The sequence below is a fragment of the Ammodytes marinus genome, assembly GCF_949987685.1.
Source record: "Ammodytes marinus genome assembly, chromosome: 6".
NCBI lineage: Eukaryota > Metazoa > Chordata > Actinopteri > Uranoscopiformes > Ammodytidae > Ammodytes > Ammodytes marinus.
In genome coordinates, this window is record NC_137235.1 from 32573726 (window position 1) to 32634673 (window position 60948).

The 60948-nt window shown below is 40.7% G+C and overlaps 4 protein-coding genes across 6 annotated transcripts; 1 reads left to right on the forward strand and 3 right to left on the reverse strand.

Moving 5' to 3' along the window:
* Positions 1-2271: 2271 nt before the first annotated feature.
* On the reverse strand, positions 2272-4908 carry adra2a (adrenoceptor alpha 2A). Its single transcript, XM_080029805.1, has 2 exons — positions 4671-4908; positions 2272-4356 (listed from the first exon to the last, which is right to left on the reverse strand). Exon 2 carries the CDS (start codon positions 4147-4149, stop codon positions 2896-2898), a length of 1254 nt encoding a protein of 417 aa, XP_079885931.1. The 5' UTR covers positions 4150-4356; positions 4671-4908; the 3' UTR covers positions 2272-2895.
* Positions 4909-14131: 9223 nt separating this feature from the next.
* On the reverse strand, positions 14132-36433 carry shoc2 (SHOC2 leucine rich repeat scaffold protein). Of its 2 annotated transcripts, none has more exons than XM_080029118.1 (9): positions 36367-36433; positions 31314-32395; positions 27576-27713; positions 25989-26119; positions 23716-23904; positions 22414-22536; positions 21634-21771; positions 20442-20559; positions 14132-18994 (listed from the first exon to the last, which is right to left on the reverse strand). In XM_080029118.1, exons 2-9 carry the CDS (start codon positions 32011-32013, stop codon positions 18786-18788), a joined length of 1746 nt encoding a protein of 581 aa, XP_079885244.1. In that variant the 5' UTR covers positions 32014-32395; positions 36367-36433; the 3' UTR covers positions 14132-18785. The 2 variants fall into 2 exon arrangements, with proteins under 2 accessions (XP_079885244.1, XP_079885245.1); XM_080029119.1 differs by having other exon boundaries at positions 36234-36367.
* Positions 36434-38135: 1702 nt separating this feature from the next.
* On the forward strand, positions 38136-39942 carry bbip1 (BBSome interacting protein 1). Its single transcript, XM_080030170.1, has 3 exons — positions 38136-38202; positions 38929-38993; positions 39500-39942. The coding sequence occupies exons 2-3, from the start codon at positions 38948-38950 to the stop codon at positions 39655-39657; spliced, it is 204 nt and encodes a 67-aa protein (XP_079886296.1). The 5' UTR covers positions 38136-38202; positions 38929-38947; the 3' UTR covers positions 39658-39942.
* Positions 39943-40300: 358 nt separating this feature from the next.
* pdcd4b (programmed cell death 4b) lies at positions 40301-50022 on the reverse strand. Of its 2 annotated transcripts, none has more exons than XM_080029009.1 (12): positions 49981-50022; positions 49444-49547; positions 48804-49109; positions 44506-44600; positions 44206-44319; positions 43818-44039; positions 42184-42281; positions 41790-41904; positions 41351-41458; positions 41123-41233; positions 40847-40986; positions 40301-40758 (listed from the first exon to the last, which is right to left on the reverse strand). In XM_080029009.1, the coding sequence occupies exons 2-12, from the start codon at positions 49484-49486 to the stop codon at positions 40698-40700; spliced, it is 1413 nt and encodes a 470-aa protein (XP_079885135.1). In that variant the 5' UTR covers positions 49487-49547; positions 49981-50022; the 3' UTR covers positions 40301-40697. The 2 variants fall into 2 exon arrangements, with proteins under 2 accessions (XP_079885135.1, XP_079885136.1); XM_080029010.1 differs by having other exon boundaries at positions 49927-50009.
* Positions 50023-60948: the final 10926 nt, after the last annotated feature.

Consider the following 60948-nt stretch of genomic DNA (forward strand, 5'->3'; position numbering starts at 1 on the left):
TAAAACACTGAATTGAGAAGAGCAATTCTAGTAATTCTGTCTCACCTATTTCTCCTCGTGAATTTTAGGAGAAACATATGAGAAACATTTCAGACCAAAAAGAGACTAAAATGAGGCTGAGATGAGAATCTCAAATTTGTCTCTGTAGCTGTAGAAGAGCAAGCTTTGAGCAGTACATTTTTCCTCTGGGCATATTCATCATTGAATGTCAGCCGACAGCCCTCCCCCCCTGTGCTACTATCCAATACTAAAGGATAGGCTGGCTTTTTTCAAGTCTGCCTCAAAACAATATCCAAATACTCAAATGGAAATGGAAATCACAGTTGGAGACCGTTGAGACAGATGCGACACTTCTTGTCGAATAATGTAAGCAGTGATGTGGAAGATAATTCTAATTCCTCCGTCTGTGCAAAAAATATGTTCAAAAGTTTGAATGAGGCTTAAACAGTACGAGTTAGCCAAATCAAGTCACTAGCTACCAAAGCTTGCTACACTGTCCCCAAGCCACTGTCAGTGGAAGGGAAGAAGTCATTAGAAAAACAGATACTTACTTAACTTGAATCATTCAGACAACAAGAAACCTGCAAATTAGCTTTATTAGTTACAACAAGACTATGTCAATTTAGCTTAACTGTGGATCGATTACTTGATCATTGTGAATGCAAAATAACAGGTAGCACACGTACTGATGACTCATAAGATCTGACTTCATAATGCGAGTTACACAGCAACATTTGATAAGATTAGCTGACATAAGCTACACCAAGTCATGCTTTTATCGGCAAATCCCCGGAATTCTTCAATTGAGGAAGGGTGTGTTATGTTGCCTTTTTATTCAACTTTTGATTTATAAAAAGTAAGAATGTGTTATTATTTTCTTTCAAAAGTTGAATAGGCTTTAAGTATTTATTTTTGCACAGAACAAGGACAGAAGATTTCGCACTCAGAAGAGAGATTTGCCCTGTAAGTGTGAGAGCATAATTACAGCAACCAACACCTCTTCCAATGAACTGTCAATAGGGGCGTGTGTATAAAATAAAATAAAGAAACGGCAGCTCTGATCGAATAGATTTTAAGGCTATCCCCTCCAGACTTGATTTTCCTGAGATGGTCTCTCCTGTTTGAATGGGGATGTTTGACACGTTTATCCCTATGCAAGCTGGCTCCTAATGTTTGGGTTTTTTCTCTGATGCAATCTCAGACTCTTTTTTTTAACAACCACCCCACATAGTATTTTGGAGATCGCAAAAAAAAAGAAAAAAAAACATGAACATGGATCATCAGCAGGCCTGCAAATGTAGGGGTCCAGTGGGAGCTCACCCCATGTGTTTACATGTGCTGTAAATACACATTTTCTCACAACATCTCCAGCTTTCTCACAGACTCTTACACGTCTTGTAAACGTGCCGGGAAACACCAGCTCAGTCTGAGCACATGCCAAAGCTTTGTCAGAACAGAAGAGGTGCTGGATTGGATATACTGGGAGAGAATTTCCCCGGGAGAACCATTTATCTTTCTGAGGATAGTGCTGCTCACCTGCCTTCCTGACCGTCAATAGGGATTCATTTACTTACCCCTCCCTCCTCTGGGGAAAGGCTATATTCTCTGTATCCACTGCACAGATTAGTGGCTCTTTTGTTTTATTCAAACATTTTCCTAGACCTTGTTGTGGGAGCAGAGTAAAGACAAAGACCAGTCAATCAGGTTCTGGTTTGACCAGCGCCATGGCTTTACTTAATGGGGCATACCGTCACATACACAATCCGGCTAGTGAACCGTTACTCCTCATCTTTCCGTGCCCCGCATTACAACTGTATTCATCATCACCCACTCCAAGATTCATAAACTGACTCTGAAATCCAAAGCCTAAAGCAAACACAGAAAGAGAAAGAATAAAAAAAACTAATTTAATTTCAGGATTTTACCATCTCAAACTAAAAGAGACCTCAGTCTCATTACACAAACACACCATTAATGCAAAGCACCGGAGAGAGCATTGGCAAATATTCCAACCCAGGCTCATTAAGAGCTGAGCTTCTTGTTAATCTCTTGCAAAGGTCAGATTCAACAGAGCCGCACATTTGCACTTTTCTGTCGGAGTGCAGCTGAAAAAGCCAGCAGGAGAGGGCTTGTGTGTTTGCCTCACTGTTACCGAGGTTTTCACATGTTCAGATGCATCACAGGTTAAAACAAAGGAAAAAAAAACGTTTTCATTCGAAGAACTCTCGACACAAAATCACATTGAATGTTTGTGTTTATAAATGTCTCTTTGCCCCTGTTTCCACACACATTTAGTATGTGTATCAACATATTGTAACATAGATACATGAGATATCACCAACCTAAAGCTTTAACATGCTGTTGAGCCTTGAGACCGGTTCAAAGAATGGGTTTTATTCTTTAAAGAGCCAGCAAATTCCCCACACTGTCATCAACATCAGCCCAATCAACATCTTCATCATCCTCCCATCACTGTCATCATATCATACAAAATGGCACAACACTGTATCCATGACAATGAAAATAGAGACAACTATTCAGACATCCTGCACAACATACTGTCATAGGGCACAACACAAGTCAGGACTTCACTGTAATGGTTTCCTTTATAAAAAAAATAAAAAAATAACGTGTGCTATAAAAACAGGGTTTCAATGTTGCTTAATGTTTAGACCTCTTTCTGTGTGTGATTGTAGTCGGCGTGGGAGCCGTGGATGTTTAGGAAAAAGACGATGCATATAAAGCTCATCCTGGGGAAAGCCTTCCCAAGCAGTTACACCTAGAGCAGTTACACCAGTGACCCATGCACAATGACCCATGTAGTTTAAAACGTATGAACCGATACAGAATACAGATTTTTTTTGAAAAAAGGTATGTACATCAAGATTGAGTTTGTCATTGGTATCTTCGAGCGTCTCTGCTGCACAGTATCTTTTTGAAGGACCTCCTGAAGTCATTGTTGAAGATGGTGTAAATGATGGGGTTCAGCGCACTGTTGCAGTAGCCAAACCAGAAGAAGAACTTGAACAGGGTGTCGGGTACCGGGCAGGACTCGCACAGTGTCATGAGCATGTAGGTAAAGAAAAAGGGAAACCAGCAGATGACGAACACTCCAATGACCACGGCCAGGACGAAGGTGAAGCGCTTCTCCCGGTTCTGACGGCCCTTCCAGCGGCTGCCCTTGGTGCTCGGCACTCTCTTGTGGACGTCTCCGTCCCCGGGTTTGACTTGGCTGTGCTTGGTTTTCCCCTTGGACGATTTCTTTTTGATGGAGCAGGGGTTCTTCACCTTGTGGTCAGAGGAGGACGACTCCTCCAGGTCCAGGCCGTTGACCTCACCTTTCTCCTCATCTCCTCCTTCTCCCACTCCCTCCTTCATCTCAATGTCACCGTGCAGCTTCTCGTGCACGCCATTCTCCTTCTGGTTGGCGGCGGCGGCGTTGGCGGCGGTAGCCATCTTGGCCGCCTCCTTCAGCTTCCTGTCTCCCGGCGGCGCCCGCGTCCTCTTCTTGGCGATGTGGTAGATCCTGACGTAGACCAGCACCATGATGACGCAGGGCAGGAAGAAGGAGCCGATGCAGGAGGAGATGACGTACCACTTGTCGTTGTTGATCTTGCAGACGGGCTCCTCCTCGCTGTTCTCCTTCTCCTTCTCCATGGTGATCAGAGGCGGGAAGGAGATGGTGGCGGCGATGACCCACACGATGACGATGATGCTCTTGATGCGTCGCGGCGTCCTCTTCAGGTTGTACTGGATGGCCTGCGTGATGGACCAGTAGCGGTCCAGGCTGATGGCGCACAGGTGGGCGATGGAGGCGGTGCAGAAGAGAACGTCCAGCGCCAGGTAGATCTCACACCACACCTCCCCAAAGTACCAGTATCCCATCAGCTCATTGGCCAATGAGAAAGGCATGACAAGGGTGGCCACCAAGATGTCCGCTGATGCCAGGGACACCAAGAATAAGTTCTGCGGAGCCTTCAGGGCCCGGCTGGTGAACACAGCTATGACCACCAGCACGTTGCCAAACACTGTCAGCAGCATCATGATCCCCACCAGCACAGTGAGGGGCAGGGAGATCTGGAGGCTGTACGAAGAGCTGGGGAGAGTCCGGTTGGTCTCGTTGTTGAACGCCATGGAGTCGAACGCCATGGAGTCTACACCGGATCACCTGGGTTAACAAATATCATCACCAGGAAGGAGGACAGAGCTAGTGTAGCTCACGCAGCAGGGCTGAGGCAATCGGCTACTGAATCACTCCTCTGAGCCTTTCCCGGATTTTTCTCTTTCATGGTGGGGAGGGGGAGGGGGGCTCCTCAAGGATGAGCCCTTATCATTTATAATGCAGTATCAGTTCATCTGAAAACATGAAGCAACAAGTGGACATATTAGGAACTTTTAAGCTATGTGTGTTTTCAATCCATTATGAAATTACTTTTTATATATATATATATATGTATATATGTATATATATATATATATATATATATATATATATATATATATATATATATATATATATATATATATATATATATATATATATATATATAATCAATAGAAAGCTCACGCCTCTTTGTCAGCTCTTTCACCCAAAAAATAGCCTACTGCAGATGAAATAAGCCATATAAAGTGCGGCACTTTATATGGCTTTAAGTGCGAAGTTATCTTACCTGCGGCAGAAAAGCGATGGCACAACGTCTCCAGTGCCGTGGACGCACGGGCTTTCAATAAACTGTCAGAAGGGAACTTCTTCAAGCTAATCAATAGGAAGCAAAGAGGATCCATGTGTCCCCCTCTCTGTGTCTCCTCTCTCTCCACGCACAATGGTCCCTGTGCTGCATCTACTCCGTGCACAGTATCGGACCTAATAGAGCGCTAATCATGTTATCCCGGGCGCTGCCGTGCTGCTGTCTGTCTGCGTGTGTGTGGAGTCTCTCTCCTCAGTGTTAACCAGTGCGCCACTCCCTCTCTTTATAGCCCGCACGCTGCAAAAAGTGTCTCACCGGGTCACTGTGCGTTCACAGAATGTCAAAAGCGTACATGTGGGCTTGACAACATGTGATACCGAGAAACTGCAGGCTTGTAAGTGGAGCAATCACAGGAGGAAAAGGAAGGAAGACACAACGGGATAATGATCGTAAATGTATTCACATCATAGCCTATAGATTACCGTGCTTAGGGTACAGAGGCAACCTACAAAATAATATGAATCGAGAATAATACCATGAAAATAAGAACAATGTCAAAAAGTAGCCTATGATTAATAAATAATTTAGTTGATCAAGGCAAAAACGAACTATTTGCAGGCCTATATCTCGAAGGCAATTCAAAGTGTGTAGTGCTTTACAAGGTAAAGAAACACATTTAAAAAACGTTTTTTTTTGTAAAGTAAAATTGGATACAAATAAAAATGCTAATAAACCGAACTTTACAGTTTCAGTGCAGTGGTGAGTTGTTCAAAATTAAATTCATTTGAAAGTGAATTGTAAAGAAGGATTTAAAAGAAGTCGTTTTTAATTGAAACACCATTTTTAAAAACGTTTTAGGTTAATCGTTACTAATTATTTCTTCAAAATGACAGATGTCTACAACTCCCCGCTCTTTCAGCAGAGCAACACAACATTGTGAAGCTCAGCTCTCGCCCTGGATTCCAATCTGTTTGCTCCTGTAATGCCTTGCCTGAGGGCCACAGGTCAAAGGCAAACAAGTCAAATGTGCTCTGACCCCCCACAACCCACACAGACACTGGACTTGCATCAACCCTCAGATCACTATCAATGACAAACTCCTGAAAAAACTCAAGTGGAAACATTAAAGCCCTGGCTTACAGACTTGGACAGTATTTTAAAAAGAGTGAACCACTGGACATTTTTTGCAGTGCAGCTGCTGGACTCTGGTTGCTAAGGAGCAGCCAGAGCCACACCACGTGGATATCAACAGAGGTGTTTTATTACTTTGTTCAACCTCAATGGAATCAGCCACCCTTTACACTTATTGTCCAACACGCGAGGGAGACCCCAAAAATTTGTCATGGGCCGACCTCAGGCTGAAGACATGGCACTTTGTTGTGTTCACAGATATGATGTGGCAGCAAGGACACAGGCAGGAGCTGCTATTCATCCTCACTGTCCTGATGTTTATAGCCTGTAGCCTTAGTGGCAAACCTGCAACCTGGTGCTATAAAAAATATAATGATTTCTTACTTTTTATATTGGTTTGATTATCATTAAAAACATGTTATAAAGCACTGTATGTCTTCTCTGTGTGTGTAAACTGCTGCTGACGCAAGCGCAACACAATATGTGTTGAATTCATGGGACAACTGGGAGTCAGCTGTAACAATGCAAATATTTAACCTTAACAGACGTTCATTCGCCTGTGCTGATTTAACAAGATCATATTTACGTATCGCACAGATCATTTCCCTTAAAAAACAACCCAATCTTGTTTACTTTCTCCACTCCAACAGGATGTGGCTGGTCAGTGGTCATGGTAGACACACAACTGTTTCACTTTCCAATTTCAATACAAGTTTATGAGCAGTTTCTTTCTTAATAACTGGATTGAGGTTTGACCCATATTGAATATAGGCTATGTGATATAAACCAGCAGTAGGCGACACAATGTGAGACTTTCAAATTTGCATTATTATGGAATAGATAATATAAAACTGAATGGGTTGTTCGTAAAAATGTAATGTATTAGTAACAATTTAAACATTTACTGAACTTTTAGCAGGTTCTGTATTGTCACAACTTACTCGAGTGTCAACCATGAGGCCAAATGCTATATCTAACAGTATAACTCCAATCCACTTCCTCCTTTTTTTATTTTGTCATGTTTTCTGAGTCCTGTCAACAAATCAACACAAAGAGAAAAAAACAACATGTCCTAAGATTCTATCCTTTTGGGGATTGGTCATTTTTCCAAAATAGAGTCTTTCTGGAAGTGGAGCCCCCTGCTAACCACACAAGCTCAGTGTCAGAACATTTAGACAAACTGCTTTTGTTCCACTTCTCCTGTACATTTCAAATCATTCCAGGAGGTTCACATGGAGAACAGATTACTGAAGGATTTGATTGGAGGCCTTCTCCTCACTCATCAGTCTGTGCTGGATGTGGTCATACTCAGGGTCGTCTTTCATAGTAATGTTGATGCCATTTGGCGCCGTCTAATTCCTGCAACTCTTTGGTCCAGTCCCTCCCTGCTTAATAAAATGTCCAAAATGTAAAGGTATTTTTCTTTCTCTTTAAAAGGCATCCCAAAGCATTTTGTGAATTGTGAATACAACATAGTGTTGTTAGGATGACATGAGAGAAAAACCTCATATTGTTGCTTCTACTGCCTTGATCTATCTGGATAAAATGTCAAACTTTACTTAGTAACCCAGAAAGATCTCCCAAGTGACGCACATTCCTGAAACACTATGACCTTCTGCACTTGTGACCATGGTGGGGAAATTGAAAGATGTGCCAAAACAAAAATAGAAAAAGATGTGCCAGATCAGAACCATGTTGCAGAGACCAAACCAGAGACTGTGCTTTGTGATTACTGTGCTGATTTAGGCAATGATAAACAATGATCATAACAGGCTGTGTGGAAATATAAAAACTAATATTTGGATTAGATGGAGATGAATTATTGTAATGGAAATATATTCATGCATTGTGTTCATGATTACTCTCTGCACCTGTCAATGTACTTTTTGCCTGTTAGACAGACCGTTCTCTCTCTGTACACACAGCAGCACCAACATACCTGTAAAGACAGCCTGACCGCACTGAAAGGGTCTCAGCTAGTTCTACTCATTATCCATAAAGATGATCTCACCAACGGGCCAAGGCCTTTCATCTCTCCGTTCCACACAAAAACATGCACACACGAAGAGAGAGATAAATACACCGGATTCTCCACACTGTTCTGATCCCCCTTGCAAGAATGTAACTAGATTTGAATATATATATATATATATATAGGGGAGAACGGGGGAATCTGAGGCATCGGGTAATGTGAGCCACCCCCTGTATCTAGGCAACGGAAAACATTTGTGGTCATGTGAGATATATGTTTTCAAGCCCCTCTCATTTCCCCATGGCCCTGAAAGAGAGGACCTCACGGTGCTGTGGTAAGCATGTTTTTTTCACCAAAATAGGTATTTTGCATGTAAAAGTACATTTTCTTGCTGTCAACTTAATCAACTGTTGTGCCAAAGCAAATGTATTCATGTAGAAAAACTTCTATCATACGTGTTGATGAACTACCAACATACGAAACCATGTGATGCTGATAACTGAAGATTAGCCTGAAATGCTAAGAGAGGTAGTTTTTTCTCAAATTGTGGTGGTGGGGGAAAGTGAGCCAAATGCTGTGGGGGAAAGTGAGCCACTGTCTCACCATGAGGCACAAGTTAAGTTTAGTCTTAAACATATTTTAATGTAATATAATATTACATGACATAGTATGTTTTATTTTAATACCATACACATTGTAGAAAAGCCATCATGTCAAGGAAATACACCAGGAAGACGACCTGGGGCAACCACACGGAAAGAGCACCTTCTCATCTTTCCCTGTAACCTTCAGGGCTGGAATGTAGAGTAGGCCTAGTTGTAGAGTATGACAGGCTGATGTTATAATCCAGTTGGGTCTTCTCCTGTGTTCTGAGTCCCAGGCTGTTCTCGCTGGTTCTGATTTTCCTATGCTTTGACCCCCAGACACTAGCTGGCTCTAAAGGCCGATTTCCACCGGCTGCATCTCCGGTCCTTCTCCGCTCCAGCACGGCAGAAACAAAAATAGAAATAAGAGCAGTCAGTGGGTGAGTTTCCACCACGGCCGCTGCGCCGTCTCTCTGCTCCGCTGCTGCTCCAGCTCTCCGCTGAAATACACACTGCTTCTATTTCTGCCGGATGCCGGAGCTCACCGCATCAATTTAGCACAGAACACATCGAGATAGACAGGAACACAAGCGCCGATAAAACAATAAAACGTCCGGTTAATTTTCAAAATAAGACACTCGGTGTTCACTGCAGGTGACATTCTCAAAACAGAGACACATACAAGCATGTCCACTTTTCTTTTACTCGTTCGGATGGGAACAATAACCTTCCGTGCGTTCGTTGTTGTGTAAATACCATATAGGAGAATCATATTATCAAGAGCGATCGCCCGTCACTTTTATTACCGCGGGAACTTCTCGGTCTCGCGACCCCAGCAGTTCAGCGGAGCTGGCCGTGCTGGTTTGAAAACGGAGCCGGTGGGTATTGCCGGACGAGAGCGCACGGAGCAAAACCGTTGGACACCGCACCCGCAGCCAGTGGAAATCCGGGGTAAGGGTCCTGTGTTCTGACCCCCAGGCTGTGTTCTAATCTAACTGGCTCTATCTTTCATTGGAATCTTTTAAAACCGTTTAAATTATAATATGTTGTATTTGATTTTGTTCAGAGTTACTTTCAAGTGTTTAGAAAATGTGCTTTGCTTAATCGACCAAACCCCATCATTCTTTTACTAGTCCGACATTAGTTCTGGAATGTGTGGCTAGCTTTCAGGATTCTAACTGTTACAATATGTGTTGTTAAGGTAGTTTCAGAATGGAAAAAGTCAAGAGTACCTATTTGCAGACCCATTGGGAAAACCATGGAAAACGGAGCTCCACCGGAAATAGGATGGGGCCACGCCCCGAACTCATTTCATTGGTCAGAATTGTAACCTACTCTGAGATTGTTTTCACTTTACGCTGCAGCTCCGACTGAAGAAAGAGTCTGTTACAACGCGTCCCTGTACATTATATAATAATTAAAACTGTGATCACTAGAGGACAAGGGATCTGGTAATAAATCAATCAGGATCTACAATGGAAACTGTCACCTAATGTGTCAGACGTTATGTCTTTCACCCCACTTTTCAAAATTAGCTGTTTATTTTAATGTGGTGGCACTTTTTGTGTTTTATTTATAAGAGTTTATATGTGTATGTGATTGACCTACTTGTTATGATTGTGAATTAAAGAGACGGATTTCGGAAGATGTACACAAAGCTTTGTTGCTTCATTCATCTTCTACCTCAACATCTCCTTTGTACCACTGTCCTGGCCACTTGGGACCCTTAACAAACTGACGTATTCTACTGTGTACTAGCACCATAACCGGTGGAAACTGTGTATTATTATTCACCGCTAGGTGAACTCCGGCAGTAAAACAAAAAGAAGAAAACAAATTCAGAGTAGGTTACAATTCTGACCAATGAAATGAGTTCGGGGCGTGGCTTCCGGTGGAGCTCCACTTTCCCCATGGGTCTGCAAATAGGTGCCTCTCGAAAAAGTAAGTGGATCAGTTTACCCCACAGCTGGGGTAAAGTGAGCCACATGACAACTTTTTTTTAAAACAATCATATTTTCACTGCCCTTTGTCTTGAAAAAATTCTGCTAATGCCAATTTCTAGGAAACATCCTGAATTAATGGGAAATGTGTAAATTTGAGTGATAAATAATTTTAGCTAGCTTAGAGGGGAGCAAATGTAAAAAGTCCTCCCCTATATTTAAAAAAAAACTAAATTAAAGGTGAAGTAAGCAATTTATTCATGATAATGTAATTGTTAAATCGCTCTTTATTCATACAGTGATCACTTAGATAGTGTGCAAGTTTCATAAAGCCGATCTCTCAGTCACTCGATTTGCATGTAATCGGCAAATAAACTTTTCGATGATCCCACTACTAATAACCAATCAGAAGAGTGAACGCTACAAACCGGCACACGTCTCACGGAGCAGGTAAATATCCTTCCCAATGTCTGTTTTGATGGTTTTTATCACACTTATGGATCTGAGATGATGTTAGATAACTCGCTGCTTGAAGACCGCAGTGCATTAATGTGGTGACGTGGGGACGAGGGAGGGGACTGCTAACTGCAGTAACTGACAGGAAGTTAGCTAAAGCTAAACTGACCATTCCACTTACTGAACCTTTAACCCATTCACAGTCCATTCCACTGAACATCACTTTTCAAGGACTCTGATTGGCCAGAGGAGAAGCAGGAAATTCAAGAAGGTGTGATTAGATATTCTAACATTACACCCCAAAGTGACATTGTTTGGCCTTGAAGCAACTTCCACAAGTGTTGCTGCTATAAAGCCAATAAACAAAATATACACAAATAAGAATATAGAATGATGTTATGTTTGTTTTTTGTTAAAATAATACAAAACATATGCAATTGGGTTTAAAGCATCAATTAATTTAAAGTGTAGCGTAGTGGAGTGTAGCCTAGTTACAGTAGAAATCCATCATTACAGTGTTTTTTTTGTCTGTCTGGACCATAATTAGGTTCTGAGCAGCAACCTGCAAAATTAAGATTAAAGGTCTACTTCACCGGTTGGAATATGAAGGTGTATTGAACTCGGAGATCCTATTTAGTATAAATGTGCAAAAAAAATTTAAAACGGATCATCTTAGCCTGAGAAAAGGCAGAAAGAGTGTTTCATGGTCTCACTGTCTAACCCTACCTCTTCCTTACTGTGACATCACAGTAAGGGTTAGAATTAACAGGACAGCTGGGCCAAGGGAAGACTGAGGGAAGAAAAACCTAATTCATTATATTATAATAGTTATTTTATAATGATAGAACACTGGTTCCGTATGGGTGAAGCATTCCTTTAAGGTTATACCTTTAAGAGTTAGGCGTCCTTTCTGAAAAAAGAGAACCTATAATAAGCAGACTACCTTGGTGACACACTTGTTTTTAGAATGAGGTCGAGTGTGGCTTTGCATTGGTTGCGTGAGCAGCAGGGCATGCACCTGAACATGAGTGGGCTGAGTGACGTCACTCACACCTGTTCCAGCGGATACGGAGGCGTGCCACTCGAACCTGTTCTCCCCCTATACTGAGCAGGGCACACTATGGACTTTGACCATGTGGAATGGGCACAGATGTTCACGTTGAGGGGAAAGCACAGCTTAATATACGTTTGCTAAGTGATGATCATGAACCACAAAGTAGCATCAGATAAATATGTGAGAGAGGCTTTCAACTTGGACATTAGTAAACACTCAGAGGCAAACTCACACTGTCAGCCTGATAATCCCGTCTTGCCAGGCGCTGCTTGTTTAGGGGTAAACACCAATGAATTTGTCTTAGTTGTTGATGCTTGAGGGCGCAGACGAAGCGCAAGGATACAGTGACACCTGTCGTCTCCCGCAAGAGCCTCCCCGTTTCAGGAGGACTGAGTGGGGTAAAGGCTACGACACTTTAGACTAGGATGAGGAAGTGGATGTCAGTGCGCTCGGGTTTTTTTTTTTCTAGAATCACCAGGTGTTTGTTTTTCCAGGTTCTTCTTTGGTGAGAAGGGAGAGGAGCATCCAACAGATATGGAGGGATTGATCCACACAAAGAGTGAAGTAGACAGAACCGTAGGCTCGGTTCATTCGTCTTCAGAGACTCTCAGGTACCGTGGTGGCAGTGTTACAAAAGTCGGAGTCGGGCAAAGCTCTCCCTGTTATTAAGCGGAGGAGGGCAAATTCATTAACATTCAGCCTTTAATTCTCCAGCAGGCGGCGGTGCTGCACTGGAGCACAGCTAGGGCCGCGTGGAATTAGACCACACACTATTTCAAATAGACCTGTGGCTTATTGCCCTTCAGACCATGTTTATAACATAGGATAGCCTACTGTATCATGGGCAAACAAATAAACATGTACTAAAAAATAAAAACTTGTGGTTTTGGTTTCATGGCATCAGAACAAATAATTGATCTAAATGTAGGTTATATTTATTTTTGAGAAAATCCAACCAGAAATAATCTATGTGCATTTTGCTATATTCCAAAAGTAGAAAATGATAGGCCTACGTATTTGCTACAGTGTTAATCTATGTGCATTGCCCTGTGTAAATGTATAATTTTATTATTTTATATTAAGTGGCCATACTGTGTATAGGCCTATACTTTTCAGTGGTGTTTTCTATGATGGACTGCATGTGAGGAATGCAAGCTGAGAATTTCACTTTGCAGCTGAACCTGTTTTGATAATCAAGTATTAACTTTCATTTAAAGGAACACTTCACCCATACAGAACAGGCGTTCTATCATTATAAAATTGCTATCATAATACAGTCCCTGACAAAAGTCTTGTCACTTATCAATTTTGTAGAAACAACAGTTTATAAACTGACTTTTAATTAATCCATTGGTTTTAGAAATGGCTCTTATGAAAGATAAAACCCTCCCAAATTATGTTTAATATACTAAAATAAATTTGCTTCATTGAAGAAATATTGATCATTTAATGAACACAGGAAGGTCAGATTTTGGCAAGACAAAGGTTTTGTCGCCTACAGAGAGTAATGTGAACATTTAACAAATAATTTACTTCAAATACAAAAATATGTTGCATAACATCAGTGAATTAAATAGTGGTGCTGTGAGATCCATATTTAATATCTTGTATGACTTCCATGAGCTTGAAGGACTGCATCCATACGGTTTGACAATGATTCATACAATTTATTGATGAAGTCATCAGGAATAGCAAAGAAAGCAGTCTTTCTGTGTTCATTAAATGATCAATATTTCTTCAGTGAAGCAAATTTATTTTAGTTTATTAAACATAATTTGGGAGGGTTTAAGCTTTCATATGAGAATTTTTTTTAAACCAATGGATTAATTAAAAGTCAGTTTATAAACTGTTGTGTCTACAAAATTGATAAGTGACAAGACTTTTGTCCGGGACTGTATAATGAATGAGGTTTTTCTTCCCTCAGCCTTCCCTTGGCCCAGCTTTCCTGTTAATCCTAACCCTACATTTTTACTGGTGTACACTAGTAAAATGTAGGGTTAGACAGTGAGACCATAAAACACTCTTTCTGCCTTTTCTCAGGCTAGGATGAACTGATTTAAAAAATGTTTGCACATTTATACTACATAGGATCCCAGAGTTCAATACACCTTCATATTCACACAGGTGAAGTAGGTCTTTAACAGTAGCCTATAGCAAGCCCGAATGATGAGAGGCAGTTGATACCTAAACTTTTTTGCATCAACTGTTTAAGTTCACTTATGTTGTTGGTGTTTAGTGAAACTGAAATATAATAACACAACACATCATACATTTGTAAATATTCATGGGTTTATTACAGTTAAAAAGGTGTATATACATACAGAACACCACCAAACATGGTATTTTCACTTAATTTGCAAAGTATATCACTCTGCAACTATAGTGGGTTTAAGGGGTAACTGTCTTACAATGGGGCGGCATTGATTAACTTTGTCATTTACAACCAAATCACACAAATCTGTGTATTTATCCTCTTTTTTTCATTTGCCAAGTAATACTTAGTAAAGGTGTATAAGCAAAACAAAACAAGTGCTAAGTAAATCAAACTGTTGTTGAATCCTGGTCCAAATCCATGTTCCTGTTGCCAACACGCGACTTAGTATGTACACAGGTAGAAACACCTGGACTGGACCTTGGTCACTATGGTTAGCAATGAAGACTCAACATAGAGGTAGTCATGTCTGCATCTGCTCGTCCAGTCAAGAGACAAGAGACCAGAAGATTTTGCTTTCAATATCTGATCAATCCTGGACCTTGATCCCTTCACTGCCAATAAAGAAATGAAGAGAGTGATTATCTGTATTTGTTGATGAAATCAAACAGCCTTAAAGGTGTTGCTTTGTGCACATAAGGCAAGTATAACCGTATGGATAATACCAGAGGAGGGGGGTGTATTTGTGTGTGTGGGATTCAGGGTGTTAGGTAAGAGAGAGAGATAGAGAGAGCTGGCGCCTTCTCAATGAAAGGCCATTCCACCAAAATCGACTTGCTTTCATAACAAAAGCATTTCTAGAGTTATCTGCACTCAAGATAATGAACATGCAATCTGAACTACTGTCTTTTTCTCAAAAGGAGCATTTCCCATACCTGTCCAAAACGGCTGTTTCCCCAATATAGATGTGATAAAAGGCCCGTCTTTGTAAATAACAATCTGTTCTTAAGGACCTGCCTGCTTAAATAAAGGTTAAATAAATAAAAAATCTGATGATATTGCAATCTCATGACCCAAATTTGATATTACTTGTGCCAAAAAATAAATAAAAAATAGAATTTTCTTTTGGTAATTTCGGTTGGAAAAGCTTTAGAGAATAAAAAAAGCTACTCAGTTTTGGTGGAATTACCCCTTTAATGCCAAAGACAAGTGAGACGCAAGCTAATCATGAAGCTAATGCACATTCACTTGGTAGCAAAAATGGCATCGTCTCCCATTGCACTCAATTGTCTCTTTTTAAAACTCCCATCACATTACAGATTTTTGTAATACTGAGTCTACCGTAACGTCAGATTACTTTACAGAGCAAAGGGGGAAAATAAGACGGAAAAGAAACTAGACCCAAAGTTTACATTGTAACGACCAGTTGTTTGTCATCAAGTACAGTCAGTGGCCACAGACACAAGGAATAGCCAAAACAAACAGATAAAAAAAGACCATTAAGGCTGCTTGTCAATGTAGATTAAGTAGGATAAGCATTGCCGCACAATGCTTTGACACTCTTTGCAATATACAAAAAGGGTGCATTTTGCAGATACACCAAATAGCCACTAAAATCAAAGTCCTCTATGCAAAAACGCCTTATTCAGACCCAGACAAGTCATGTCAAATAAGTGTTCAACATTATTGTTGTTTTTCCTATACAAAATAACCAGACAAGAAAAGGAGAGAGAGAGAGAGAGAGAAATAAAGAGAAAGAAAGCAAAAGGAGCAAAATACTTTGATTCTGTGCTGCTCTTCATGGCCTAAAATGAATGGACAATAGAAAAAATAAACACCAATTAGTTTGGATTCACCGGGATGCAATACGCAGTTCATCAAAACTTGACCTGCCGAGTGACGTCCTAAACTGAGCGTGGGTGGGTGATCTCTCATCTCCTCCCCAGCAACATTACAACTACATTCCAGGATGTGATAAACGCTCTCCGCTCCACTAGCCCAGCCACCTCCATCAGTCCTCTGCGTCGTCATACACAGGCCATTCTCAGCATCGCAAAAATGGCACATGAAAAAAGTTAAAAACAAAAAAAAGACTGAATGTAAAAAAAAAAATGGGTAACAGCACTCCCGCTGCACACCTAATGCACATCTCACTTTTTGAGTACTCGTTGAAGGCAATTTTTTTACACAATTGTTTTACAGCTAAAAGTATATACACAAAAGAAACTTCCAAAGCTTTTTATAGAAAACCCAGGAATGCAATGCCTCCGGTGTGTTGTCGAGCGTGAACACAGAAAGCCCTTTTTACATTTACATTTTTTTTTGTCTTTTTTGACAGTCTTGTACTGTAACGTGTGTTAAGCTCAAATATGCACCTTGTTGCGTTGTCTCATCGTTGTGTCCAAACGATTTGATCGGTGAGAAAAACCACCGGGGCCTGACGACACATCCATAAAAGCCAGTGGACCTGTCCTTCATCAGGCTTTTAGAGTGAAGTCTGTATCAATGTTGGGAGTGGATGGTTGTCTAGCCCTCTCTCCTGCCCTCTCCGGTTCCCCAATCACCCCTCCGTCTTGTACAGCATATGTTTCAGTCCACAGAAAGCAGCAACAGGGTCCTGCTGGTAAATTACAAGCAGCAGTACCACCACCCAGAGATGGGATGTGGCCTTCTCGACACTCAAGCTTCCCTGAGCAGAAGACCCAACCACAGCCCAGTAAAACACATGATGCTGCTGCGAAAAAGTAGACCCACGAGTTTCAATACAAAACAAGAATCATGATTGAATATAGAGCTGGGATGCAACACATTTCAAATAAAAAATTAAATAAAAGTTTGGTTTGATTACCTTTCGTTGGGATTTTTCAAATGTACAGTCACTAGAAATAATACTAACTGAATACACGTCATCATTCAGAAAAAAGTAAACACTCAAAAGTAAACTGTTTTCAAATAAACAATCCTGAACTGATCTGCAGTCAGCCGTTTTGTCGCTTGCAATGAAGAAAGCAGGATATGGGAATCCTTAAAAGCTCTCATGGCCACAGAGACCCCTTTACAGTTCCAGAGAGCAAGTTTAAGATTGACAGGATAAAACTTCCCCAAATAAACGTACTAGTATAGTCTGAGCATGCTGAGCTCAACATTTTTATATTTAAATTGATACAAATTTACACGATAAACCATTTGTTTAACAGATAAAAATACTTATTCCTGAAAAACAAAATGCCCCCCATTTCAGAGAGGCTACTGTGTGTTCTTTCTTAAAATAGATGATGCCAATGGTTTTCAAAAGTGCATAAGAGCAGCAGCATTGCTGGGACAGTGTGGGACAAAAGAATATATTTAAAATAAAGAAAAAAACTAAATACAAATCTAAATCTAAAGGGAAAGTTTTTCGATCGTGTGACTAAGATTCTTAGGACACCCTGTGAAACAAAGAAGGATATTAACAGAAAAAGGAAGTGTTACCTGTCAATGTTTTATTATCAAATCTTTTTTGAAGCTCTGATACACTCGCCACTTTAGAGCCAGAGGATGTCTTTTTTTAATAGAAATGCTTGATATGTTGGTCAGTGATCAATTGAATGACAGCTATGCAGCCCAACACTGAAGATAATATCAAACAAGTAAACATAACTAAAAATTGCACTCGAGGTTACAACCAGGATTTGTATACATGTATAAAACATTTATCATTTATCCCATCACCTGTCTGACTGTTTTCAATACCTTTCGTCTCAAAAGCAATATAGGCGGGGGTTACAGCACCACCCGATTCGGTGAAAAGTCCAACTTGCTTTTTTTTTAATTTCTTTCCCAAAACATGTATGATTGGCATTTCTCATATGTATACATTACTAGCTTAATGTTTAACCACTACTGCTGCTATTTGATAAAAAGATCTCCCTATTTTACAACTGATATCGCTCAATTTAACACATCAATGCAACAATAACAATACAAAAAGGAAAAAACTAAAAGTAAAAACAGCAGTAATAAAGAAAACTATTGAAATAATTTATAATCTTTGTATTCTCATAGACAATTGTGTTTAGAAATGAACCACTGGATCACTCTAAACATAGGCACAGTTTAAAAAAAGAAAAGAAAAATAAAGGTAAAAAAAAAGAAATATGCAAAAAATATATATATACAAACACGTCATCATTAAACCTTTGTTCTCTGTGGTCAAGAAGTTATTAACCGAAGTTATTCTGAGTGAAGGTGATGTTAAAATATATATGAAATATGAAAATAAAATAAAACAAGATGTCAAAGTTAAAATTACGGCAGCAGCAGTAAAAGGTGAGGACTTTTTTTTAGTTTTTTTTTTTTTGCATACAATTGTATCCTTGCTCACAGAATAGATGCTTGTCAGTACTGTAAATACATTGGCAATGGGAGCAAGGCTTATATGGTTAAAAGACTTGCCACTTTAGCTCACAGTTACTCCATATATAGAACTTTATATATCTTCAGTTTTGGCAGAGAGATGGAAAATCTTTTTCCTCTTGTGTGATGTGGGAAAGGAAGGTGAGCGTGTGGCTTGGGTCCTAAAAAGACCCTGATGAACTCTGGACCAGCACACAAGTTTAGTCCCCAGAGATTGGCCTGGTTTCTGCCCCAGGATGGTGAGAGGAACATTCTCTTCTTGCACACCTTCCCTTGCTTGTATTCGCCCCCCGGACACTGATTCCGGCGAGTGTGTTTTTTCTTGACAGTGTATGATACACGTAATGGGGCGGGGCAAGCGACAGGGTGCAGAGCAGGTAGAGAGGGTTTTAGGGATTGAGCTGCTCCTGGGCTCAGACCATGGCACGGTACGGTCCCTGCATCTTGAGGAACTGGATGATGAAGGAGGGCCCGCCCGCCACTATCTGGGGCGGCAGGTGGCTGAGGGGACAGTTCTCGATGCTCATGATGGACAGCTTGCTGCAGAGGGCCAGCTCAAACGGGAGGCTGTGCAGGTTGGGGTTGTCGTTGAGGTACAGCTCCTCCAAGTTCTCCAGTGTACCTGAAACACGGACATTAGCGTTACAATATGGATTTTTTGTCATCCAAGTGCAATAATTATTTTGATAGAACTAAATTGTGCTGTTATTGATTGATTATAAAATAAAAAGTGTTGAAGACGGTAAATATAAAACAGTCAAATATCTTCATCCATCACAACTGAATTGAATGAATCATGATACCCAGGGGTCAAAGAAACCATTATTATCATGATTGATGATTATTCTTTTTTCTCTTGATTTATGTGGGGGAAAAGCGCATCACAATTTCTAAGATTCCAAGGTGATGATTCCAAATTCCACAAGCCAAAAGTATTCAATGAACTATCATGTAATGACGAAGGTATATTTGTTTACAAAATGACAAATCGATGATCAAGATAAATGTTAATATTAAATGAGTTGGTGACTCATTCTCTTGTTGATTGACTGCTGGTGTCAGCCCTGATGATGCTATGTCACTGTACCCATTATCTGCACCACCCTTGGAGTGGCCCTTTGATTCAAATTCCACAACAAGTATTTTTTGTGGGTGAGTTGTGCAACAAAGGGGCCAACAAATAGAAATGCATTAACGGTCCTGAGGTGATAAAGAGAGTGCCAGGGTCTCTTCCTCAAGACTCTGGTAAGTCGCACATAAACATCAAGAAGCAAATGGAAAGCTATGACTTCATTCTGTTCTGCGTCCAGACTGAATACTATAAATACCACCACCTGCAGCTTCTTCCTCCAGCCATTTTAATCTGTGGCTTATCTCTTAACCTCAGCAGTAACCAGACCAGACATGCTGACCCAATCACTTGGAGGATTGCTCACAGGTGTGACATACTAGGGCCAGTTAAGCTTTGAAATCCTAATGTTTCATATGAGCTTTTAGTCAAGGAAACAATGTTTCACTTTAAAATAAAACATCTACAACTCACTTTAGAGGCCAATTAGATTATCAAAACGTGGCACCAATTTATTACACATTGTTTATAGCACACATTTAAAAAATATTATGGTACATATTAAGGTTATTGAACTCCTGCACTTTACTAAAATACTAATTACATACAGCTCTAGAAATAAATTAAGAGACCACTCCAAATATTCAGTGTCTCTCGTTTTACTATTTATAGGCATATGTTTGAGTAGAATGAACATTTCTACCAAATTCCCCCCAAAGATATTGTCATTAACAACATTTCCATTAAGTAATTTAGAGATGAAGATTTAAGAAAAAATCCAGACCGGTCTCTTTTTTCCATAGCTGTATGTGCATACAAGCATACAATATTCAGGTATTGTGCCATATAGGGAAACTTTGGCTAGAACTAATTCACTTTTATATTGTCGCTACAAAATACTGGAATTTCTATAATTGTTCAACTCTGCTTGTGTAAAGTTAACTTTTTTTTTTATTATGTAGCTAATGTGAGTAGTTGGGGGTTTGAGGTGAATACTTACCAATCTCCTCTGGAAGGTGTTGCAACAGGTTCTCCCCCAAACCGAGATGAGTCAGGTTGGTGAGGTGGCCGATGCCTCTGGGTAACGTAGTCAGCTGATTATTCGTCAACACCAATTTCTAATAAAGAGTGTAAGAAAATAAGGATGTTATTATGTGCTCTGAGTGCTCTGAGCATCCTCAGGCAAAACATCTATGAGGTTGGGAGGCAGTTCACATCAAAACAGCAGCTATGGGAGGCTATTCTGGCATCCTGCAAAGATATTCAAGCAGAAACTCTCCAAAAACTCACAAGTTCAATGGATGCAAGAATTGTGAAGGTGATATCAAAGAAGGGGTCCTATGTTAACATGTAACTTGGCCTGTTAAGATGTTTTTGATTGAAATAGCTTTTGATTTCACTAAATATGACCTCCACATTCTGCAAATTTTGTAAAATTTCTTTACAACCTATAAAATGTTTTGAAACTCTGTTGTGCATGATAATTTGGAACGGTGCATTTTGAGTTTTTTATTTTTGAAAAAAATACCGTTATCATTTGGAGGTTTGTTCAATAAAAAAATATAATTTGCATAATAATTTGGAATGCACTGTAGTAGGGAAGTATGGGGATTGGAACACAGGGATACTGTCAAAATAAAAAGATCCCTCTGGTTGGTAATACTAGCAAACCTCTCATCACCCAGTTCTATCAGCACTATTGTACATTCCTCACAGGGAGCATCTGTGGATGATTATCTAATGGGTGGACAGCATGTTCCAGTTCAATCATTTGTATAAAACATAGAGGATTAGGCTCTCAATTGTTCCATCAGTTTGTGTAACTTTTCAACCCACTAGCATTGGTGTATCGCTTAACTTGTCCATACTTTTTATTTCTTTAATTTATTTCTTCTTTCATTCCTGATTCCTGTTATAAGAGAAACATTTATTAATTTACACATTAAAAGCATGCAACGCCATCTGCTGCAGTGTCTTTTCTGACTACGAGAAATGTGTATTTATTTTGCAAACCCACCTACCATGTTCTGAAAATGTGCTTTTACAAGTCAAAAGAGCCAGCCAAGAATGAGGCAGCGAGTAGATAATAGTAACATTATGGAACGTGGCCCGGGATCTCAAATAGTTGTCGTTTCCCATAGCAACTGGCACAAACCACATAATGGACAGAACTGAATTTACAGAAAACATACCTGCAAATCTTTAAGATAAGCAATTTCATTAGGTAGCGATTCCAACTTGTTTTCCTCCAAGTCGAGCTCCCGCAGCTTTCTCAAATTCCCAATACCATGTGGTAACTTCTTGAGAAGATTATTGGACAATATTAAAACCTGTTAAAAGAATGAAGGTGATGTGACAATGAGTGAGAATCTATCGTGACAAGCAATAAATCAATAACTATTGACATCTGATTATCCACTGTGTTTTTCAAATGATCACAAGTAAATGGATGAGGAAACTTCACACAGCACAGTGCATCAACTGTGCTTCACTATACGTTTGAGGAAATAGGTATATGTGTAGAAGTTGTGTGATTTTACCAAAAGCCAAAAGTCATTGCCATGAGTAGGTGTTGCTAAACAAAGCTCTACATCGTTAGCCTTATATCATAACTGCCTAAATCATATTTACTCTACTTTTTTTCTCATCTACTCTACATCTACTTTTCGTTAGCCTAATAGCATAATTGCCTAAGTCATATTTTAAGGGTTAGAGAGTAGGGTAAAGTAGATGTAGAGTAGAGTAAAAGTTGTTTAGAGTAAATATGATTTAGGCAATTATGCTATGAGGCTAACGACATGTTTATTACAATCCATTATCCTCAAGGATGTCTCAATTCAAGATAAGAATTGCAATGTTTGGACATAATGACTCCAACTCGTAATCACTGGTTGCACCAACATATAGAATTGATGTGAGACCTTCTACTTGTTTTCTAGTCTTCCTGCACTGGAATGCAATGCCAGACTCACCTCCAGGGATACCAGACCACAGACGTCTTCTGGGATCTTTGTCAGCTGATTGGTGGCCAGGTTAAGCTCCACCATGCTGGTCCATGTGCCAAAGTCCAACGGCAGAGAAGTTAACTGGTTGTCCTGAAGAAGACATGGAACACCTTTATTATTAACACAAGGACAGTGCTGTTCAAAAGGCTGTGTAGACCAGGGAAATGTTCCGGGATACATTGTTTTTTAAACTACATAGAGTATGGACATACACCAAGTAACAAGTTATGGGTTTTAAAAGCATGTTTGTACATGTCTGGCTTAAGGCCAACCTGAATTTCAACACTGGAGATAAATAAGAGCATTTCTCCAAGGCAGTTCTACAGTGCAAATGGGCACACCTGGCGTTCTACAGTGCAAATGGGCACACCTGGCGTAACACACATATACACATTCTTCTTCTTCTTGTGAGGACCCTCATTGACATAATGCGTTTCCAACCGTGCCCCTTGCCTTAACCATCACAACTGAGTAAAGCTATTTCTAATGACCTGGGAGTGAATGCCCATTGTACACATTCACACTACAGGCAAAAAATGTTTTGGCCAGGGTGAAAGTGGCTCAACATTCCTAACACCTTTTGGCCAAACACTCTTCAGTGGAGACCACAGTTTAGCACAACACATATGTTAACGTATACAGTCGCCTTTGGCCACTTATGATTGGTGAGCATGACTGTCACACAAGGAAACCTTGGGGCAGACAGGCTGTATAATGTAGATCATAAAATCACAGCCTCTCAAAGTGGCTAATCACGTTGTGTCAAATTGTGATTTGAAATCAACTGATGGTTCAGCTCTGCCGATGTCAAAAACTTAAATTGGCCCCGACAAAGCACAATTTACAACACATACACACACACCTGAATGGTTTTAGTTTTTGACACAGTATAACTCATGTCCCCACAGGTCTATTTACTGAAGATATTTTGACAGTCACAGCAGGAAAGCAGTGAGTGAAAATTTTAAAAAGTAACTTTTTTAGGTTCCAGGTATCGTTCATGCTGTCTTAATGTCTCAGGCGGACAGGGACACTTGAATAGCACCGTCTTTTATGTAATCAGATACACCTGTGGCTTTCTATCTATGAATCTGCTGCGGATTTAATTGTCGGAATTACACCGAAGTCGACAGTCATCAAATATATGGTGTAGAGCAGATAAAACCAAGAATGCGATCCTTTCTACGATATTAAGAAGTTTTTTAAGCTGTAGAAATGAGTGAGAATGTATATTACATGTTTCACAGACAATCTTGCATATACAAATACCTTCATGTTAAGCTTGCTTAACACTTTGGCCCTGGAGAAGATACCAAAGGGGATCTTGTTAATGCGGTTGTGCTCCATGTTGAGGGAGTAGATGGTGGAGAACTGGGATGGTCCACCCACAGGATACGACTGGAAGCAGTTCCTTGCCAGTGTTAGACTGGTCAGGTTGACCAAACTGGACAGTAGGCCCTGGTCAAGCACATAGATAAGAGGCATGGCAGGAACAATGTGATCAGCGGCCTCCTTTAGAAACGTGGCGTATGCACAGAACACAGCCATACAACTTTTTTGGGGGGATTTCTAAAAAAAAAATTTGGCAGGAGATTGTGCGGCCCCTCCAAAGACACTCTGATCCAGGCGTATGAAGCGTACATAAAAACTGTGTTTGTGTAATATTAATCCAAATATTACATGTCCTGTACAGTGTTTCCCCCAGAAAATGTCTTAGTCAAGGTGGTCACTGCCCCGGGTCATGGGAGGCGCGGCGCAAATTTTGGGGGTATTTTGCTCAAAGATGCCAATGCGCAGTAAAGAAATAAACAACTGTTAATTTGAATACAAAAATACAACAGACACTGACTTTACAGTTGTGCAATTTTGTTTGCTATGTGCAGGTACAAATGATGTGCAAACATGCAGACAGTACAAAGCACAATTAAAGAAAACCTATACTGTTTTGGTGCAATACTTACAGGCACACTAAATACAAATACTGTAATACCGGAGCATACTCTTAACATGTGTATGCACATCAAAGTGCTCATTTCCTTTTTGGATGGGGGCTGTTGTGCGATTATTGTGGACAATAGGCCTACTGTGATGCGCCTATAATTCAGTAATGGTTATTTTGAGCCTACTTGCTTGATTTATTTTTAAATACAGAGGTTATAGGTCATTTTGGAACATGTATTTCCCAATTTAAAACATAAAAATGAAGCAGCATTGAAAATTCAGAAAATATATCTTCTTGGCCTACACTAGCATGCTGTTTGAAAAATAACTCAATAGTTGAAATAATAAATACAAAGTGTTTTCCCCTTAAAATGACTACATGCATTTCAAAGACAGTAACAGTGTGGCACTTCTGTAAACACTTACTGAAAGGTGCCTGGGCCATCACTCTCATGCATTCTTCAAACTTTTTTCTGCCCCGTCTGACCTGATGGATAGGTTGTGTTGCCACGGTGATGTGGAGTCTTAAACTGTTCTAGCTTAGCAGAGCACTTCTTTCTGTTCAGCTAAATATCCCCATAGAACTGCACTACGTTTATTATCGCCACCAGTTAAATGTCGGTTTGCTTCTGCTCGTTTAATTCTCCCAGGTACATGCCGTAGTCGCGCGCGGTACGGTTGCGCGCGCAAAGCCGCAGACACAGAGCAGCTGATAGAGAAACGCTTGGAGACACATGCATTTTACCGCAAATCGCGGCCTTTCGCGCAGTTATGACCATGCACAAGCACACTTCGCGCTTGCTAGTACATTAATTGTGCAATACTAAAAAATAAAATAAATAAATAATTTAATTTTAATTAATTTTTTTGGGTGGTTGGTAGGGGTGTAACGATACACATATTTGTACCGTACCGTGACGGTACAGGCACATATTTGGTGTTACAGAGGTGGACCGCGGTCCGTTTGTGGCGTAGCCTACATAGCGTTAATATTATAGCGAATGTACAGGCTTGTTTTGCGGTGTGGAACTTAAAACTTGTCGTCGGAGTTCCCCCCGGACCATTTAGCCTCCGGCTAGCTCGCACGTGCGCAGTAGCAGCCAGCGATTTAGAGTCTGTTACTACATTAAGACTACATTTCTCTCCGCGACAGGAACTTTGATTTTACACTGTCACAATTTAAATCAAGTTTTCAATGTTTCGGTCTGTCCGCATTGGCAAAGATCACCATCATGCATTCAGGAGTAGAACACAAGAATAAACTGTAGGTGCATTCGCTCTATGCAAGTATGAAATCTATAGCACTGGTACAGAAGACTCAAGGTTTTGAAAATATGTAGTTTTTGTATGAAGCAGTGATCATAAAAGTAATTGAATTTAGACTGCATCTGAAGGGGGGTTGCTTTAGGTGTAGTGGTTAGAGCGTCCCCCTCATGAGACTGCATGTCATTCCCCTCTCTGCCCCATTTCATCCCTGTCTCTCTGCACTATAAATAAAGCATTTAAAATGCCCCCAAAAGACTGCAACTGATTATTATCACCATTATTTTGTCTTATAGAGCAATTATATTTTAAATTATATTCTATTGATGACTACTTACCTCGGGCAACACTGAAATGTTGTTGTTTTCAAGGTTTAGCTCCTCCAGTTCTCGACATTTGGCTAATGATCGGGGGATGGCTGACAATCTGTTGTATCTCAGACCTAAGCGATTTATGCTTGCCAGATTTCCTACAACAACAACAAAAGAAAAAACATATCTCAGTAAAATAGTTTTTTAGGTTTACAAACAGCAGATCTAGTTGGAATCACCGACTGCTAGGGGAGAGTGGCCCGAGTTGTGACGGTGGGGAAGTTGTGCCACCCCTTGTTTCTAGAAAACCGTGGAAGAAATTGGAAATGTGACCACATATTTAAGAAGAGACATCCATTTAACTCATCCTATAAAGAAGGGAGAAACATTGAATAAGATATAAGCACATTTAAGCTAAAAAAACAGTTTTTTGCCTTTCAAAGTAAAATTTCCATGATCAAGGTTTTTTGATTTGTGTCTGAACAATTATAGAAACGTTTGAAAACATTTGACACATGTTTTAGTGCTTTAGTGTGCTACACTTTGAGTCTATACAGTTAGCACGATGTCAGCCCTAAACTGCTGCATCATGCTAATTATCCAAAATTCTGGGGTTGGGGTGATTTGTGTCATAGGGCCTGGGGTGAGTTATAAGTAAGTAAGTAAAATGTATATAGAAAAGCACATTTATAACAGTTTGCACTGTCCAAAGTGCTGTACATAGTGCATTCAGTAGGTAAAACACGAAGGTAAAATAACAATAACCAAAATAAAAGACATAAAGCCCAGACATCCACATATAAACAAAGATAGTAGTGCAGAGGTAAGATAGTTAATGGGGAGGAAAAACCAGGGTGTACGGATGTTTTTTTTTAGCCTTGATTTAAAGGCAGAAATGGAGGGGGAATCGCATATGCCAGGTGGCAGTTGGTTCTACAAGGGCAGAGCAGCTAGTGCAAAGTAAAATTTCTGAGAGTTGTGCCATTGGCATGGCTGTATACGCTGGTCACCAAAAGAAAGTGATTATCTACAGTAGCTCAGAAGAGACTGACATCTCCATTCCACTTAACGACACCACTGAGGAGAGTTCAGATGGCCAGAAAGATGATGATGGTGACTTTGTCATTGTGAGCTTTGCAGGTAAAACCATTAGATCTGCTAGGCCTTGGTTAAGAAAATTGTCCTTTAATCTTTGTAAAATATTGACTTTAAATAAACCTTAAATAAGTGATTGTCTAATGGATTTGTCTTGCATTACAGTTTATGAGATAAATGGCACAATTTACCCCATGGTATTCTCGCCAACGGCACAACTTACACCACACCGGGGGCAAGTTGTGCCACAAGACACCTTTTTTTTCCGAAAGCTATATTTCTTCAACAGTTTATTCCAGATCCAAAGTTTTTATTGCCAGGGATGCACAACACCCTGAAATATATGTACATATTTGAGTTGGAGACTTTACTGTCAAGGCCTCACTTTATAGTCACTTTGAGTAAAAAATGGCACATCTCACCCCACTCTCCCCTATAATAAAAACAAAAAAACATATTGTATTATAACAAGGCCACAATTATTTTGCTTTCGAAAATCAGAAGAATACTTTATATTACCTATAGTCTCCGGGAGGTCCAAGAGCTCATTGTGCTGCAAGTCGAGGTTGGTTATCTGTGTGCAATTCCCAATCTCCTTCGGTAGGTGTTCCAACTGGTTATGTGCCACATCCAGAGTTATGAGGTTGCATAGCTCCCCTGCAGAAAGAGGCACATTCAGATGACAAGTCTTTCAGTCACTCACCGTCTGCCCCACTGAGGACATCCACTCATTTATCTTATTTACAAAATAAAAATGGCATTGGTCTCTTCATTGGAAAATGGCACCGGAAATTAGCAACAGCGAATAAATACTGTGATGCTGTACAGTAGAGAAGTGTATATGTGGTAGCACCTGTCCCTATCAAATAAACTTGAAACTAAATTTAAATCTTGCACAAGATATAACAGACAGTTTTATTCGTCGCTTTAATATTATTTATAATAATAATAATAATAATAATAATAATAATAATAATAATTAGGGCTGGGCGATATGACGATATCATATCGTGGACGATATGAAAGTGTCTTCTGGGAGAGATTTGGCCATACCGTTTATACCGCGGAGAAAAAAAGTTCATGTGGCGGGAGCATAGATAGCGGGAGGCAGCCGTCCCTCCGAATTGCTACAGTTACACCGCCACGCCACACGGGGGCTCTGCAGCAGAGTTCTGGGCTGCAATACAGCTTCTCTACCCTCAACAGAAGAAGCCTCATCTGTTGCTCTAGCTGTCTAGCTCCGGTGCGCCATCACTACAGTTAACAAACCAACTCCGTGTCACAGTGGCAGAGCAGCTGGTATTAACGGTCAAAAATGTAATCGGGCTTGCTGCTTCAGCGTGCTGTTGCCGTGACGCAGAGTTGGCTTGTTTTAAGCCGCAAACTACATGGGTTAGCTCTCGTGAGCTAGCTGGCTAATAATGACATCTTTAGCCTACTCGGGGCTTCACCCCCGTGCTGTTATTGTTGGAGACAGCCAGCAAGGCTGGTTTTATGTAGCTTTAAAACATGTCAAACTTGAAAATTAGTGCTGTCAAACGATTAAAATATTTAATCGCGATTAATCGCGATTAAAATATTTAATCGCGATTAATCACATTAATGTCATAGTTAACTCGCGATTAATCGCACATTTTTATCTAGTCTAGCCTTAGGGCGCACTCACACTAGTGCCGTTTGCCTGTTCCGTGCTCAGCACGATTCAGCACGATTCCCCCCCCTCCCCACTCCCCCCGCAGGCCCGTGCTCACACTGCTCGTGGCCTGGGCATACTTGCACCGTGCGCGTTTAGGATTTGGAGCGTAGTCTACTTGTAGGCTACGACTGTTTGTGAATATTTTCATCCGGCCAAATTTGCATCAAATATTCCACTTCCACATTAGAGCAACGAGAATCCTTAAGCTATTGTTTTTTTTAATGTAGCCTTGACGTAATAGGTCGCGGTGGACAGTCTCATATTTGTGCAGCACGCTGTTTATTATTAATATAACGGCCCGTCATCAGACCATACGTACCGGATGGTTTTATACACATCGATCGCTCCATCAAATCCAAGTCAGAACTTTTTGTATGGGCAGAGATCGTTTTTTTAAGTGTCTTTATAAAGTTTCTTGTTAAACCTTAGCGTAGGCTACTGTTTCCTTATCACCGGGCCGCGGTGTGTTGTTTTGGGTGCGTCTCCACCGCCATGCGTAAATGCAGTTATGACAGCTGACGGGAGGAAAAAGAAAAAAAAATCATCTGACGAACGTGAGTAAACACGAAAACATTTTTGCTTTGCTTTCTGAGCCGACCTAATTAGCTCTCTCCCTCTTTTATTAGCCCACACCTAGGCTTACACACACGTCAATTCTCACACATTATAGCTACAAGTCCAAGTGGTGGGCAATTCTGGTGCCGACTAGTAAGGCAGCGGACGTTAACGGACAATGCATCCTTAATAAATTCACGTCAGGAACGCCGCCTGTGCGCTTGCTTGTGCGCGTGTCATCTCATTAGCATCTGTACTTTGGAGAGGTGTGCCGTGGCCAAGGGGCTGTTCCGTGCTGGAATACAGTTGGCGTGGTCACACTAGCCAAACGTTCTAGACTTTAGTATGCTAATGAGCTTTGGCACGGGGCCGCGGCCCTAGTGTGAGTGGGCCCTAAATGTCCCTTGATTTCTTTTTGTCCCATTATTTTTTCTCATTGTAATGCTCTTTTCACACCCATTCTCTACACCCTTGTAATTCAGTGTATTTCTTCTAAAATATCATAATTTCCAATTCAGTGCAAATAGACAACAATGTAGATCCCCCCCCCCCCCCTAGAACAGCATACACAAACATAATTGGAACTTCCTTTTTTATTTAAAAACCAAACCATAAAACAACATAGGCTATAGCCTATATAAAACAAATTAGTATTAAGGTGGTTGCTGCCTAAATGTTTTGGGAGTCGTTCATCCACGACTTATTTCAGACTGTTTGTGGAGTGGACACACCATACACTTGTGTGCTGGTGGTTGGTTGGTATGCCGCTGCTGCAGCCGAGGCTTAAGTCACCCTTGATAGCGAAAATTAAAGTGAAAATGAATGACTGTCGGCTGCCACTAACGTTCATGGAGGGTGGGGGCGCAGGGTTATAAGTAGGACTTTTGCAAATGATAAGCTTTCTTTTCTGTTCTTTTTCCGCGTAGTCCCAGAGTCACACACGGAAGACTAGTGAAGGTCGCGCGGCTGAGCTAGGAAGTGCTAGGTTCCGGTTTCTGCTTCAAAATAAAAGTCAAAATTTACTTTTTTTTTTTTTTTGCCAGTTAAATGATTTTAATGTGAAGTTACGCTGTAGGACATGTTTCGGTTGACTTAACAGTAACTTAATGGCGAGCCATATGAATAGTTTGTGGTGTTTCAGTTGTTCTAACATTACTAGTTGATTCAACAGCTTGTGAAAAAACCACAACATTTGCTAGGCCATGAAGAGCGTTAATCGCACGATAAAAAAATTGACGCTGTTAAAATGGGTTTGCGTTAACGCCGTTAATAATGCGTTAAACTGACAGCACTATTGAAAATTTTATTTGTGTTGAAGCTGGTATTACCAGACATTTACCAGACTTTTGCTCATTAGTTAATTTTGACATCTTTTTTTAAATGAAGATGAGCAAATACTGCAGGAAAATTCAAGTCTTTCATTATTTTGAAATAGGCTACAATCAATTGGAAAATGTAGGCTATTTGGTTGATGCTGTCATTTTTATTTTGCACTGACTGACTAAAGCCAGACTGGTGTGGTATTTTGCACAATTGTTTTTCTTTTGTAAGTTCCAAGCAAAAGATGAAATAATCTTATGTGATTGAAGTTCAGTACGGTTATTGTAATCCATTGAATTTAAAGGAAAAATACTATACCGTGATATATATCCATATCGTGATATAAAATTACCTATATCGTGATATAAGATTTGGTCCATATCGCCCAGCCCTAATAATAATATTATTAATGTGATTTTGAACAGCAAGATATGTGTTACTGGTGGATTTAAGGAAACGTGTGTGTCAATGGCAACGAATACTATGGCCGAGCTTAGAATGAGAATGTTGTACTGTACAGAGCAAGTAAGTACATAACATCATGAGCACAAATTGAGTCCGGATGGAAATTAAGATAACACTACAAACCAAACGGTAGCAAAATCCCGTGCCTAAAAACGTTGGCTTCTTGTCTAGCCTAAATTTGAAGGGATCTTTCTTGTCTTTACACAAAAGGTTCTGCTCACCTATCTCTGCGGGCAGCTGTTTAATCTTGTTCTCGCGGATGCTGAGCATGGTGAGCTCGGACAGGTTTCGGATGTCCCTCTCCACTGCGGTGACGCGGTTGAAGCGCAGGTACAGTGTTCTCAGAGACGTCAGCCGGTAGACCACGGCCGGGATCTCTCTCAGCTTGTTGTGCCGGAGGTCGAGCATCCGAAGCTTCTTGAGGGAGTCCAGGGAGTCGGGCAAACTGGTCAGGGAGTTCTCGCTGAGGGCCAGAGTGACCAGGCCCGACAGGCAACCCAGCTCGGCCGGCAGACTCTGCAGCTTGTTGCTGTATAAGTAGAGTTCGGCCAGCTGCGTCAACTCCTTGATGGAGGTGGGCAGTATGTGGATGGAGCGCTTGGATAGGTCCAGTCTCATGGAGTTCTCTTCCCGGCACTTGTTGAGCTCTTTGATCACCTCTGCGTTGCTGGACTTCTTGCGCGTACCTGCTGCCGGGTTAGGCCGCTTTATCGTATTGTCAACGGAGAAGGCGACCCCGGGTGTGGAGCTGCTGGTGTCCTTCTTTCCTTCTTTGGCATCCTTCCCTTTGGTCTTGGTTTCTTTGCCATCCTTCACTAAGCCGGCGAGAGCCTTGGCCTCCTTTTCCCTTTCTTTCCCCACCGGACCACCTTTGGGGTCCTTTTCTTTCGAATCTTTTTCTTTGCCTAAAGTACTACTCATGTCGACGTTATCGGGCCTCCTGCAGAGTTGCTCATGGGAGTCTCTCTTGTCCGGTTACTTATTTGGGGAAAAAAGGGACGCAGACAGCCAAGGAGGCTTTTAAAGAAAACATCCCTGTGCAGACCCACACATTTATGATTATCCTTCAAAATAAAGGCCTAGTGATCCAAAGGTTGTTTTGGATACTTTTTGTTGATACTTCGTTCCTTTGTTAAAATGCAATGGGAGAAAAAATCCTTTGAAGTCGCTGGATTCTGGCACTCATGGGCCACATGCTTAAGTGTTTGAACTGCATACAATCCAATCCAATCCAGGACCCTCGGATGTTAATTCTTTCAGGCTGCAAAGGTCATCAAGGTTTTTTTAATCCCTCAAAGAATGACTGTGGGTGGAAAAGAAAAAAGAATTAGACATTTAAAATTTTATTTTGAATTTCAGCAGTGAAATGGTCTGCTTGAGTGGTCTCAGCATTTGTCATGTGTGTTTATAATTTCGGGCAATTATGAAAATAAATTCCTCATCCATTTTGTTTTTTTTGTCAATTTACAGGGCGACATGAACTGAAATAAAATTTACTTTATTATTTTTATATTATTATTGTGATGAATGATGAAGAAATTGCAAATAAAGTTCCTTAACCTTTTGTATTGCAGAATTATTTATGTTTTCCTACAATGCCTGTCAAACTCTGAACAAGAATCAAAATCAAAATTGAATACATTTGAGATTTGATACAAATTAGTCAACTGCACTAACATTTTTTACAGTGTGCCCATCTTAAGCTTCATGCAATAGATCTGATCTTTGCCTGTGTGTCCTTGTTTAACTGTGGCATCTATACTGCAACTGCATGGATTTGACACTGACAAAAATGTTGAGTGACTAAAGTGACTTCATAACAAAGGACGTCACATGCTTGTCAGGACAACATCTTAATGGAACAGTATTGGCTCCATTGAGCCCAATCCTTTACATTTGCTCTCTAGGCAGGCAGTGTTAAAATCTCACCACATGGCTCTTTGTAAAAAAAACTCTTATAGCAATGACCAAGACAGAGACAGTGGCACCAAGTTGTTTCAAATAATAGAACCTGGTGAACCGTGGCAGCGATGGATGAATGCACTGAGATTGTTCCTCTTTTTCTGTGTATTTAAGCAGGATATCACTGGTGAACCACCCGTCCAAACAACTGCTCTGAGTTTAAAACTTTTGCTTATAAGAAAGAGATCCTGTTCGAGGCAAGCCTCCTTACAGAAAATACACACTGACACTTTCCTCTCCACAAATATTATTGATAATATAACACTTAATATAACATTGACTTATATTTATTTAAATAAACTCATCAATCATTAAAGGCAATTTCAAGGTTGTCTACTGTGGGCAAATAAGTATACAAATACAACAGAAATGGAGCCTTTTAGACCTTGACAATATTCTTCCTTTTGCATGGGGGAAAAAAAACTACACTTACTACAGGTTTGGTGGGTTGTCAGTGGTACCATGACATATGTGGTATTGAGTGTGCTGTGCCAGCCCAAGCAAATCTGTTGAATGCACTAAGCAGAACCTCACACCAACTTACTCCTACTAAACAAACATGGCCCAGCGGGTGTTGACATTTCTGCAAGCCTACAGCCCCACCTAAACATGCATTCAGCAATTTGCCTCCCCCCCATTTTTTGCCATCCCATATAAAGTCTGTAACGCAACCATCACGTTGAATATTTACGTCTCCAAGGGATCTAGACAAGAAACACAGCCTTATGGATCTTAACAAGACAAAACTGAGCCAACATGTCTCTGGCACCTTTCTCTGTTTAGTCTCTGTTGCTGTTCTAACTGTGGGACTGTGGAAAGCTGTTCTAACTGTGGGACTGTGGAAAGCTCTCCTGCACTAGAACAAGCTTAGCTGTGGCAAAAAAAGAGAGGCAGGTTTGGCCCAGGATCAGAGCTAAGTGAAAAGGTTAGGACTGCTGTGAGTAATCTTTAGAAAGTGCCTTCAAAAGCATGAAGCCCTCACAACAACAGGTCATATGACCTTTTGGGTAAAAGAAATATTGGGTCAATAGCAGTCCCCCTTCCATGATAGAATGCTTGACAGCATGTTCTGTGAATAAAAAGGGTATCCCACTATCTATCCACTTATCTTTCAGGCCATCATCAATAAGGGGATCAACTTCAAACACTGGCCATAATGTGAATACCTGCGTCAAAATAATTATTATGATCAAATGAGAATAGCCAGGACAGCCCAATCGCTGGGGCCATCTAAACCAAACTGTGCAAGCCACTTCCTTTTATGGTTGTGCTCTTTATGTCTCTGCCCTGGTGGTACATCCTTCTATTTCTTACAAACCGCTTGCAAACCTTGTATGTGTAGACTAGAATCACTATTTTTTAAAGATTGACATTGTATTGCTCAAACCCAAAAAAGACTGAATGTGACCAAAAGAAAAGTTCAGCCATTTTTGTCTTTGTTAGTAGGTGGCCTAACAACTAGATATGTTTTGATAAAGACTGCACTTTTGAAAGGGAACTCTAAAATCTCTAAATCTGTTGACAGCCTTTATGTCAGCCTCCACACAGTCTTCCAGGTGTTGGGATCATGCCATTCAAAAATGCCCTTTGGATCATTGGATAATGTTTATTAAAGAGGCAAATGATCACGCAATGACAAAACACGCAAGCATTTTTGTGAGTGCCATTAAATTTGGGCTATACTCATTTAGTGAATGCAAATATGAGGCTCAACTCGTATTCAGCTTCAGAGAAAAAGCTAATGTGTGTCCATCAATACTAACACAATGCCACCATAAAGTGCTACTACACACTGCATGGCTCTTGCAACCCACAGAGACTAATGAAGTTTCCATTAAGGATATCTTGGTCCAATCTGATAATGCCAGTACATTCAGCCTTTAGCAGAACAATCTACTGTTATTGGGCTTTTGTTTGTCCTTTACGGTGACTTTTAGATCAAATCAGAAATGCATCATACATTGGCCAATTAGACGATACAATAACATACTTGAGTAAAGCAAATGTAACAGAATAAGATTGAGGTTATATTTAAAATACAGCTCTTGTGTTTTTACCTGACTGTATGCCACTACTCAAGTACAAACATTTACAAACCAGGAATAACCTGGCAGGTCAGTTTAAATGATTATCCTTGTATTATTGGATCGGATAGAAAAACAGAGGTGAGGTGCCATCATCAGACAGCTACAACACAGCTCTCCACAGGACGCAGCTAGCTCAATGGCTACGTGTGCCAAAGACAAATCCTTGGAAACAGATTAACGACCAAGCGGTGCCAGGTCAGGAAGTCATGACGCCTTTCGAGATTAATTAATTTACATAATATTAACACCTAAGGTAATGTACCAGAGTTGGTGCCTTCCTCAAAGGTGTGACAATAATACCCTGACAAAGACAGTTATATTGCTACACGTTACGTTGTGACCATTAACCCAACATCAACTCGCTAGCTTAACCAACTAACTCACGTAACGTTAGGTTAGGCTGCAAATAATTTAAGATGGTTTATACACCAGGAAGAAAATATCTACAATACATATCTCTAGCGACCAATCCTAAAACAATATTTTAAATAAATACACTGGATTAACCAACTAAAACCACTGACAACAAGGCAGGAAATAAAACAGCTAAGCTAAACGTCAACAGCACAGCAGACGTCAGTAAAGCCTCAGTGCTAACCTGCTAACGTCAGCTAGCGGGCAGGTTAGCCCATCAGCTAACAGTGTTTTAGAGAGCGATCCTCCCGAGTCAAACGAGGAAAGAGTAACAGCACGGCCAATATGAAATAATAAAATAAACACCTACTGCCACGGCGAATATAATGTGGTGGTAATGTCGGCATATGTGTTCACATCCAACCACAAGTTTCACTTCAAGCATTGCCAACTGTGTAGGCCCGAGCCGAGCGGACCGACCAGTACTCGGTGAGGTGGACCGAAAGGGGAAACCTCTGCTGCAGCTGAGCGGGCAGCAGACACCCGGGAAGAACCGCCGGGGAGAGACAGCCGGTGTCCCAGCAAAGCGGCCACTTAAAGCACACAAGGTGCGGACTATGTGTTAACAGAGCAACTTACTGCCGTTCTCGTGTTGAAAATAAGCGAAGGAAAAAAAGAAAACACTCTGAAAAACAGCGGCCATTCCGAAGCTGAACAAAAGAGTGCGTCCGTACTCACCACCGCAAAATGACACTTTGGCGTTACACACGCCGTAACTAGAAGAGTACGGTCGGTTTGTCTCTGGAGTGATGCCTAACCGTGCCGTGGAGATAAAACGTCTACTGTTAACTTGATAATATAACTGTTTTACCTCAGAGGTGTGACTCGGCCATCCTTGCTGCTTCCTCCTCTTTTCCTACACTGCTACTTCGCTCCCCTCCCTCCCCTGCCACCAAACTGCGTCATTCGCACGCCTCACCAATGTTATCACGAGACTTTGAAATACAATCAAATATTCCTGGATACATTTACATCATGATTTACATATGTTGCACACGCTTCTTTTTTTCAGTTTAGGATTGCACAAATAATAATTATTATTATTATATAGGCCTACATTTATAATAATAACAATGGTAATAAATACATTGTTATTATATTCTATTACAACAAAGGTGTGTAACCCATGTTTAATAGTTGTACTTCCCCTCCATCATTGGCAAATCCAATATGTAATGTGTGAATATTCAAACATTCAAAAGTCTCCTATAACCCTGAAAATATGTGTGATCTGTCAATTTGACCCCAGTCAAAATCGCCCAATTCGGCCTATGCCGTTTTAATGTAGGCCTACTAATTTACTGGGGTTTGCCATGGATCCTAGTCTAAAGTCTCACACAACAGGGGGGTTAGGGGAACTCTGTCAGTCATTTTAAAGGAGACAAACACAAATCAGCAGACGGTACTACGATGTTTGCTCCTCCTGTCAGAGGTCAGTATGAACTGAGCATAGCATGGACCATCTCTACACCATTCATTTTACATAATGAACGAATTGGAAGTCTTTATTTGATTTAGACATTTTTGACATTTAGACATTTTAGAAGTATGAACGATGGAGGGTTAATTATTTTTCTATATTAGGGTCAAAATGACTCTGGGTGATCTCAACTTATAAATATGATATAATATGCAATCAATTTTTACTTAAATAACGTAAAAGTAAATGAAACCAGATTAAAACAAGGGTAAAAAAAACTCAAATGTGGATTGTAGGCTACTAGCTATTTGCATTAAAGTGTATATAAATCAAATACAATAGGCAACTTAAATGTTACCTGAAATAAACTTTTTTTTTTTCAACTCAGATTACATTAATTAGCCTACATAGCCTTTAGGTAATAAGGTTTTGTGAAGAAAAAGTTAAAAGTTTGTAATGATGGTTGATTTCTTCACTACTTTATGCCTAGGGTCACCAGGGACCCCGTCGGTAGTCCATGTATGTATAGGTTGGTAGGAGGAGGGTTCAACTCAGATTTAACACTATAGGCACAGATAGAGAAACATTCCTCCTCCAGCAGATAAATGTGAAAAGAGCATTCCACTGTCAAACTCTGCACAGGCCTACATCATTCTGCTCAGTAAGATCGCTTTTTTGCGAACTGGGCTTTAGAGAAGTATTAAAAAAAATTGAGTTAGGAGGACTTGAAATAAAAGTGCATTATTAGGCTAATGGCAGCAAAATATTCTGAAAGTTGTAGGCCTATGTATTATGCTAAACTGTTCTGATCAGAGGTGTGTGTTATTGTAGCCTACACTATATTATTCTATTTTGAAAATGTGTTGATGAAACAAAAAAGGATCTTTTTCAATGTTGCAGCTTGGAAATTTAAATGACTTATGATGTTGTTGGACAATTTAATATATGCTAATAACAATAAAATATTTTATGAATTTTCTTTGTGTGTTAGGCTACATTCTATAATGTAGCGTAACTATTAAATGCAGCTGTCAAATAAATGTAAAGGAGTCAAAAGCAAATCAATCATGTCTGAAAGGTAAGAAGAAGAAATATAAAAAGAGCATAACATTGTTACCGCCCGTAGATGTCACTAAAGCGCTGCTAACAAAAATACAGCAAAGACAGGCACGTGACTGGTTATTTGGTTGGCTTGACAACCGCTGTAATCTTCTACTGGTGCTAAAGGTAAAATGATCAACAATTCAATTTTACAGGCAATGTTTTTTTTATCTTATTTAAAATGTCCACAAAGGACAAAGCAAAGATAGTTCTCATCATTGACGTTGTAGTTCGCTAAAAGAGAGATATACTTTCCGCCTATAATGAGTCGTTTAGCGACGCGCTAACCGTAGCTAACGCTAGCTATTACAAGATACGACTCGGACACAACGGCTTAGATGACTTCAACTGTATTATATTACACTAACTAACGTGGTAACACTGCATCACAACCATCCTGTGGAAAATAAGACCAAATACACGCGAAACATGTTGCAGCTAACTAAATCTCAGCACTGACGCTGAACTGATTTTGCATTATGATGTGTCTGCTGTTACCTGTGTTGTACCTTCATTGATGTTCATACTACTGTTATTTGTACTGTCACGGCTACCAAATAAATATAACAGTAGATTTCCATCTCCTATTTTTTACTGAACACACAATAGTATCAGTTTGCAGGTAAATAGGTTCAAACAGAGTTCAAATCCTTGACTGGATGCAATATCTCTCATTTCGCTTGCAACTAACTTCATTTACAATCGAGGAATACCCAACAACATTAATCTCTTCAAATATTTGGCTCATTCTTTTTAAAACAGAGCTGACATTAATTACTTCCCTTCATTCTTTGATTTACTGTCTCCTATTTAAAATGTTAAATGTAATACATTCATATGTTTACCTTTCAGCGTGCATCAAGATATCACAATGCCAGAAGTCAAGTCAATATTTAGAGAAGTTCTGCCTAAACAAGGTTTGTACAGCAGTGTATTCAAACAAAAGGCTGTTTGTGGAGCTCAGGACAACATGTGAACTGTTTAGAAATTTGCAAAAGCTTGCAAAATGAGTCAGTGGGTGCTCTGTGCCACATAGTTTGTCTTTACAGTCCCTCTTACGCCTCAACAGCATTGCCATTGTTGCTGTATAGGCTATAAACAGTTTCATTTGGGTCAGTACTGTAGATCAATAACAATGTTATCCTCTTGTCGTTTAAGTGTGATGCTTTCTAAATGTGTTGAAGCTGTTCAGGAGCACAGCACCAGATTTGTAAAATGTCTTGTATGTAAAATTAAAAATAAATAAAAATAAACACATAACTCTGCTTATGCGCTAGAGGCTTTTTGTAAAAAGACAAGATAGCATCAATCCATTCTATTTTTTTCGTGAGCTTTGCATTTCAGCTAAGATCAGCTGTTGAAATGTGAAAATTATAGTTGAGTTTTTTTTTCTTCCTTAAATACATTTTGGCATCCTCCACAGGGCAACTTTCAATGGAAGATGTCCCTACCATGGTTCTGTGTAAGCCAAAGCTGCTCCCACTCAAATCAGTCACTCTGGAGAGACTGGAGAAGATGCAGATGGAGGCTCAGGAGGCCGTCAAACAGCAGGAGCTGGCGTTAAAGGAGCAGATGCAGTAGAAGCTTGATGGAAGATTCACAAACCCAGTGTTTCCAGGCACTGGTAGAGGCAGTATTCAGTGAAGTACAATGTCAACAAGTTACTGATTTTGGCAAAATAGAGCAGATAAGCTAAGGAAGTGGTGGGAGAGCAGTCCATGTTTTTATTCAAGGGACTGGCTGTTAAGTTGTCAATGATGAAGGATCTGCTGCATGTCATCAGTTGTCCAGTGTGGGCCCTAAGACCTCCGTACTACTTCATTGTTTATATTGTTGTATCTGTGATTTGGCATTAAATGCATGAAAATGTCAGTTAATGTCTTCCTTTTTTTTGTGAATGTAGGGCAGAGAAATTAAAGGGTCAGATCAAAGTTATGTTGCAACATGTCAATATTGTGACATTAAAAAAAACTGATTATCTGATTACGTAATAGTGATTTTAATGAACAAACAAGGCGCAAGAAGCGGTACTCACCATTTTCCCCAGATATAAAAATAATCACCATTTGGTGAAGTTAACTGTTAACAGTATTTTTGCACTGTATTCAGGCCTTCAATAATAACAGTTGTGTAATTTGAATAGGTAAAAAGAAAGACAAGTAAAGCACAGCATAGACACTGCTCTAGTTGGTGGAGTAATTTAACCAAAGCTAACATGCTCCAATTTATTCATTTTGAATACCCTTTTATAAAGCTCTTTACACAAATCAGTCATCTCTGTAGAAACACTGCTTTCTACGAAAAACACAAAAGGAGTGGCAGTGAAATCGAGAAAAAATATTGTACAAAACATGGAATGACACAGGTGTGGCACTTTAAGGGTTAGCTTATGTGAGTGTTCATATTGAAACACCTTGGAGTAAAGTGATCTACTTCAGTTTCAATCAAAAGTGCAGTCTTGTTTTTAGTTTTTTCTACTTTATCTCAATTTCAGAAATGTACATTCATTTGACTGTTAGAAGGGGGAGAAAATTGTAACCCAATTGTTTTTGAAAAATATGCAAGTAAAAAAGTAGTTCCCTCTTCTCTTTCAGGAAATCTGGCACATTAAAAACATCTTCTCAGTAACTTTCAAGCTTGACAACACCTCCATCCCCCTCACTGACGAATCTCTTCCGGCCCCTGAAAAATAAACAAGACATTTACAAACATGATAACAGGGGAACACATCAGCGAAGAGTAAGTGGAAAAACCAGTAGCATGCACTTACCGACAGGGACAGAGATCTCTTAACTTGACACCAATGATTCCCATGCTAAAGCTTGTATCGACCAACTGCTCCAGGATGAAGTATGCACGAGGGACATCAATGTTGATTTCAGAAATGTCCATATACACTCTTTCATAGCCCTAAAAAAGGTGTCGGAGAAAAAAAAAGACAATATAGAAAACCTTATCTTTAAAAAAGGCTAGCAAACAAATGAACTGGACCTGGGTGAAGTTAGTTTGTGTAGTACCATCATTCAAACAGCAGGTGGCACCTTACCCTTGTCATTTGGTCCACAGTGATGACTGAGGAGGCAGACAGTGACTTGAGTAGCTGCAGAACCATTTTGAATGTTTTCTCTCCTTTGGACTCCAACACCATCACCATCGCCTGAAGGAAACAGCACCAATGTACAAAGCATTGTATTTATACTCAATTGCTACTATCTTCTTTACTGTTTTTTGGGCTCCTCAGCCTCAAACTAGAGCAAGATTGTCGTTTTTGTACCTCATAGACAAACTCATGGTGGAAATGGGGAACCTCCAGATCTTTCAGGCATCTTTCAGCCTCCTTGCAGTCACCAGAAAGGATGTACTCCTTCAGTAGCAGGTTCATCTGAAGGGAATAGCAAATGTTCATTATTAGCTTGATTGTTTTAACTACAATCAGTCAAAATTGTAGAAGATCATTGGAATTCTAAGAGTGTTAAGGCTCCCCTCTATCAAGATCAATGTTCTTAGAAAATCCCCTTCTCACAAAAAACAGTAAGTCAGGTACATGGAAACAGTACAACAAACAGTTAATGTAGTACTGTTTGTTCTTGAGAATCTGAGAAACAATTCATAAAAAAGATTTTTTGTAGGAAAACACCAAAAATAATCGATATAGACACTAGACTATTTCTCACAAAGAACAGATTTACTACAGGCATCTGGTGGTAATGTACCTCTTTAATGAGCTGTTTGACTGGTCGCTGGCCCCCTCCTGCCCCCCACTGGTTCTCAATGCGTAGGCCACCCAGGCTCATCTTCAGCAGCACGGCCGCCCGGTCTAGTGAAGCCCTGGACACACACATGCATTACACAAACCTCGAAGAGAAGTTGGGATTCTCCTACATTTCCAACATTCCTTCCTAAAGTGTGACCACTCTTTATAGTATATTTAATGATGTGACTATTATAGATACTAGAAAGCGTATGTTTGATATAACTATACCCTCTTGCCTTTAGCAATGCAAACACTTAAAACCCTGACAGAAAAGAAAAAGGTGTTTCATGATAATAATGTAAAAAGAGGAAGCTGGAAGCACAGCCAGCAGAGTTTGGCCAACGATCACATACCTGATGTGTTCACAGTCGACTTTGCCTTTGTAGCCCTCGATGTAGCTCTGGGACAATATTTGGTCGCTAACAGCTCGTGCAATGAATTGGCCCACCAACTGGGAAATAAAACACAAAAGAGAGGAAAACTTTTATCAGGGACTTTTTCAGGGACTACAGGTGGAAAATAGCAGTTTGCTAAAAACCTGGCACAATGCATCTCTCCTTGCTCTAAACAAGATTAATGTTTCTATTGTACATTGTCCCTGTTCAAATAAAGTTACATTACATCAAACCTTAATCAATTGCATAGCACCATGAGGAACATAATGATTTTTAGACCGGTTGCTAAGTCTGCTCAACACAAAGCAGGTCCCCTTCACTTGTTTTAATGCAGATGGTCAAGGTGGCAGATGGAGACTATTTTTTTTTTTTTTAAATGTTGTAATAGAAATGACTTTGCTACTTTTTTATGGTTAAAAAAAGGAGCAGCAGTGAATAGAATAAGGTTTTTGTTGCATAAGAATACATAACACTTTGTGCATTTAATCCAATCCTGACCAGCAACACTGCTTTTATAAATAATGTACACTACTAGATTACCAATTTTTTTTTAGTCTGAAGAACTGCAGGCTCAACAAAAACACTGACATTACAGATGACTGACAGTGGGCCTCAGGGGCACGTGTGTGTTTGTTTACAGTAGTGTGAGCACATGATTTAGGGAAACGAAAGAGCTGGCTTTGCTGTTCTGGCCTCCACAAAGCCTGCGCTCATCACTGATCATTGTTCCTGTTCAGACGAGAGGCAGCTCCGTCTCATCTGACCCGTGGCTGTGGCTAGACTGGCAGGCACACGAGAAGGGAGAGAGAGAGAGGAGTGTGTGTGTGTGTTTGAAACTGAGAAAGAGAGAGTGAAAGGGGTAGGGAGAAGGAGGTAGGGGCCCATGCAGAGTAATAATGCCCCTCTAAACCCACAGAGAACTGTGCGACTGTGAGAGAAATGAGCAGTGAGCCCCGAGGAGACAGTGAGAGGAGGGGAAGACCGATAACCCTTTGAGCGTCCTTCGCTGAGCTTGCATTTTGCCAGCACAGACAGACAATGGCCAGAGATCTCATGTCTGCGCAGGCTGAAAAGGAAAAGAGCTCAAATACGCACATACCAACGCACGCACGCACGCACGCACGCACGCACGCACGCACGCACGCACACACACACACACACACAGTGTTGTTCCCCTGTGCTTCACCACAGACTGTGTGAAAACTCAAACAAAGAGCATTCTTTATATCTACTGTGTATACTTCAACGTGACTGACAGATAGGAGCCATATGTGAAATTGTCATAGATGCCATTGCTAACAAAAAGTCAATATACCCTTGTACACTAAAGGGAGAAAAAATAAATGACATAGATTCAATGTTGCTCCAGAGATTTTTTTTGTGGTTTGCATCAAATACGGAATTGAGAAAATGACCCAAATCCTAGGTAGTCAGTTCATTCAGATCATTTTGGAATATTACCTACAAACTCACTGACTGAATCTACTACTGTTCAAATACGGTCTTAAGATACACACACGATAAGTTGCTAGTGGAGTGCGCTACAGGTGTACAACCATTTATCCCTAGACCCCTTTTCTAAGCAGACCCACCTGCGGGGCTCCGGGTGTATCCAGGACCAGATCGGGCAGCTCTCGGAGCAGTTTGTCGAAGGAGTTCTCCATGTCACTGCGGGACAGGACGGGCCCGCACAGGTCTGCCAGCAGCCTGGAGGTGAGCTCTCTGTGGCTGGCTTTGGCCTCCAGGGCCATGGACACAGCCAGCGATGGCACCCCGTTTCTCAGGGGCCCCAGGTTGAGTTCTGCCAGCAACTCCTGGATGTGAAGAGGGCCGTCAACTTGGCTATGGGGCTTCATGGATTTGTTCATGTCTTAACTATGTTTTTTATTCTTAAAATACCTGGTAAAGGATGGAATTCTACAGTGAATGTGTATGTGTGCTTCTGATGCGCATTTAGCACAATCTTTTCTGCACACTTACCGCTACTTCATTTGTGTCTCCGTGTTCAAAGTACTCTTGCACTATGGGGGTGACTGTCTTCTCAAAGTCCCTCTCATCCAGCGGAGGGACCACAGCTTCATACACACAGCTTCCCTGTCAAAACACAAACACATTGCAGGTGACTAACAAGACACCAACCTATACAGTAAATAATAACTTGAAGCTTTTGGTTTACATAAACAAACATAGTAATGCTTGGATAACATTACATTTGACTATTGATGGTGCTATTCCAAACCCTCCGTGTCTAATATATCTACACAACACCACAGTCAGTACCTGAGCTTCGTCATAGTTGGGGTCTTTCACGTCTACCTCCTCCGGTCCATAAACTTCACCAGATCGGCCCCACACACCCTTTCCTCCAGCCCCACCTGTGTACAAAGGTCAGCGACAATATTCAACATGACATCTGGCTAAACCATCATCGTGGCAGTAAGTAAAACAAGCTGTGTTAAGTTAAGTAGCAGCTTTTGAGAGCATTATTGATGTCCATGAAATATAATCCCTAAATAACTTACTTTTTTACTGGCCCGGCAGCCAAAAATATAAACTTTTTCTAAATGTCGGGGATACATTATATGTACAATATTTAAGTTCACTAGATTTGTTTGTTCTATTTTGGTTAACGAGATGAACTGTTGATATATTACAAATACAGATGAAATGAAATTGGGCAGGCCTTTTCATTTTCACTTCACCACAACTTGCACTGGATATCATTTGACCGGGCCAGAAGGCCAGGGATTATGTGTTGTACCCTGCCAGAACAGAAACAGAAAGGGGATGCTGATCTATAGCAAGAAAAACATCTTGAATCACAAGGGTTTTTCATTTGTCACATCAAAACTCATGACAACCGTGACATCATTAAGGGGCGTGTCTAAAGCTGTGAAGACGACAAGAACGAGAAGGAAGGAGACGAAGGCAAAGACAATGTCAAGGCAGCAGAAAAAAAGATATTGAAGTGTTCTGCCGAGGAAACTAAATGCTTGGTGGAGATTTGGGCACAAACTGAATTCCAGGAGAACTTAAGAGGGCAGCGTCATAAAGCACAAGACCATGACATAGGGGGGTTAATCTTTGGTTCCACTTAAACTGGTATGAACGCAGGCTGGTTCAGCATAAAGCACCAAGGTTCTCAGACTCCAGAACGACACCAGAGTCCTATGAGTGGGCAGGAAGGTGATTTAACTCTGAACAATACAATAGATTTTAACCAGCAATGCACCACTTGGTCAGGTGTTGAGCACTAGCATGTTTGCTTAAACACTCAAACAATGCAACTGGCCTGTCCAATGTACTTGTGATGTCCATATCAAATAAAATCTAACGCACAACTGTTAAATGTCCGTACCCCCCGAAAAAAAAAAACACAACCATTCTCTACCTGACTTCCTTATCTCATAAAGCACACCTGGCTATAGTTTATTTTTTATTTTTTTAATATATATTTTTTTATTGTCACAGGGCAATTTATAACACCCAAAGGGGGAATCGTTGCATACACTCAGTATATATATGTGTATATATATATGTGTGTATATATACACACACACACACACACACACACACACACACACACACACACACACACACACACACACACACACACACACACACACACACACACACACACACACACACACACACACACACACACACACACACACACACACACACACACACACACACACACACACACACACACACACACACACACACACACACACACACACACACGGCTATAGTTTATAACAACCAGTTAAGATTTCGGAAAGGTCTTGTCCAGCTGTCAACTGAAGTAATGATGTAGCTGTTTTTATAATAATACATCTAATGTTTTATGGATCTTAATCTCTGTGTTATCAGTACCACGCTAAATTCTGGATAATCCCACTACATGTGGCGATCTGAGGTCAGCACTAACAGACTGCAGAAAGTTTAAAGGTCACATATTATGCTAAATGCACTTCTTAAATGTGTTCTAACATATCCATGGGTCCACGATGTGCCTAGAGACTGCCAAAATATTTTAAAAAAATAACAATCTCTCCTTTTCTCACTCTCCCCATTTCTGAAACCCCCACCCCTCCCCCCCAATATACTCCAGTCAGAATTCTCCTCGTTTCTGACCTCACAAACTGGAAAGCCAGAAGCTTCCACTGTGCAGCCCACACCCCTATTTCTTATTGGTCCACAGCCCTGACAGATAGAGGGCGAGGCGTATCTGGCTTCGCTTCCGGACAGGGGGCGGGGGCAGCTCAAAGATTGTATATTTACGAGGGGAGCTGCAGCTCTTTTTAAAAAATAGGCCATTGTGAGATTAGCTGAACATCAGCATAGTACAATAAATTATCTGAAAGTTTTTTTCAGCAAACAATTAAAGAAAAACGTATTAGGGACCACTAAGACCATATAATATGGTGTATAATAGAACCGAAAAGTGTATAATATGGGAGCTTTAAGAAGCCCTGTTCCAAGCAGCTTGCGTCGGATTCTTGGAAACCAGGGGCCTCTATCAACCTCCTATCATTTAAGCCTCCTTTACCCAACCCTAACCTTAACACTAAACGTCATCGGGGTCAAGGAGAGATGAAAAGGTGCTTCCTTTCGAACATAGGAAAAGACACCACTGTTTAAAATTAATTCGACCCCACTTTCCCTAACCGACGCCATTGCGCGACGGCGAGAATTGCTGACTTAAGTCTCTAGCGCGAGACTACACTATTTTCCGAAAATGGACTACAACAAGCGCTCTTTCGATCCATGCGTTCTTGTCATATTGATTCAATCAGGTTGGTTGCCAACAGAGTGAGAATCACTTAGGTCGGACTTGGCCAAGGGGAATATTTAAGGCCACTTGAATCCCAATTCACATGTGTAAAAAAAGAGGCTACACTTATGTTGATGTTGAAATGAACTGCCCCCAGTAGTCTTCGATAAATGTGAAGTTGGCATTTTATTTTCTTATGGTGTAAAATGATGGGCTACAAAAATAACTATTATTATGTTGGTCTTTTATGAGTTCTTTATTATCTTTATGGGGTATTTTGTTTCAGTCGAGTTAAATCTTCCTCTCTTCGCGTCTCTCGTTCATATTTGTGTAGAGTCGGTAAACTCAGTCGGTGGCCTGTTCGTTTAAATCTTGCCGCCATAAAGGATTATGGGGTACCTTTCGTGAAGGTTGGTCAGGAGCAGCCTATGCTAAAGGAGGGTTAAAGGATGCATAGAGGCTCCTTTCCTAAGCATTTTTAGAATTCGAACCTTCTATCCGCCAAGTACTTCCGGGTCATCTCGTTAGGAAAGGAAATTTCCTATGCAAAAAAGAGAATCCGTAGAGGCCCCAAGAGGTCCCACAGAATGTTGCATATGACATGCTACTTTATTTGAGCAGCCCACATTAGTTGCGCTAACGTGTCCCAGTTCAAGCATTAAAATATGGTTTACACACTGCCTTGCTCTCGCCAGAGTTTCAGCACATCCACCGTATTTGCCTTTCAAAAACTGCAATGCTCAGAACAACAGGGCGTGGGAGTTTGTTATGTAACCAGAATAAGGGAACCAGAACTACACAAGCTCCAGTTCAACACCACACTCTCCATGGAAAGAGCAAAGTGACTGTAGCAGTGGTGTGATGCGTCAGAGGCAGGTCAGAGGATTTATCTTTGGCTTGATATACACTGGATAAGGAACCATAATCCAATAGTCACTTTCACAGCTCTATGCCTAATGCTATTATGAGTAAGGTCAAACACAATAATAAAGCTTTATATCTCTGCAGCTATCTGTGTTCAGATGGATAAGATCGTCTTACTTCTGCAACACAAATAGGGGAGAACGGGGTTGGTAGACACACTTTTTACTCAAAGTAAAAATTTGACATGAAAATCACAAAAAGTCCTCTCACCTCAAATTCAGCAGTCTAACTCCAAGGAGGACTACGTAGGTGAATTCTGATCCCAATTCTGGATATTTCGATACCAAAATTTCACAGACAGCACCTTTTGATGTCGAGATATAATGATTGTGACAACCAACTGTGTGACATATAACCCCGTTCTCCCCCACACATTACAAGTCAAACTCTAACACAGGACAAACCAATGTTGCATTAACACTCCAATATTTCCTGTAAAATAATAGCCAGCTGTCTCTGTAGGCACAACAGTCTATCAAGCATTATTTAACATCGAATGGAAATGTCCGAAAAAAGCTCAGTTGAGCAGATGGCAAGAGAAGAAGAGGGTTCTTTTAAACAAGTGTGACCTGCTAAAGATCACTGAGCCATTTGTTTGCATGCTAACTGGTTTATGTACCATGCCAATTGGTTTATGTACCAAATGTACCAATTGGTTTATGGAACCTGCCAGGAACGCCATCAGCTGATGACAACTGCAGGTCACCACTATGCAATAAGGACACCAGAGGTCCTTTAAATCTTTAAACTTTAAATCGCCTAACGACAGGCAAAAGGTTATCCTTTGAAAATGAGATGATATCGTGCTACCTGATAACATAACACTTTCATATAAAAATAAAGAAATATCATTTATTCAAATGTTCAAACTTCTTACCTTTCTTTGGCAGACCTCTGCCCCGGCCCAATCTGGACTTTCTGTCCAGCAGCTTGCTCTTGGGGCTGGTGGGGGCCACCGAGGTTCCCCTGACCACATCCCCGTTATCGCTGAGAGAGTCGCCCCTGCCAGAGTCCCTGGAGGAGTTCTTCCTCAGCCGGCGCTTGGCCTTGGCCTTGAGACGCGCTTCGTGGATGCTGTTGCTAGACGAACACAGCCAGTTACCATTGACCTCATTGTTTGAGATGACCGGTCTGTTGTTGTCTTCGTCTCCAGATGCAAAGGTGTCACTCAGGTCCTCCGCCTCTGTCGGATTACAAGGAGCACAGGTAAAGAGTGAATGCTTCAGGTTGACACACTATGAGCAAGTAGCCTTTATGTGCAGAACATTCATACACGTTTCTCTGTTGTATTCAATCAATCGATTTGGTATTCAATCAATTTTCAATCTGCAGCCATCCACAAAATGTAAAATGAGAAGCAGAATGAAGTCACTGCCAAATTCAGGATCACTGAACCTGCAGGCAGTGCAAGAATATGAGCAACCGACCACTTCCGCAAGAACCACCTCCCTCCCCCCGGCCCCACATCGGATACAGCTGATCAAGCGTTTAAATCGTTGCGAGTGTCTCTCACTTACCGACGGGGTTTGCGTTCAGCCAGGCCTCGCAGTCGGTTGCCATATTTCAGAAACGAAAAGGAATTTGCAGCAGAAAAGCGTGCAAAAAAATGTTCTAATGATTTCTGCAATGTGGAAGAAGGAACAGACAGTTATTACGCGAAGACATGGTGATCAGCGCAGCAGCTTCCCCTCCCCCCTAGTCATTCAAAGTCACACTGTTGGTAAACAATGGCTAACGTTACGTTAGCTTCAGCGTTCACTGGCAAAGGAAATCTGCGTCAAAACACCACAACGCCTAGTTAAACTGCCTTTTAAAACAATTACAATGTTCGAAAATAAAAGCATTGGGTGTTAGCTACAGTTTGGTGAGTCTTTCTCAGGCATCGCATACTCGCCTGTAAACTGTTGTTACAGGCATCAAAGATCAAATCTAAGTGCACACAACCCGCTAGCTCGGTGCACAACTTCGATAAAAATCGTTAAATTTCTTACAACACTGACATGTGTGTCTATCTCCCTTGCTCTGTCGACACAATAACTAATACAATTACTGACCGTATGTTGTGTCCAAGCTTCAAACTCTGAAACGAAGACTGTTGTTTTTGTTTTATCTGCCCAGCAACGCAGGCACGTAGCTCAGTGTTTTTCTTCTCTGATTGGCTGGGGTTTTAGGGTTTTACAGCAAAGGACCAATCAAAACGCAACACGGGATTTTTCTTCTCTCATGTTCCATCATGGGGTCTGTGCACATTTATAAAGTGCTGCCCCCTAGCTTTGGTGTTGCCAAACAGCTCCCATGAAGTAGGCTACGTTACCGTACACAGGTGATAAACTCTTCTATTTAATTAGCCTATGATAGCAATGATTGAATGACAGTTATTAGGCCTATGTCCAAAGAGCGTTAACCACCACGATCAGGGTCCTATTGCATAAAAGTGGAATTAAGATAAAGCCAGCCTTGACAAAGTCTAGCCTCCATGGGCACTTTGGATTAGTCAGTTGCATAAATGCAAAAAGCAGGGGCGTAGCACCAAATTCTGGGCCCCTATACAAAAAGTCCTGATGGGCCCCCTGAAAGGCGGTCTTACAATAGGCCTTCACATGGCTCTCTGAGCCAGACAACTCCACAATATTTCAATTGACGAATGACCAAATCGTTACCTGTACATGAATACAACCCCTGGTCTAATGACTCTTAATAACCATACACACAGTGTTTCTCACAGGAATTTGGGATACTGTGTTAGGGACCCTGGACCTTCTAGAGGGGTCTGGGGGAATGCTCCCCCGGAAGAAAAATTTGAAACTAAAGGCTAAATCAACTGTGTCCTATGTGAGTTATTTAGTAGCCTACTATTTTATGGAATAATTTGGAGACACAGAATTACCAAAAAGCAGAAAGAAAAAATGTACAGGAGTAAAAAATCCAGTCCGTTTTGTGAATTTTTAAATAATCCCAAAGCTCCTTCCGTCTTTGAAGTATTTTTTTTCTTTTTTCTATGGCTCAATATAGGCCCCTGGTCTTTGTGGCACTGAATTATGTTATTTAAAAAATAACCAAAAAATTTACTGGCTCATGATAGGCCCCTGATCTCCTAGCAAGGGTAAGGGGCCTATCATGAGCCAGTCAATTATTTATTTTTTTGGAATGGCATTGTTCGGGGCCTTCGAAGATCGGGGGCCTATATTGAGCTTGTTTAAAAAATATATATTTGGGGAGAACGGGGTAATCTGAGCCACTTTTTACATTTGCTCCCCTCTAAGCGAGCTAAAATGATTTATCACTCAAATTTACACATTTCCCATTAATTCAGGATATTTCCTAGAAATGGGCGTTAGCAGAATTTTTTCAAGACAAAGGGCAGTGAAAATATGATTGTTTTAAAAAAAAGTTGTCATGTGGCTCACTTTACCCCAGCTGTTGGGTAAACTGATCCACTTACTTTTTCCACTCTGAAACTACCATAACAACACATATTGTAACAGTAAGAATCCTGAAAGCTAGCCACACATTCCAGATCTAATGTCGGACTAGTAAAATAATTATGGGGTTTGGTCAATTAAGCAAAGCAAATTTTCTAAACACTTGAAAGTAACTCTGAACAAAATCAAATACAACAATTCAAAAGGTTTTAATGAGATTCAAATGAAAGATAGAACCAGTTAGATTAGAACACAGTCTGGGGGTCAGAACACAGGACCCTTAGAGCCAGCTTGTGTCTGGGGGTCAAAGCATAGGAAAATCAGAACCAGCGAGAACAGCCTGCGACTCAGAACACAGGAAAAGACCCAACTGGATTATGACATCAGCCTGTCATACTCTACAACTAGGCCTACTCTACATTCCAGCCCTGAAGGTTACAGGGAAAGATGAGAAGGTGTGGTTGCCCCAGGTCGTATTCCTGGTGTATTTCCTTGGCATGATGGCTTTTCTACAATGTGTATGACATTAAAATAAAACATATGTCATGTAATATTATATTAAAATATGTTTAAGACTAAACTTAACTTGTGCCTCATGGTGGGGGAAAGTGAGACAGTGGCTCACTTTCCCCCACAGCATTTGGCTCACTTTCCCCCACCACCACAATTTGAGAAAAAACTACCTCTCTTAGCATTTCAGGCTAATCTTTAGCTAATATCATCACATGGTTTTTATATGTTGGTAGTTCATCAACACGTATGATAGAAGTTTTTCTACGTGAATACATTTGCTTTAGCACAACAGTTGATTAAGTTGACAGCAAGAAAATTTACTTTTACATGCAAAATACCTATTTTGGTGAAAAAAACATGCTTACCACAGCACCATGAGGTCCTCTCTTTCAGGGCCATGCGGAAATGAGAGGGGCTTGAAAACATATATCTCACATGACCACAAATGTTTTCCGTTGCCTAGATACAGGGGGTAGCCCACATTACCTGATGCCTCAGATCCCCCCGTTCTCCCCTATACATATTTTTTTTATGGCCCCCACCCCCAAGACTGTCGCACTTGTACCCGCAGTCCGACGGCCCTGATCCTGACTGCACTCTTCTCAACTCTAGAGACATCTCCCCCATTTCTACCTGTAGTGCTGCTGTTGGAGTTGTTTTTATTGCACCATACATACCCTCAAAGCCTGATACAGTGTACTGTTCAGACCTGTGTGCCCAAATCTCAGTCTTGATAGAACCGACTCCTCTCTTCTGCTCTTACCTCCACATCTCATTTCTCCCACTTTCCTTTGGACTCTAGAACCATCATCCATTCCACTCTTCCTCCCACTGCTTTTGCCATCTCCTATTCAGTATTTGCTTAATCATGCCTTTCATTTAAGTTTTACCTATACTTATATAAATTGTGTTTTTTTTTGTAACATATTTTGCAAGCTTATCTGCCATTTCATTTCCTCTTATCCCAATGTGTGCTGGAACCCATAAAAATACAACTATAAAGCCCCATCATTTGAATACGGTACAATGTTTGTTGCACCTTCCAGCTCTGTGGAAGAAGTCAATTATAACTCCAGTGCCTAAAAAGCCCTGTGCCACAGTAAACAACCATTTCCGTCCCGTAGCTCTCACTTCGATTGTTATGAAATGTTTTGAAAAATTTGTTGTGTCACTGCTCAGAAGCTAGATGTGTACCAGTTTGCGTATAAGCAGGAATGCAGTACTGACGATGCAATCCTTTGCACCTTGCACTTTATCTCCAAGCACCTTGAGAACACAAACGCTTATGCTATAATTTTATTTGTTGATTTCAGCTCAGCTTTTAATACAGTGCAAAGTCACATACTCTTAGAGAAGCTCAAAGACATGAGTGTAAACACCACCTTGATCAAATGGTTCTACTCTTTTTTAACGAACAGAACACAGCAAGTGAAGGTCAACAGAACACTGTCAGACACCAAACACTGCAACACAGGAGTCCCACAGGGTTGCGTTTTATCACCAACCCTGTTCACATTGTACACCAATGACTGTAGGACTGTGCACCCTAACAATTATATGGTGAAATTTGCGGACGATACCGTGCTCCTGAGCCTTCTACACAAGGATATGGACCCTTCTGTGTACCAGGATGAGATAGACATATTCATTAAGTGGTGTGATACCAACCATCTTATTCTAAATGTGACCAAAACACAGGAAATGGTTTTGGATCCGAGGAAAGTGACTGACCATGAGCCAGTGGTCATCAAAAATCAGGAAATCACCCAGGTATCCTCATATAAGTATTTAGGGGTTCACATTGACAATCTTCTCTGCTGGAAGACACATATTGACAACCTGTGCAATAGACTGCAACAGAGGCTATTTTTTTGCGAAGACTAAGACTGTACGGCGTAAGCAGCCACATCATGATGATTTTCTACCGTGCCATTGTAGAGAGCATCATTAGATATGGGATCACCTCATGGTTTGGCAACCTAACCGTTAAGCTAAAAAGCAAACGGGCCGGTATGCATAAAACGGCAATGAAAATCGTAGGGAGGAATGAATATGAGCTTATACAGAGCATCTATGAGCAGGCAGTTAGGAAAAAAGCAAAGAAAATAATTTCCAACTCACAACACCCACTCTTCCCTGAATATGAAACCCTGCCATCAGGGAAAAGACTCCGGGTGCCGCTATGTAAATCTAACCGCCTTAAATTGTCATTTGTCCCAGCCTCCATTAAACTGACCAACAATGTGCAATAGAATAATGTGCAATAAATAGGTTAGCACTTTAGCACATAGTACTTTAGCACATAGCACTTTATCCATGAGCTCTAGTGCAATGCACACTGGTACCTTATTTCCATACTGTAGATTTTTTGTATGCTTTACATCAAAGTGCCATTTAAGTACATGAAGCTCCATGTTCTCAATGTTTAAATGTTAGTTTATCTGGTTGTGTTTGTGTCTGTGGTTGTGTTTTTGTTCTGTTGTACTCTGTATGTTTCAGAAAGCAATGATGCACTGTGCCCAAGACCAATTTCCCCACGGGGACAATAAAGTTTAACCTAACCTAACCTAACCTCAATCACAATATCTGGTCTGCTTTCGGAACGGTTGTACTGTAGGCTCTTCAATGCTGAACTGGAATCTGAGCAAATAACTGACCTTAATGGCCTGTTGTCCTCCACCCACTGCACTGCCAACAGTATTGCCAGCAGTTCACATGTACAGTCATATGAAAAAGTTTGGGAACCCCTCTCAGCCGGCATTATAATTGACTCTGCTTTCACACAAAAAAGATAAAAGTGGTAGGTCTTTAATTTACCAGGAACAGCTAAGTACTGGGATGTTTTCCAAACAAAGATTTTTTGAAAAGCAGTATTTAGTTTTATGAAATTAAGTAAAATGTTAAAAACTGGCTGTGCAAAAATATGGGAACCCTTGTGGTCTTGCTGATTTTAATGCATGTAACAACATGTAAAACTGTGGACTTTAAACACAAAATTGGTTGGATTATGTTGTTAAGCCTTGAACCTCATATAAAGGTCTGTTTAATCATGATCAAAGGTATTTTAGGTGCCTAAATGCAAGTTCTACTTCTCTTTGACTCTCTGCAGAAGTGAGACATTATGCGATCATCAAAACAGCTCCCAAAAGATCTTAAAAACAAAGATTATTCATTGTCATGGTTTAGGGGATGCTACAAGAAGCTTTCCCAAAGGTTTCAATTGTCAATTTCTACTTTAAGGAACGTTGTCAGGGAATGGAAGGACACAGGCACAGTTGCAGTTAAACCCAGGTCTAGCAGACCAAGAAAAGTACAAGAGCGGCATATGCGGCGGATTGTGAGAATGGTTGCACACAACCCAAAGATCACCTCCAAAGACCTGCAAGAACATCTGGCTGCAGATTGTGTATCTGTACATGGTTCTACAATTCAGTGCAATTTGCACCAAAACATCTGTATGGCCGGGTGATGAGAAGGAAGCCCTTTCTGCGCCCACGCCACAGATACAGTTGCATGGAGTATGCAAAAGCTCATTTAGACAAGCCAGATTCATATTGGAAGAAAATGCTTTGGACTGATGAGACAAAAATTAAATTATTTGGTCTTTATTAAAAGAAGATGTTTTGGTGCAAATTGCACTGAATTGTTGAACGATGTACAGATGCACCATCTGCAGCCAGATGTTCTTGCAGGTCTTTGGAGGTGATCTGTGGGTTGTGTGCAACCATTCTCACACTCCTCCACCTATGCCGCTCCTGTTTTTTTCTTGGTCTGCCATGCCTGGGTTTAACTGCCACTATGCCTGTGTCCTTCCATTTCCTGACAACGTTCCCTACAGTCGAAATTGACAATTGAAACCTTTGGGAAAGCTTCTTGTAGCCTTCCCCTAAACCATGACAATGAACAATCTTTGTTTTTCAGCTCTTTTTGGAGCTGTTTTGATGATCCCATTCTGTCTCACTTCAGCAGAGAGTCAAAGAGAAGTGCAACTTGTATTTAGGCACCTAAAATAAATGTTCTCATGATTAAACAGACAATTCTATGAGGTTCAAGGCTTAACAACATAATCCAACCAACTTTGTGTTTAAAGTCATCAGTTTTACATGCTGTTACAGGCATTAAAATCAACAAAACCACAAGGGTTCCTATATTTTTGCACAGCCAGTTTTTCACATTTTATTTTATTTCATACAACCAAATACTGCTTTTCAAAAAATCTTTGTTTGGAAAACATCCCAGTACTTAGCTGTTCCTGGTAAATAAAAAGACATACCACTTTTATATTTTTTTTGTGAAAGCAGAGTCAATTATAATGCCGGCTGAGAGGGGTTCCCAAACTTTTTCATATGACTGTATAAACTGATACGTCATTATTAACCCTCTTCCCTACCTTCACTCGAAATTCCGGTACAGTCAAAGCTACCCCTACTTTGTTAACTGAGTCCTTAGACGCATCTGTATACATTTGAACATAGCTATAGAATTTGTCTATGTACTCCTGTATTAATTGTTTATTTCTGTTTTTGTATTCTAATAATGATAAATCCACTGTAGCATCTGGCAAAATCCAAGGTGGAATTATAGGGATAGGTACTGTGGGAACTACGTTTAATTTATCTATTCTAAATTGTACTGCTCTCTGGTTCGCTGTCCATCCAAAACTTTTTGTTTACCTTATCTACTTTTCCAAGAAGGTTTTAAAGTGCTTTGTGCTCCTGAGGTTAATCCAGTAGTTCAAGGACAGCTGCTCTCTTCTCAACTGTGAGCATTTCCCCTATTTCTACCTGTAGTGCTGCTGTTGGAGTTGTTTTTATTGCATCTGTACATACCCTCAGCCTTATCTATTTTTTTAAGAGATGAATTTCTGCTGACCCATACACTACACACCCATAGTCTAACACAGATCTGACTAACCTAGTGTATATAGCCTTTAACGTTCTTCTGTCTGCCCCCCACTCATACCCAACTAAACACCTCATTACATTAAGTATTTTTTTGCACCTGTCCACAACCTTCTTAAAATGTACTGCCCATGTAATCTTCTCATCAAACCATAAACCTAAAAATGTATATTATTTTACTCTCTCCAACTCCTGGTTGTATATTTTTAATTTAACCTCACTCCCACTTTTCTTCCTAGTAAAAAACATTATATTTGTCTTTTCCACTCTGCATGTGACGTCAATCACAATTATACGTTTGCAGAGATTAACCTAGAGTGTGCGCGTGCACATAGACTGATGTGTAGGGGTAGGGGAGAAAATGATAAATGGGATTGGCCCTAATTGGTGTCCTTGATGTAATTGTGCACGTTGTATCCAACGAAAGAATGGGTACAGCAGCTTTTTGGGAAGAAAACGCCCAAATGCTCCAAATAGAGAGACCTCCCTTCTTTCGAAGCGAACATCCAATCCTCTTCCACTTTGATGCACAAGCAACTCTTTAAAAGCTGTCCACAATTCATTACCATCTAACATTATATTACAGCACAGGAATGACTACTCTTTCACGTGCCAGTAACATGCATTTGCAAAAGTGAACTATGCGCTTTTAGACCTCGCAAAAAGCCCTCAATCCTGTATCGTTTTTTTGGTCACAGTAACATCGAAAAGTATCCAAATGATGGCAATCATGAATCATTTTACGACAGCATGCTTGGAGAATCTTCAAGGCAACCGGCTGAGTAAGCAGCTGCCTTTTATTCTACGCGCTTTGCACAATAAGGCCGCAGCCAGCGAAGCTTTGGCGATCTCCGCAGGAGGCGAAGAAGCCATGCCTGAAGGATTGATCAAACTGGCGCAAGTCGGAGAGAAAACCAGAATCAAGGCCCTTAGTGAGATGCCTGGACCTAGCACCGTATCCAATTTGATTGAGTTCTTCTGGAGAGACGGGTTTAGCAGAATTCATGAAATTCAGGTAATCTTCTTGTCTGAAGTTTGTATTTCTTTGGTGCTTCGTCATGTATTGTCTGACAGATGAAATGATCTCTTGTGCTTCCCACCAATGGCATAGAGCCTATATCTTCTCAGCGTCAGCCAATATTGCCACTATGCGTAAAATGGCACAGACCATTGCGTAAAAGCGCAGCAGGGGTTTGACCGCTGGTCAGCTTTCCCCTTCCAGGCAGAGTATGAGTTTTGTAAGTCTTCACGTGAGATACATGAAACACTGACAGTGTAGCAGGCAATGTTCAGAAACGCTTTGATCTCTATCTGTAGACAAAATTATTTTAGTATGTAGTGAGAGAAAATAGAACATGTACTATTCTTGGCCCTATCCTTTTTTCATTGTACATGTTACCACTGGGGTCAATTATAGCAAGGCACAACCTTTCTTTTCATTGCTATGCAGATGATTTGCAAATATACCTGCCAGTGAGGCCAAACAATAACAGTGCACAATGTTTGTTGGATAGTGTTGTCGACATTAAGCAATGGTTGGCCCAAAATTTTCTTGATTTAAATGAGAAAAAAACCGAATGTATCATGTTTGGGGATACTGCGACGGCTGACTTGGGCATCTTGTCCTCAAAAGTGTCTCCAACTGTCAAAAATCTGGGAGTGACCTTAGACAGCTACTTCAGGTTTGATGAACAAATTAGCAATGTTGTTCGAACCAGCTTTTTCCAGCGACGTCTTCTGGCCAAAGTCAAAATGTTTTTAAGCCGATGTGACCTCGAGAGAGCCATCCACGCTCTTATAAGTTCAAGGCTAGACTACTGCAATGCGCTTTATGTTGGCGTCTCCAAGAAGTCGCTAAGTCGCCTGCAACTCGTGCAAAATGCTGCTGCCCGTCTTTTAACCAACACCAACAGACGGCAGCACATCACACCAGTTCTTAACTCCCTTCATTGGCTTCCTGTCCTTTTTAGAATTGATTTTAAACTTTTATTTTTATTTTTTAAAGCTCTTAACGGCCTCGCCCCACCATATTTATTTGAGCTTTTAACCATCCGAAATCCTGGTCGAGTCCTGAGGTCCACCGATCAACTGTTGCTGGAAGTGCCCAGGTCAAGATACACGCACTGGGGTGACCGAGCCTTTTCTGTTGCTGCCCCCAGGCTCTGGAATAAGCTCCCCACTGACATGCGTCTCATTTCTGACCTGGGCCTCTTTAAATCCAGGCTAAAAACCTATTTATTCAGGATGGCTTTTAATACACAGTAGCGTGATGACACTTTGATCTTGATCTTATCTTGTTTTGATCTTGTTTGATTTTGTCTTGTTTGATTTGATCTTATGGTGTTTTATCTTGCTCAATCCTGTAAAGCACTTTGGTACACCGAGAGGACTGTTGTAAAGGGCTGTATAAATAAAGTACATTTACATTTACTGTGTTTAAAGCAAAGAGTTTTATACAATAGCAAGAGCCGCTCCGGAGGATCACTGAGGACAGCATACGCAGAGTATTTTGTCAAGAGTGATATCGTTTGAAAGTATCACATCTTTAAAGCACATTTGCGCCACAGGGGGCAGACATTTGAATGAATCTTTCATCAGCATTTGGAAAGCAATGGCTGTGTTCGGAAAGCCATACTAACGTCCTATTCATACTCATTTTGACTTCAATTTGAGTATGTGACGGTTGGGTATGCGAGTTTGGGTATGCGAGAAATTCTGAACTGAATGAAAACGAGTCGACAACATGAATGAAGTAGATAATTTACAGTGAACACGTCCTCCTCTGATGGAACAGATAGCTGTGTGAAGGTCCGGGTGGGTCAACAGACACTTCATCAAACACAGGCTCAGTCAGGTCACTCACATCTGTAAAACATGGCACATCCAATGTAACATCATGTAGCTGACATGTATCATACATCTGTAGTTATGGCAAAGAAACTGAGGAGATTAGTTTTTTCTTCCATTATAAAATAAGATAGGCTACTAATAAATTCAGTATAGCCATGGCTCAATAAGCAACTAGTTCTGAGTGATACTGTGCTGTTTGGACAGGAAACAAACACCAGCAGAGGCAATTTAGAGTATTCTTGTCTGTATACACATTACACTGGAGATATATACTGCTGCTGCTTGTACTTACATTTCGGACAGATGGTGTCTCAGTCTTCCTGCACACAGTCTCCTCCACAGTCCAGTAAAACGGCTTTAATCACACTTTTAGATTGCCAACATTTGCTACACAGCGTAGGCTAGTGTAGATGGAAAGATAACCTTAATAGCACTGTGAGTCAAAATCATGGCCAAAGTCTGCATAAACAACAAGCCTGTCTGGACGTGTGCATCAATTTTAAGTGTCCTCTGGAAACACTTACGGAAGCACTTCCGTCGTGTTTCGGCCTACTTCCGTTGTGTTTTGGGCTATTTGCAGCGTTTTTCTAAATGCTGCGCATGTGTTGTCAAATTGATGAAGATGTTTTCTTAATTTGCTTGTGTTTTCTCTTCTTGCATGTGTTTTCTGATGTTGCAGTGCTGTGAGCTCTCAGGGCCACCGTACTAATGTCTGTTTTGATGGTTTTTATCATGTTTTATCACACTTATGGATCTGAGATGATGCTAGATAACTCGCTGCTTGAAGACTGCAGTGCATTAATGTGGTGACGTAGGGACGAGCGAGGGGACTGCTAACTGCAGTAACTGACAGGAAGTTAGCTAAAAGAACCATTCCGCTTACAGCACCTTTAAGACATTAATGGCTGTGTGTTGAGTTATTTTGAGGGGACAGTAAATTTACACTGTTATATAAGCTGTACACTGACTACTTTTCATTGTATCAAAGTGTCATTTCTTCAGTGTTGTCCCATGAAAAGATATAATGAAATATTTGAAAAAATGTGAGGGGTGTACTCACTTTTGTGAGATACTGTAGGTGTAAATTAGTAACAGGGGTCATAAGGCACCATTACACCATAGCACGATTTGAACCTGCAATCACATGCAATGTAACAAAATAACTCCATAAATTCTAGCTAGACCATTTACATATCCACTTGCAATGCCTTTGCCATATGGAGTAAGAAACTATATGGAGGGCAAGCAAAAGCTCCACCACCTTCCCCGTACAGCAGCTTTAGCAGCACTAAAGTGCATCTATCCATCCATCCATCCATCCATCCATCCATCCATC

What these genes read in the sequence shown, in the direction of transcription:
- adra2a (XM_080029805.1), bottom strand. Translation starts at nt 4,149, where the DNA reads ATGGCGTTCGACTCCATGGCGTTCAACAACGAGACCAACCGGACTCTC.
- shoc2 (XM_080029118.1), bottom strand. Translation starts at nt 32,013, where the DNA reads ATGAGTAGTACTTTAGGCAAAGAAAAAGATTCGAAAGAAAAGGACCCC. An exon ending in GTGGTCTGGTATCCCTGGAG is followed by an intron (nt 21,772 to 22,413) that starts GTGAGTCTGGCA and finishes TTCTTTTAACAG; the next exon opens with GTTTTAATATTGTCCAATAA. An exon ending in ACACCTTCCAGAGGAGATTG is followed by an intron (nt 18,995 to 20,441) that starts GTAAGTATTCAC and finishes TCCGTGTTTCAG; the next exon opens with GTACACTGGAGAACTTGGAG.
- bbip1 (XM_080030170.1), top strand. Translation starts at nt 38,948, where the DNA reads ATGCCAGAAGTCAAGTCAATATTTAGAGAAGTTCTGCCTAAACAAG. An exon ending in AGAAGTTCTGCCTAAACAAG is followed by an intron (nt 38,994 to 39,499) that starts GTTTGTACAGCA and finishes CATCCTCCACAG; the next exon opens with GGCAACTTTCAATGGAAGAT.
- pdcd4b (XM_080029009.1), bottom strand. Translation starts at nt 49,486, where the DNA reads ATGGCAACCGACTGCGAGGCCTGGCTGAACGCAAACCCCGTCG. An exon ending in GCTGAACGCAAACCCCGTCG is followed by an intron (nt 49,110 to 49,443) that starts GTAAGTGAGAGA and finishes GTAATCCGACAG; the next exon opens with AGGCGGAGGACCTGAGTGAC. An exon ending in ATACACCCGGAGCCCCGCAG is followed by an intron (nt 42,282 to 43,817) that starts GTGGGTCTGCTT and finishes TTTATTTCCCAG; the next exon opens with TTGGTGGGCCAATTCATTGC.